At 50.9% G+C, this 54,056-nt stretch overlaps 2 protein-coding genes, 1 non-coding gene and 1 pseudogene across 4 annotated transcripts; 1 reads left to right on the top strand and 3 right to left on the bottom strand.

Moving 5' to 3' along the window:
• Positions 1-3,302: 3,302 nt before the first annotated feature.
• Positions 3,303-11,827, bottom strand: LOC782799 (intercellular adhesion molecule 1-like; annotated as a pseudogene).
• Positions 11,828-21,144: 9,317 nt separating this feature from the next.
• MRPL4 (mitochondrial ribosomal protein L4) lies at positions 21,145-30,257 on the bottom strand. Of its 2 annotated transcripts, XR_235158.3 has the most exons (10): positions 30,158-30,257; positions 30,005-30,071; positions 29,776-29,926; positions 26,343-26,394; positions 24,410-24,527; positions 23,416-23,522; positions 23,167-23,276; positions 23,008-23,084; positions 22,167-22,359; positions 21,751-21,932 (listed from the first exon to the last, which is right to left on the bottom strand). XR_235158.3 is itself a non-coding variant. In NM_001037450.2 (9 exons), the coding sequence occupies exons 1-9, from the start codon at positions 30,212-30,214 to the stop codon at positions 21,787-21,789; spliced, it is 885 nt and encodes a 294-aa protein (NP_001032527.1). In that variant the 5' UTR covers positions 30,215-30,257; the 3' UTR covers positions 21,145-21,786. The 2 variants fall into 2 exon arrangements, 1 of the variants encoding a protein (NP_001032527.1); NM_001037450.2 differs by lacking the exon at positions 22,167-22,359 and having other exon boundaries at positions 21,145-21,932.
• A 7,829-nt stretch (positions 30,258-38,086) lies between these two features.
• LOC112447587 (U6 spliceosomal RNA) lies at positions 38,087-38,190 on the bottom strand. Its single transcript, XR_003035787.1, has one exon. It is a non-coding gene; the product is annotated as a U6 spliceosomal RNA (small nuclear RNA).
• Positions 38,191-45,949: 7,759 nt separating this feature from the next.
• Positions 45,950-53,712, top strand: S1PR2 (sphingosine-1-phosphate receptor 2). The gene is made up of 2 exons (NM_001081541.1): positions 45,950-46,082; positions 51,153-53,712. Exon 2 carries the CDS (start codon positions 51,195-51,197, stop codon positions 52,251-52,253), a length of 1,059 nt encoding a protein of 352 aa, NP_001075010.1. The 5' UTR covers positions 45,950-46,082; positions 51,153-51,194; the 3' UTR covers positions 52,254-53,712.
• The last annotated feature ends 344 nt before the right edge of the window (positions 53,713-54,056 follow it).

Raw genomic sequence — 54,056 nt, 5'->3', positions numbered from 1 at the left:
AAATGACTACCACCGTCGAGCTAATGCACTCATCACCTCACTTGGTTCTCTTTTTCATTTTTTGGCCATACCACACAGCCTGAGGGATCTTAGTTCTTCAGCCAGCAGCTGAACCTGCACCCCCTGCAATGGAAGCGCAGAGTTTCAACCACTGAACCACCAGGGATGTCCTTAGCTAGCATTTTTTGTATGAATAGTAAGAATACTACTGTCAAACTACACGATGCAGTATTATTAGCTATAATCACCATGCTGTACATTGAATCCTCAGAACTTACTCATCTAACAACTGAAAGCTTAAATCCTTCAATCAAATTTGCCCCCAGCCCCAGGCAACCACCCTTCTACTCTCTGCTTTTGTCCATTTGATTTTTAAAAATTTCACATGTAAATGAAATCATATGGTATTTATGCTTCTGTGTTTGGCTTATATCACTTAGTATGATGGCCTCCAGGCTCATCCATGTTGTTGCAAATGGCAGGATCTCCTTCTTGATGGCTGAATAATATTTCCTGTGTGTATATGTGTCTGATGATCCCTTTCTTCTTTTTGGCCACACCAAATGGCATGTGGCATCTTACTTCCCCGACCAGGGATCAAACCCGTGCCCCTCTCTGTGGAGGCACGGACTCCCAACCACTGAACTACCAGGGAAGGCCCTGTAGCACTTCTGCTTTATTCAACCATCCATTGACAAATGCTGAAGTTTTTTTCTGTATCTTGGCTACTATGAGGAATGCTGCAAAGAACATGGGGGTGCAGATATTTCTTCAAGAGAGTGATTTCATTTCCTTTGGATATATACCCAGAAGTGGGATTGCTGGATCATATGGTGGTTTTACATTTAATCCCATGAAGAACCTCCACGCTGTTTTCAAGAATGGAAATTACGTGCTAACATTGTATCATATACGTGCTTATATGGCTTGTGTCTCCTACTGTCATGTAAGATCTCCGAGGGTAGAAACAAAATAGAGTATTCAATATGGACTTAGAGGTCTGAATTCTCTTTTAAATAAGCTTGCTGCTGCTGCTGCTGCTAAGTCGCTTCAGTCGTGTCCGACTCTGTGCGACCCCATAGACGGTAGCCCACCAGGCTCCCCCGTCCCTAGGATTCTCCAGGCAAGAACACTGGAGTGGGTTGCCATTTCCTTCTCCAATGCATGAAAGTGAAAAGTGAAAGTGAAGTCGCTCAGTCGTGTCCAGCTCTTTACTATCCCATGGACTGCAGCCTACCAGGCTCCTCCACCCATGGGGTTTTCCAGGCAAGAGTACTGGAGTGGGGTGCCATCACCTTCTCCATTAAATAAGCTTACTGAAGCAAAATTTAGAGGCCACAACATTTCACCCATTTTAAGAAGAGAAATCAATATTTCCTTAGTAAACTTGCCAAATAGTGTGACTGTCACCACTATCCACTTTTGAAACACTTACATCACTCCAAGAACCCTCATGCCTGGTTCCAATTAATCCCCATTCCTGCCCTTCAACCCTAGGCAGTCACCAGTCTACTTTCTGTCTCTATAGATCTGTCTCTTATGGACCTTTTATAGAATGGGTCATACAATTTACATTATTTTGTGTCTGACTTCTTTCACTAAGCATAATTGAGTTCCATCATGTTAGTATGTGTCAGCATTTTGTTCCTTTTTCTTGCTGAGTCATACTCCATCATATGGATGAACCAGATTGTGTTGATCCATTCATCAGCTGATGGACATCTGAGTTGTTTTCACTTTAGGACTATTATGAAAAATGCTGCTGTACATATGCATGGACAAGTCTCTGTGTGGACATACCTGTTCATTTTTCTTGGGTAGATTCCTGGAGACAAATTTCTAGGCCACATTGTAAGTTTAGCTTTGTCTTTCCGAGAAACTGCTAAACTGTTTTCCAAAGTGGCAGGGCCATTTTGCATTCGAGGTTGGGATTACGAACATACCATTTTACAGACGATGAAACCAGCGGAGATTTGTCAGGCGATTTGTGAGTCTACTTGGAGTGTCAAGTGTTGGAGTTGAGATTCAAATCTGTTTGTTTTTGCTTTTCACTTTAGAATATGCACTCCTAAAACTAACATCACAAATGCTGCTGACAATGAGTCACACCTACCCATCTCCATTTGCCTTTCATGACAGATTTAACTGTTCTGGGACAGGATGCTTAGGGAAAGGCAGTAAATGTCGGATGTATGAATTTGAGGAAGTACGTTTGCTTCGAAGATACATGAGAAAGATGTAGAGAGTGTGAGGATGGAGAGATGGATTAGAAACCCTTTGAAGATGGCTAATGAAATGACAGGTCCAAGCAACTGTCCCTAGAGAAGCAAATCATTAGGGAACAGTCAGAGAGTTTACAAAGGTAAGATCAGGTGGATGGCATGTGAACCTCTTGATCAGTTGTAGTCCTCAGAAACAGAAAGAGAAACGCAGAATCCTGTCCTCCTGGTGACTGTCTCCAGCACCACCTAGAACGAATTAATAGCTTTCATTTCTTGAATTTGACTGGTGACAAAGGAACACGTTAAGTAACGTAAGGGGATGCCATCAGCCAATATCAATCTATGGGAAACTGCAGGGCAAACAGCCTGGCTTTTTTTACTTTTTATTTTTTGCTGATCACACAGCATGTGGGATCTCAGCACCCCAACCAGGGATTGAACCCCTTGCACCTGCAGTGGAAGCTCTGAGTCCCTTCCCCGCCCCAAACTCCAGCACTCACAGAGCATGTTCACGACCACTTCCTGGGTGACTCCACCACGAGCACTGGTGGCCCGACACAGGTAGGTGCCCGCCACCTCCCGCTTGACAGTCCTCAGGTCCCCGATGGGCAGCGAAGCCCCGTCCCCTTTCCGGCTACAGTTCAGCTTGGGGATTGGGTTCCCCCGGGGCTCGCACATCAGGGTCTGCTCCGAGCCTTCCTGCCACGTCCAGTTTCCCAGACAAACCCGCTGGTCTAGTTGGGGGCCTTCTGAAGAAACACAGCAAATGGGGAGTGGGGGAATAGGGCAGATCAGGGATCTGGACACCACTCACCTTCTGGGTCTATGTGTAAGAAGACTTAGGCGGGAATTTGGGTAAGGGCCTCACCAGGGTGGGGGTGGGGTGGGCCTTGGAGGGCAGGAGCTCTTAGGGTCTTGGAGCTTAGGGGTCATAGTCCAGCGGCCTCACTCACACAGGACATGGAGCTCCAGGGTCTGGTGTTTCTGGACCACCAGCCCAGCCACCTCCAGTTCAGCAGAGCAGGAGAGACAGCGTCCATTGTCCTGGGCACTGGGGGTGAGCTGCAAATGGGCCCTCGGGCCCAGAGGCCCACCCGGGGCTCCGTTCAGTGTCACCACAGTTGCAGCACGGGCCTCACACTCCATGGTCACTGTAGTCCATCCTGAGACCTCGGGTGGCTCAAGGTCCGGGAGAGAGCCTGGAAGCCTGGAGGTGTGGCACACACACAGTGAGCCCCGCCCCTGGCGTTAACCCGCCCCAGCGTTATCCTGACCCACCTCCTAAGGCTCTCTTGGGTTTCTACTTAAGTGTAGAAATCACGCTCTCTCGTGTATTCCGGATCTCATTCCCCAGACTCACTGAACACTTCAAGGAATGGGTGCCCTCTTCCTCCTCGTTTCCCTCGATCCAGGCCTCAGCCAAGACGGAGTATTCATGGAACGTGACGATGGTTTCCAGCCTCTTGTCTCCCAGCACGACATAGACCTCAGCGTCCCAGGCTGGGAACAGTCCATCCAGCGTGCACTTCACCGGCCACCGTGAGCCTACTTCCACAACCAGGGGACCTCAAGGTGCGGGTCGGTCGATGGCAGGACTGGCGAGACAGAGCCGGTGTAAACAGGGGGCAGACAGACATCCTGAAGCCCTCTCCCCGGCCATTTCCATCCCCCGGCCTGGAACGCCCTCTTCCAGGGAAACTGGTTAGGTCACTCTTGTCTCAGGACACACCTACCGCTTGCCCTGGGTCACAGCCTTTCCAGATCATCCTTCAGTGCAGGCACCCAGCCCAGAACATTCCACCCCAGTGGCCAAGAAGATGCTCTTCCCAGAAGCCTTTGCAATCAAGGTTGCCACTTTCTCAGCAGCCCCATGGCCAGGGGCCTCTGCTTCCCAGGGACCCCGCATCCCAAGCAAGAAATCCCCCTCAGTGCATCTTCTCTGCTGGCTCCCCAGTGCCTCACCATAGGTCTGGAGCTTCCTGGGGGCTGAGGTGTTCTGGAAGAGTTCCAGCCCTTGTGACCGCAGGTTCCAGTTCCCAGCGGCAAGAGAAATTGGTGCCATGGTCTTCTCTTCTCGGCTGCACTGTGAACATGACCTCGGCGGGCTCCCCCTTTCCCACGGGCTGCCGGGCCAGCTCCTCCTCCCCTCGGAGCAGCACCACGGAGAGGCGGGCCCGGGGGGCCCCGCCAGACACCAGGCAGCTCAGGTTGAGTTCTTCACCCACAGGCTGCCAGAGGGGCAGGGGAGCCAGCTCCACATGCTCCGGGAACCCTGCAGGGGAAAGGGGTGTTATGTGAACAGGACAGGCTGGCTGCCTGCCCATAGCGGGTGTGTTGGGGCCCTGGACACACCTGCTCCAGGAACCTCACCACTTTTTCCCCACAACACTCCCCAAACCACCTAAGCCAGATCGGAATGTTAAGAGCTTCAGGATAACCTGGTGAGATGTCCCCAGGTGGTTGTGAAGGAGGCAAAACAACTCTTTATTCACTGCAGCATCTGAGACTGACAAATGGAAAGGAATTTCAAAGTCTATTGCCTGGAGTCCCAGCAATACATTACACTTAAGCTGCCCAGTCTCTAGACTTTGCTGTAAAATAAAAAGAGAAATTCTTCCTTCTCTTTGTGGCCTTATTTTTCTCCACGGCAGCTCTCACCTCTGACATACAAGATCATCGACTGACTTCATTGGTAGAGAAACCACAGAATGTCAGCCCAGGAGGGCAGGGGTGTTTGTCTGTTTTGTCCCCAGCTGTACGGTTGGCACCCAGGAGGTGTTCTGTATTTGTAGAAAGAATGAAATAGAGTCAGGCACACTGACTCGAGGCTTTTCGGGAGTTTCCTTTTAAGGGTTCCTGAATGAACTGTGTGATCCCCTGAAATGTCAAACATATCAGAACAGACACTCAAAACGAAGCCTGAGTATCCCCTGAAGGCACCATCTGTTGGTGGGGGGGGGTGGTATCCACAGGCCAGGGTCTCCATTCTGCATGAGGTAATAGAATTCCCAGCCTGGATCTTCCTGCCAGTGGAAATTGCCAACAGAGCCCCAGTGAACTGTGGCTTAGCACTGAAACATTCCCCAGACTCCCCAGGGAAGGGTCTTGAGGCCTCGAACTTCTAGTGCCTTCTCAAGAGGCCCTGAAATGTCACTTAAATAGCAGCATTGCTTCGAGTTGGTTTTCAGACCTGAATTCACCTTCTCCCCAGGTTGCCAGCATCAAAAAAAAAAAAAGAGCAGTGATCTTAAAATGTCAGGAGGCTGGAGTTGATTCCTAGCTTCTCTGCTTCCTTGCTTTGGCCAGTGGGGGAGTGACTTTGCCACCTGAATAATCCCTGCCCTCAGGGTTAGGGAAAGGAAGCCTGAGTTTTCTAAGCTATAAACTGGGTCTAAAGAGAGTAGGGCTCTTGTTATTATTATTATTAATTTACTTTTAAATATTTATTACCTGATGTGTGCGGGATCTCATTGCAGCATGCCAGATCCTTCCTTGAAGCAAGAAGGCTCTTCCCTGCGGCAAACTGTGCTTCTCTCTAGTTATGGTGGGCGGGATCCAGAGTGCCCAGCGTCCGTAGATTTGGTGCTTGGACTCAGTTGCCCTTTGGCATGTGGGATCATAGTTTCCCAGCCAGGGACGGAAACTCCTGCATTGGAAGGCAGATTCTTAACTGCTGTACCACCAGGGAAGACTCATAATGTTTTTCTTCAGACTATTATTAATCCACTTCAGAAGTTAAGAGGATGACTGTAAACTGCAATGAGGTTACTTTTAAGGTGAGGAATGTGTGTGTATGCTCAGTCATATCTGATTCTTTACGACCCCACGGACTGTAACCCACCAGGTTCCTCTGTCTATGGGATTTTCCAGGCAAGATTTCTGGAGTGGGTTGCCATTTCCTTCTCCAAGGTGAGAACTACATTCTTTAAAAAAAAAATTTTTTTTTTACTTTATTTATATGGCTGTGCTGGGTCTTCATTGCACACACAGGATCTTTAACTGTAGCATGTGGGGTCTAGTTCCCTGATCAGGGATGGAACCTGGTCCCCTGGGAGTACAGAGTCAGCCACTGGGCCACCAGGGAAGTCCCTAGTATTCCCTTCTTGTACACACCACTGCCCACGACATGTGTGACCTGGATTGGGTCCACAGTTAGCTGCTCCCTGGCTTCCTGTAAGGTCAGCCCTGTGCTCTAGATGTCTGCCTGCTCACACACTCTCCATGGCTCCCTATCAACAGAAGGAGAAGGTCTCGGTTTCTCAGTCTGGCATTCAAAGTCCTGCCAAACTCAGCTCCAATGACACCAATCCATTGATATTCAGTCCCTCTAACCTCCCCAGTTGCATGTCAGTTTGTTTCCCCACTCCAAACTTTTGACCAGGCTGTTCCTTCTGTCTACCCTTAAAAAAAATATTATTCTTTAATTTTTGGCTCTGCTGAGTCTTCTTGCCATGTGAGCTTTTCTATTATTGAGGTGAATGGGGGTACTCTCTAGTTGTGGTGCACAGGCTTGTTATCGGGGTGGCTTCTCTGATGGGGATTCTGGGCTCTAAGGCTAGCAGGCTTCAGTGTTGTGACCCACGGGCTTAGTTGTTCTGCGCCATGTGGGATCTTCTCGGATCAGGGATTGAACCTATGTCTCCTGCACTGACAGGCACATTCTTTACCACTGAATCACCAGGGAAGCCCTGTTCCTTCTGTCTAGCATGCTTGTTTTTACCAACTCCTGTGCGTGCTTCAAAATCCAGTTAGGGGCCTCTCCTGCAAAAATTACAACACAATCTAGAGAAATTTCAGCCACCCAGAGACGCTTCTTCATCTAAATACTGGCAGTGGGGCAGGACCAAGCTACAGTCTCTCCTAGGTGACCCTTTGCTACTGGGTGCGACTGTGTGATCCATTTCACAGAGGTGAAAACTAAGGCAAAGTCTGGCACCCAAAGAGGGAGAAATTTAGCAGAGCCGGGACTCAAACCTGGAAGGTGGTGCTTTCCGTCTCAGGCTGAGATGCAGAGGGTCCTATGAGGAGGTTTCCGGGGGGTTTTCAGAGGCCACTGAGATTGTTTGGGGACTTTGCTCACTTGGCCAGCAGCTGTTCAAACATTCCCGAAACCAGAAACAAAGCCACTGAATGCCCCAAAGCTCCTTCTACTCAGGCACTGTGAAGGCGAATGTCCCTCAGGCCTCATTGCATCATTAGACCTTTCCAAGGGGGTCAAGTGAAAATCAATCAGGAAGCCATATGTTCCCCCTCACTCCCCCACATGAGCATCACTCCAGCACATGGACTTAGTCGCTCACAGGCATATCTTGGTTCCCCTACTAGGGATTGAACTTGTGTTCCTTCCACTGCAAGGCAGGTTCATAAACACTGGATCACCAGGGAAATCCCTCTTTCTTCCTTTTTTATTTTCTCTTAATTTGAATTTCATGTATCTATTTATTGCTTATGTCATGCTAACTCACTGTCACTTCAAATGTCCAAAGGAAATAAAAGGCACATGGAGAAAACACATCCCTTGCCCTCTCCTGGAGCGCCCCCTGCCACCCTGGTTTCCCTTGTCACAGCCAGCTGCTTTTGCTGTGTTTTTGTCCAGAGCTCTTTAATGCAGAAACACAACCTCTCTCTCCCCACCCCCATGTCTCCCTAACACTGTGGTACCTTGACAGTCATTCTGGGCAGACCCTACTTCTTTTGAACTTGACAATACCCCCGAAATGTTCTGTCTCATTCTTTTACACAGTTGCATACTATTCCATGGGATGACTGAACCATTGTTTCTCTCCTCAACCCCCTATGTTTTTTAAAAGAATTTTTTGAATTTGGACCATTTTTAAGCTCTTTATTGAATATGTTACAATATTGTCTCTGTTTTATGTTTCGGTTTTTTGGCTGTGTGGCATGTGGGATCCCAGTTCCAGACCAGACATCAAACCCGCACCCCCTGAACTGGAAGGTGAAGTCTTAAGCGCTGGACCACCAGGGACGTCTCCCCAGTTCCCTACATTAGAGTGACTTGCAAGCTATTTCCCTTCCAGATCAAGCCACAGTGAATAACCCCCTACCTGCTTCAGTTCCCTCATGAGTGGGAGCACCTATAGGCCCAATTTCTAGAAGTGGGTTTTCTATGTCAAAGGACCCAGACATGTGACATTTTGGGGACTGATGTCTGCTTCCCCACCAGAAGCTGTGACTCTTGGGACCCCCACTCTGTCAGCAATGTCCACAGACTGTCTGCTTCCCCACACTCTTGCCAGACCAGTTGGTACCAGTTCTTTGTATTGTTGACAATGTTTGGAAAAAAAAAAAACAACTCAGGGCTAATTTTAATTCATATCTTTTACTTATTTATCTATTTCTTGGTCTCAAGGCTTGTAGGGACTCAGTTCCCTGACCAGGTACTGAACCCAGGCCACATCAGTGCCTCCACACTACCAGGAAACACACCACAGTGTTGTTGTTTTTTTTTAAAGAATCAGATCTAGGACCATCTCAGCTTATTAAAGAGGCCTAGAGAGACAGCATACAGGAATGTTCTGAATCCCTGTCCATATTTGAAGGGCACCCCTATGAAGTTCAAGGAGGGCGTCCAGATGACATCAGACTTTCCAAAGATGGGCCTCCTGCCCGTCAATGAGACCCTGCCTCCACTCACCAAGTTACGAAGGCTTTCCAACCTGCTGGGACTCCCCTGTCCACCTCCCCCACCCAGTCTGCCTAGTCCAGGCCCTGGACCCAGCCACTCACAGTATACGGTGAGGTCCATCGAAGCCACCGTCACTTCACTGTGACACATTGAGATGCACAACAGCATGTGGTCTTCTTGAACATCACTCAGTTCAAAAACCTTCCAGTTGTTCCTGCGGTCCACTACCTTCTTGGTTGATTCAGCCTCTAGGCTCAAAATTGCCTTTTGGTCACAGGAGATACTGCAGTTCACCCTCAGAGAGCCTCCTCGGGGTATGATGGCTTCTGAAGGATGTATTGAGGTTCCGGCACCTCCAGGCCCTGGAACCAAATCGGGGGAAGGGGTCAGGCCTGACAACTGGGGCTCATCAATATTACTGCATCCAGCCTGTGCTGGGGACACAGCATTGAACAAGACAAAACTCTGCCTTCAGTGTGGGAGACAGAAAAATTCATGAGTAAACAACATAATTAACAACTGATGCTGACAAGGGCTTCGGGAAAGACGAAACAGGATGAGAGAACAGACAGTTCCTTCGTGACCAGGGAATGTGTGAGCAGAGATCAGGATGCAGAGCAGCGGCGGGCCATTCCAGAGAAAAGGGAAATGACCTCCAGGAAAAGGAGCAGCAAGTGCAGAGGTCCTGAGGCAGGGTGGCTGGAGCAGAGTAAGGGGATAGGTTGGGGGAAAATGAAGTCAGGAGGATCATGTAAGCAGTGTTCAGCCATGCCAGGGATGTGGTCTTCATTCTGAGGACCTTGAGTGACCATGGAGGATGTTAGCAAAGGAGGGGCATGGAGTCAGTGTCCGTTTCCCTCCCAAGAGGTCAAGTGTGAAGAAGCTCCAATCAGGCTGGTCCCCACTCCCTTGGACAAGTGGTTTCCCCTCTCTGGCCCTCACTTTCCCCTGCCTGTAAAGTGGGCGAATACAGTCACCACACCACCCGCTAGCACAGGGCAGGTAGCCAGTGGCTGCAGGAAAGAAGGAGGGGGTCTGTTCTTATAAGCTCCCTCAGACCATGGTGCTTTCAAACGGAAAAAATCTCTGTGTGAGCCCACCCATCCTAACCCTGCCACCCTCCCCAGACCCCCCTCAAAATGATCTCTGCCTTCAGCTTCGGGTCTACTCCATCTAGGATGGAGGTATGTGGAAACAGCAGCTCTGTGAGTTCTCCAAGGGTGACTCTAGGATCCTTCCCACTTCAGAGAGAAATGGTGAAACCTGATGGGAGGCTGGGGCTTCCCTGGTGGCTCAGATGGTAAAGAATCTGCCTTCCCAAGCAAGAGACCCACGTTGGATCCCTGGGTCAGGAAGATCCCCTGGAATAGGCAATGGCAACCAGCTCCAGTATTCTTGCCTGGCAATTCCATGGACAAGAGCCCCATGCAAAAGGGGAGGTTACTCAGCTAGAAAGGGGTAGAATCCAGATTGGAATCCCAATTAGAACTCTTTGTTGAGCTGGTGTGGATTTTCCAGTCTCTTACTTTCTGACAGTTACCACCATCTGAGACCAGCTGTCCCCCTTCTCCCCTTCCTCCTGACTGAAGGTGGGGAAGGATTGCTGGGGCATCCCATTCTCAATCTCTGCTCCCTGGGCAAGTCAGCCCTGGAATCCCCCTGAGCAGAGTCCAGGACTTCCCCCAGGGGCACCGGTGAGGAACAGAATGTGCATGGCGGGGAGGTGGGGTAGGGACCCCAGTCTACTTAAGCTTGGGGTGGCCCTCCTCACAGTCAGACCACCTCCTGGGCCAGGACACAACCGCTGAGAGGTGGCCGCTATTAACTTCACTTTACAGCGGAAAACCTGTAGATCCTCGGGAGGGGCAAACCGCAGAGCAGTCGGGCCATGAAGGGTCTGGATGGGAACCCATGGCTGTTGACTTTCAATCGGTGCCTCTAACCCCAACTTCCCATAAACAGCGACCTAAGTACGAATCGCCTTATTCCCAGGCGGTCGCGGGCTGGTCCTCCCACGGCTTCAGGACGCACCGCGTGTCTCCAAAGTTGACTTGACGGCAGCCCCCGCCCCTAACTCACCGGGCAGCAGAGTCCAGAGCAGGGCCAGGAGCGCAAGCCGCGCGGCACCGGCGGCGCCGGGAGCCATCGCAGGCGGAGGTGGGGCGGGGGAGCTGGTACCAAGGATCGCGGCCAAGACTGGCGCCAGGGCTTCATGGGTCCTTTTATACCGCTGGCCAAGGAGGGGGAGGGGGCGGAGCTCCGAAGAAACCTCGCGCTTTCCCCTCCCGGACCCTGGCTTTTCTGGATTGAGAGAGCGCCTGGCCGGATCCTGCTTTGTCCCCCCTAGCTGGGCGCTCAGCACTGGTATTTGCAAATTAAAATCCTGAGGCTTGCCTAGCGGCAGCGGCCGTGAAACAAATGACGAAACTGCTCCCGGCGCTAAGGGGCCCGTCCCTGAGCGGACCTGACCTTGATTGTGTGTTTACGTTACGCTAAAAAGGCAATGGCACCCCACTCCAGTACTCTTGCCTGGAAAATCGCACGGACGGAGGAGCCTGGTAGGCTGCAGTCCATGGGGTCGCGAAGAGTCGGACACGACTGAGCAACTCCACTTTCACTTTTCACTTTCATGCGTTGGAGAAGGCAATTGTAACCCACTCCAGTGTTGTTGCCTGGAGAATCCCAGGGACGGCGGAGCCTGGTAGGCTGCCGTCTATGGGGTTGCACAGAGTCGGACGCGACTGAAGCGACTTAGCAGCAAGCGCTTTAAACTATGGAAAATTCTTCAGTTCAGTTCAGTTCAGTTCAGTCGCTCAGTCGTGTCCGACTCTCTGTGACCCCATGAACTGCAGCACGCCAGGCCTCCCTGTCCATCACCAACTGCTGGAGTCTACCCAAACCCATGTCCATTGAGTTGGTGATACCATCCAACCAACTCATCCTCTGTCGTCCCCTTCTCCTCCTGCCCTCAATCTTTCCCAGCATCAGGGTCTTTTCCAATGAGTCAGCTATTCGCAATAGGTGGCCAAAGTATTGTAGTTTCAGCTTCAGTATCAGTCCTACCAATGAATGCCCAGGACTGGTCTCCTTTAGGATGGACTGGTTGGAACTCGTTGCAGTCCAAGGGACTCTCAAGAGTCTTCTCCAACACCACAGTTCAAAAGCATCAATTCTTCAGTGCTCAGCTTTCTTTATAGTCCAACTCTCACATCCATACATGACTACTGTTGACAAAGTAATGTCTCTGCTTTTAAATATACTATCTAGGTTGGTCATAACTTTCCTTCCAAGGAGTAAGTGTCTTTTATTTTCATGGCTGCAATCACCATCTGCAGTGATTTTGGAGCCCAGAAAAATAAAGTCAGCCTCCGTTTCCACTGTTTCCCCATCTATTTGCCATGAAGTGATGGGACTGGATGCCATGATCTTAGTTTTCTGAATGTTGAGCTTTAAGCTGGCTTAAAATTCAGCATTCAAAAAATGAAGATCACAGTATCCGGTCGCATCAGTTCACGGCAAATAGATGGGGAAACGATGGAAACAGTGACAGGCTTTATTTTCTTGGGCTCCAAAATCACTGTGGACGGTGAGTGTACCAATGAAATTTAAAGATGCTTGCTCCTTGAAAGAAAAGCCATGACAAACCTAGACAGCTTACTAAAAAGCATTTAGGAATCCTGACATGATTTTTGCCTACAAAGGTTGGTATAGTCAAAGCTATGGTTTTTCCAGTAGTCACGCATGGATGTGAGAGCTGCACAATAAAAAAGGCTGAGCGCCAGAGAATTGATGCTTTTGAACTGTTGTGCTGGAGACTCTTTAGAATCCCTTGGGCCACAAGGAGATCAAACCAGTCAATCCTAAAGGAAATCAGTCTGAATATTCATTGGAAGGACTGATGCTGAAGCTGAAGTTTGGCACCTGATGCAAAGAGCCAACTCATTAGAAAAGACCCTGATGCTGGGAAAGATTGAAGGCAGAAGGAGAAGGGTTCGACAGAGGATGAGACGGTTGGATGGCATCATCATTTCAATGGACATGAGTCTGAGCAAGTTCTGGGAGATGGTGAAGGACAGGGAAGCTTGGAGTGCTGCAGTCCATGCAGTCTCAAAAAGTAGGACACGACTGAGCGACTGAACAACAAGAAGAAGCAGGGAAGATCCAGCACAACCAAAAATAAACAAGTAAATTTTTTTTAAGTTTTTTTTTTTTTTTTTTAAATAAGAGCTTACTGTGAGCCAAGTGTCATTCCAGGTGCTGGGGACACAGTAATGAACAGAATAGACCAAATTTCTTGCTATCACACAGAAATCATTTATTAATAGTAGGAGCAACAGAAACAAAAATACAATATGTAAAGGTGGTCCTTTGGCTAAGACTCTGCTGTCCAAATGCTGGGGCCCGGGTTCCATTCCTGGTCAGGGAACTAGATCCCGTGTGGCATAACTCAGTTTGCATGCCGCAACTAAAATTCCCCAAGTGGATGCAGAAGATGCAATCACCCAAGTGGTAACTAAGACTCAACACAGATAAATAAATACATAAATATTAATATATATATATGGAGATGTAGCTTGTGCTTGAAAAATAAAGAGAAAAATAAAGCAGGGAAGGGAATAGGAAATGTCAGGATTCCTAAAGCAATAAATAGAGTATCATGGGAAAGACTGAGAAGGTGACACTGATCAAGAAACGGAGGGAGGTGGGGAGGGAGTCCTAACAATATCAGGGAAGGAATGTACCAGGCAGAGCTCACTGGATGTGCAAAGGCCCTGAGGTAGGAACTGCCTTAAAGAACAGCCAGAAGCCTGGTGTGGCTGGAGTGCAATGAGGAAGGGAGGGAATTAGGGGAGAGGAGGGCATGGAGGGGATGGTGTGGAGCAAGGGCTGGGGAGTACTTTGGCTTTTCCTCTGAGTGAAATGGGATCCATGGAGGGTTCTGAGCAGAGGGGAGGCACACCTGACTTGGGAAATTACAGGCACCCTCTTGAGACAGCTGGAGCTACAGTCGGGGGTGGGGTGGGTGGAGGACTGGGTGGAACCAGGAAACTGGTGGTGCCTAGAGTGGGCAGTGAGGACCAGAGATGTGGTTCAATTTGACATTCATTTTCGCAGCAGGGCGCATTGCACTTGATGCATGGTCCTGCTCTGATGTCCTGAGAGGGTGGAGGGCCATTTCCTGAGATGGAATGATAATGGGGGATAGTTAGGCAGAAAAATTTGTGCCCCCAGTCTACACTCTCTTTGTGCTTTCTTGAAAGAAAGGGAAGCAGATGCTCCCCCATCCCCTTTCCGCAGCCATCAGGAAGGGCAGGGCTTCCTCCAGGGTGTCAGGCAGTCTCAGGAAAGGAGGAATGGTCCCACTGCAAACCAGAGGCTGTGCACCAGGACAGAAGTACCCAAACCCCACTCCAGGGCACTGTGCCTGCTCGGAACTCATCCTGCGCTCTGGTGTGACCACCTTGCAGTTCCCTTGACCTGGAATGCCCTTCCTCTCATCCCTGGTGGGGCCAACCTTTTCTTGTGGCCTCGGCCTCCTCTTAACAAGCTTTCCCGAGGATTTGCCTGGTGGTACAGTGGATCAGAATCTGCCTGTCAATGTAGGGGACAATGGTTCCTTCCCTAGTCCAGGAAGATCCCACACGCCTCGGAGCATTTAAGCCCATGCACCACAACTACTGAGCCCAAGTGCTGCAGCTACTGAAGGCTTCACACCTAGAGCCTGTGCTGCACAACAAGAGGAGCCCCTGCAATGAGAAGCCGGCTCTCCCCAACTAGAAAAATGTCCAAGCAGTAACGAAGACCCAGCGCAACCATAGATAAATACATACATACATAAACAATTAAAATAAAAAAAAACTTTCCCAGTACTCCCCTACTCGCTGACCCCTTCCATCCTGGGTTACAGCCTAATCATTCCCTGTCACTTGCTCTAATGATTTCATTACTGAAACTCATTCACTGGTTGAAATTCTTTTGAATGACTTGATTATATCACTTCCATTTGCGTGAGTGCCAGAAGGCCAGGGAATCTCTCAGCCTCAGCACCTGAATCAATGTCCAGTCATTAGAAGCAGACGGTCAATAGTATTGGTTGAATGAATGAACTTCACTTATTCTCAGCATTCCGTACATGCTGTTCTTCCAACCCAGGATTCCTTTCCCACTGCTTTTATGGAAGGTACTAGAGGATTTCATCCCCCAGCTTGTAACAGGGCTAGGAACACAAGGTCCAGATATCTTATTATTTTTTTGGCTCCCAGGCTCTTCGTTTTAGCGAGCAGGCTTACTAGTTACCACACTCAGGCTTAATTGCCCTGTGGCAAGTTCCCTGATCAGGGATCAAACCCGCAACCCCTTCATTGGACAGTGGATTCTTAACCACTGGACCACCAGGGAAGTCCTCTTTCTTTCTTTCCTTTTTTTTTTTTTTGAAAGCAGCAAGTTTGCAAGAACTGTTTCCTGACCTGGGATTGAACCCTGCCCCCACAATGAAGGTGCCAAGTCCCAAACACTGGATTACCAGGGAATTCTCAGCTGTCTTTTCAAAAGAACAGCTTTGTTTCCTTCAGATAAATACCCAGGAGAGGACTGGCTGGAGCATACATTAGTTCTATATATGTATTGAAATAGAGTTGACTTACAATGTTTTGGGTACTTCTATTTTTAATTTTCCAAGGAATCGAGGAACCGCCGTACTGTTCAGGCCCTGGTCTGAGTAACATTCCATTGTAAGGCCAAATCAGGTTTTGTTTTTCATTCACGGAATGACTTTGGTAGCCTCCACCTTTTGGCTATTCTGAATCATGGTGCTATCAGCATTCCTGTACAAGTGTTTGTATGAGCATCTTTTCATTTCTTTTGGGTGTCTACCTGGGAGTGGAAATGTTGAGTCACATGGTAATTTCATGGTGAACGTTTTGAGAAACTGTGAGACTGTGTTTCCTGGCAGCTGAACCATTTTACATTCCCACCAGCAACATACAAAGATTCCAGGGTTCCAGTTTCTCTGCATCTTTGCCAACATATATTTTGTTTAATTATTATGGTCATTGTCATCCTAATGGATGTGATTAGTGGCTCAGTCATGTCCAACTATGTGACCCAATGTACTGTAGCCCACCAGGCTCCTCAGTCCCTGGAATTCTCCAGGCAAGAACACTGGAGTGGGTAGCCATTCCCTTCTCTAGGGGATCTTCCTAATGCAGGGACTGAACCCAGGTCTCCTCCACTGCAGGGAGATTCTTTACTGTCAGAGCCACCAGAGTGGGAAGTGGTATCTCACTGTGGCTCCCCAGTACTTCTGACATGTCCAGTGGATGAGACCAAAACAGAGCTGTGATGTACAGCTTGGATGTTCAGGGACCAGCAATTGCTGAGAGGATGGGGCCAAAGGGCACAGCCACCAGCTGTGACCTTGAGCAAGCCATGTCACCTGGTGATACCTTGATGGCCTCAGCTGCAGAAAGGGATGGTAATGCATCCTGCAAAGGGTGGGAGTGAGATTTCAGTAGGACCATTAGGGACTGCTGTGGTGGTCCAGTGGTTAAGAATCCACCTTCCAACGCAGGGGACACAGGTTCAATCCCTGGTCCAGGAAGACTCCACATGCCTCGGGGCAACTAGCTGGTGCAGCACAAATTCTGAGCCCACGCTCTAGAACCCCTGCTCTGCAACAAGAGAAGCCACTGCAGCGAGAAGCCCTCATGCCACAACTACAGAATAGTGTCCCCTTCCCACTCGCTGCAACTAGAGAAAGCCTGCAAGCACCAAAGACCCATGCAGCCAAAACAAAACAAATAAAGAAAAACTAAAAAAAAAAAAAAAAAAAAAAGACCATTCATGGGACTTCCCTAGTGGTACAGTGGTTAAGAATCTGCCTTCCAATGCAGGAGGGACACAGGTTCGATCTTCACTCAGGGAACTAACATCCCACACGCGTCAGGGCAACTAAGCCCCTGAAACTACTGAGCTTGTGAGCTTTAGAGCCCATGCTCCACAATAAAAGAAGCCCATTTGACCCAACAAAGACCCGGCACGGCCAAAAGAATGAATAAGTAAATAAATAGATGGATAAATAAAATTCAAAAGACCATTTTTGCACAGGAGAACAGATAGCAGTAGTTGCAAGTTGTCTGTTTCCTTACGACTGAGCTCGGACAATCCCACCTCAAACTTCCTGGTCAGGACCACAGACTTCCTCCTTTTTCCCCACAGATGAGTTCACTCTCGAATCACGGTTCCTTATAACAGCCCGAGAGTGGAAAGCAAAACTGCATGGCGTGTGGATGTTGATCAGAACAGAACTTGGCTCCTCCATCCACTCAGGTCAGTTCAATTCAGTTCAGCCACTCAGTCGTGTCCGACTCTTTGTGACCCCATGGACTGCAGCACGCCAGGCTTTCTTGTCCATCACCAACTTCTGGAGCTTACTCAAACTTATGTCCATCGAGTCAGTGATGCCATCCAACCATCTCATCCTCTGTCATCCCCTTCTCCTTCTGCCTTCAGTCTTTCCCAGCATCAAGGTCTTTTCAAATGAGTCAGTTCTTCCCAACAGGTGGCCAAAGTATTAGAGTTTCAGCTTCAGCATCAGTCCTTCCAATGAATATTCAGGACTGATTTACTTTAGGATGGACTGGTTGGATCTCCTTGTAGTCCAAGGGACTCTCAAGAGTCTTCTCCAACACCACAGTTCAAAAGCAGCAATTCTTCGGCCCTCAGCTTTCTTTATAGTCCAGCTCTCACATCCATACATGACTACTGGAAAAACCATAGCTCATTGAAAGTTTATTCTGTGGCGGACTCTGCCATGCCACTGGCTGCGAATCCTGCCTGGAACTCAGGTCCACATCAGCCTCACGTTCAAATCTCTGAACTTGGTGTTGGATGGGAGCCCAGGTCAGGCTTCTCCCGGCTGGAGGCCCTCCTAGAGCAGAAGGGCCTGGTCCCCCAGCTCTTGACCCTCTGTCTGTCCCCCTTGCCTCCTCTCACCAGTTTTGGGTCTCTCCTACAGAGGTGTAAGGAGGCATCGAAGGGCAGTTCCTCCTGGGCTGGCAGCTTCCCCTTCCTTAGGTTCCCCAGCAGTGTGCTCGTGTTCTGAGCAGCTTTTTAGGTTTCGTCTTTCCTGGGTACGTCGTTGCTAGATGGAGGCATCTTTTTTTTTTTTTTTCCTCTGGCCCCATCCTGAACCATGAAACCTGCACCCCCTGCAGTGGAAGCACAGAGTCTTAACCACTGGATCACCAGGGAAATCCTGAGATGGAAGCATCTTTTCTCTTAAATGTATTATTACTATTATTTGACGGCACTGAGTCTTCCCAGGTGACGCTAATGGTAAAGAATTCTCCTGTCAATGCAGGAGACATAAGAGCCTGGGGTTTGATCCCTGGGTTGGGAAGATTCCCCGGAGGCGGGTACAGCAACCCACTGCAGTGTAGTTTGCCTGAAGAATCCCATGGACAGAGGAGCCTGGTGGGGGTACAGTCCATAGGGTCACAAAGAGTTGGACATAACAGCATGCACACATCACCGGGTGTTAGTTGCAGCATGTGGGATCTAGTTCCCTGACCAGGTTTCAAACCCATGCCCCCTACCTTGGGAGAGCAGAGTCTTAGCTACCTAATCACCAAGGAAATCTGAGATGGAGGTATCTTTGGTGTGGGCTGTGGCTCTTTTCTCAGCCTTTGGGGTCCTCCTATCCTCTCATGTCTCCTATTAGGCTTCTGTAAGTGTGTGTGTGTGTGTGCCACTCAGTTGCATGTCCGACTCTTTGCAACCCCATGGACTGAAGCCTGCCAGGCTCCTCTGTCCATGGTATTCTCCAGGCAAGAATACTGGAGTGGGTATCCATTCCCTTCTCCAAGGGATCTTCCCGACCCAGGGATGCACCCCAGGTCTCCTGCATTACAGGCAGACTCCTTACCATCTGAGCCACCAGGGAAGCCTAGTGGGCTTCCATGCTGACCATCAATAAGCAGACACCTTCACTGCACATCAGAGCCTCTTGCCTCTCACCCTCTGGATCTCCTGGGGGTCAGTTCCCAGCCCAATTAGTTCATTTGAGTTTTCTGAAGCCTGATTAGCCTCAGCGTGGGCATTCTGCCTTCAGGGATATTTTTCAAAGGTTGTGAAGACACTTTCCTCTCTGGGCTCTGGGTTAACCAATGTCGTAAGAGGTTGTGATAAGGTTTGTTTGTTTTTTGGCCACGCTGCGTAGCATGTGGGATCTTAGTTCCATGACCAGGGATTGAATCTGGTCTCCAGCAGTATAAGTATGGAGTCCCAGACACAGGACTACCAAGGAAGTCCCCCTGTGATAGGCATTTTCATGTAAGAACGGCTCCCTGAATAAATGTCTTCACACATCTCTATTTTTTTTTTAATATTTTAATTGCAGAGAATTTCAAAATAGGCAACAGCGAAGAGGACATGTGGTGAAGCCACAAGTGCCTACTTTACACTCCTTATGGCCAGTCTTGCTCCATCCTTCCCCTTACTCCCTGTCATGGGTTCAACTACTTCTCTCCCCAGGAAGAGGGGGGAAAGTGCTGACCCCAGATTGTGATCTTATTTGAAACAGGGTTTTGCAGATGGTCAAGTTCAGTTGAGGTCATTAGGATGGGCCCTAACTCAACTTGACCAGTGCTCTTATAAAAAGGGGAAATCTGAACACACACAGATAATACCATTTGAAGATGAGGACAGAGATAAGGGTGATGAATCAAGCCAAGAAATGCCAAGGACGCCAACAAATCTCCAGAAGCTAGGGGAGAGGGATGGGACAGATCTTGCCTCATAGACTCAGAAGGAATCACCCCTGCCCACTTTTTTGGGGGGTAGGGAGGGATGCTCTGTAAGGGGTTTGGGGATCTTAGTTCCCTGACCAGGGATTGAACCCATGCCCCCCTGCAGTGGACTGAGTCATAACCACTGGCTCACAAGGGAATTCCCAATCCTGCCAACATCTTTTTCTTTTTAACATTTATTTTGTCGCACTAAATCTTTAATTGTGGCATGTGGGATCTAGTGCCCTGACCAGGGATCGAACCGAGGCCTCCTGCATTGGGACCATGGAGGCTTAGCCACTGGACCACCAGGGGAGTCCTCCAACCTTGCCAACATCCTGCTCTTGGACCTCTGGCTTCCAGAAATGTGAGCTAGTACAGTTCTATTGTTGAAGCCCTAGTTTTTGTGCATTCAGTCATGTCCGACTCTTTGTGACCCCACGGACTGTAGCCCACCAGGCTCCTCTGTCCATGAATTTCCCAGGCAAGAACACTAGAGTGGGTTGCCATTTCCTTCTCTGAGCAATTTCCCGACCCAGAGATCGAACCTGCGTCTCTTGCATCTCCTGCATTGGTAGGTGGATTCTTTACCACAGAGCCAGCTGGAAAGACCCTCCTAGTCTGTCGTGCTTTATGGTAGCCCAGGAAACACACACATTTTATGCCCTGATTATTAGAAAGAAAATTCTAGACCCTAGGTCATTTTTTTCCGGTGACTTTTTCCATCCTTGATCTGGCTAAGGGATTCCAGTGTGGGGTAACAGGTTCTGACTGCTTTCTTCACTGTTTCCTGATGGCCATGTTGTGGACAACTGAGCCCCATTAAACACAGCTATGGGGCTGGGTGCTGTCAGGACAACAGATGTGTCTTTCTTGGGGCCTCGATGTCCCTGCAGAGCTAGTGAGAGGCACAGGCAGAAGCTGGTAATGGTTTGGGTTTAGCCCAGCATTCCCCACCCAGCCTCTGTACCCCTTCCTACTACTGGCTCCAAATAGCTTTATCTTCTTAAAATATTTTAAAAATTATTTTTAAAAATTGAAACATAGTTGACTTACAATGCTGTGTTAGTTTCAGGTGTACAGCACAGTGACTCAGCCATACATGCACGCCGACCAGGGGCTGAACTTGCACGCCCTGTATTGGAACCTCAGAATCTTAACCACTGGACAGCCAGGGAAGCCTCAGATTTTTCTTTTTCCCTCAGTCAAATCTGAAACTTTAAGGATCATAATTTTTGTCCACTGAGGACGTTCAAAGAGTGTGTTGTGAGCTCTCAAGGGACTCTCGAGAGGCATTCCAGAGATGTTTTCGGTGTCGAGCTGCCCAGTCGATGGGTCTCTTTGGCTGCCTGGGTGGGCCTGCAGGCCAGATGCAGTTTCAGCCAACTTTAAAGAAACAGACCACATTATTCTGTAGTCTGTGTTGTGACTATTAAAGAGATAATAACTTGGGGGTGGGGCAGACTTAAGAATCAGTATGTCCGCTTGGTGTTTTTAAAAAGCATTTATTTGCACATTTACTGACCACATTGATCCTGACTCCGTGTTTAGGGAAAGTCCCTGTGATGGAAGCCCCAGTTTCCACATTATACCCATTTGGAGAATCAGGCCCACAGCTGGATGGAAGGATGGTAATAAACAGGACCACAAGCCCCATCAGGGATACGAGCACTCGGTCAGAGTGCCTGGGATTGGGAGGCAGCACCAGTGGGTTCTCAGAGATGGCTGCTTCTCTGCTGTGCACTCCCCAAGGCTGACTCACCCTGGCAAAGTTGATCCTGGGTCATTTCTACGAATGGGGTCTCGAGGCAGCTAGGCACCCAGGGACGCCCAGCACCAGGGGAAGCACCGAATGGAATTACTCACAAAACGGCCATCAGCTGCAGTGCTTCCCCTCTTTGATTACAAAATAAAATGTATCTGACGTGAAAGAGAGACGTGGGTCTCTGGCGAGCTGCCCTCTTCCCAGTATTGATGTCTGCTTGGTTGCTCTCTGGGTGTGGCCTCAGCCTCCCACTGGGACCAGGGGGCCTGGGATGGGGAGGCGTCTCCCAAGCCCACCCAGGGCTTAGCCTGGCTCAGAGCAGGAAGGAGGGTGGTCTGTGTGCCCTGGGGGGCACGGGGTTGGGGCTCAGGGGAAGTCTCGGTAGGGCAGGCGGAAGGGGTAGAGGGGCGTGTAACGTGAGTCATGCCAGAGCAGCTTCTCTTCCAGGAAGGCGACGGTGGGCAGGGTCAGGACCAGGGTCTGGTGTTTGAGCATGCTGTGCACGTTCAGGCCTGGGGGGGCGAGGGGAAAGGGGGGTACAGTTAGGGCCAGCCCCCCGTCCCCCAACAGAGATACCACAGTCTAGTGTAGGGTCCTGAGTCCGGCAGCCTGGGTTCAAACTCTGGCTCAGCCGCTCACCCCTGGGAAGACCCTGGGCAAGGGGTGGTCCTCAGCTCGTCAACCTCAACCAAAACATCCAGGGTACCCCGACTCTGCCCTGTGCCAGGGAAGGGTTCCCACCTCACCTTCCCGTTGGGGAGACAGATGATAAACAGAGCAGATGAATAAACACGATGTACTGAGGCGGGTCCATGCGGCTGCAGGGAGTGATGAGGGAGGGAGGGGAGGGGAGGGGAGTGGAGGGAGAGGAGGGCAGGGAGTGCAGGATCTGTGGGCCTCCAGATAAGCCAGGTTTTTACCCTGAGTGAAGTGGGAGCCCTGGAGGGTGGTGGGCAGAGAAGGGACGGGATCTTAGTGAGGTGCTCAGGCGCCCTCTGGCGGCCGTAAGTGGGACTGGGCGGGGAATGCGAGATCAGGACAGATTTTGGCAGTTAGCAGGTGCCTGGGACCGGGACAGAATCAACAGAGTGGGAGATGCTGGGGGCTGGCCCAGGGTGGTGAGAAGTTGTTGGATCCTGGACACGTTCATAGACAGAGCTGACAGGGTGGGCTAACAGACTGGAATGGAGGAAGGAGGTCTTATGTGCAGTGATGACTATGAGACCCCCATGTGCTGCTGTCCAGGAGGCAGCTGGGCCTGCAATCAGGAGGCCAAGAGAGGGCTCTGGGGACTAGTCAACCCCTCTATGGATCGGGGGTCCTGCTCAGGGCAGCTCTGATCCTGTGTGTCTGAGTGAGGAGCTGGGTGAGAGCAGCCAGGGGGCCCTTGGACTCACTCCACCCCGGCACTGAAACCCAAGCTTGGACTGACGCGACCTCAGAGCGTTTCTTTAAGAAAGACATCATTCTCCCAGGCTGGGCTGGGCCAGCTGGGGGTTGTGTTGGGGAGGGCGGTCACTGCCCAGGGCCACTCCATGATTGAGTCAAAGATACAGGATGTGAACTGGCCTGAGGCCCTTTGCTCACCGATAGCCGGGATCAGGTTGAAGGTCTTGAGCCCAGATGTGGCTGCTACGACGTTCTGGGGCATGTCCTCGTGTTCTCTGAAATAGAGGCCAGGAGGTGAGCCCTGCCAAGGACGGAGCCTGCCTGCACCCCCGCCCCTGCCCGGCGCGGCCCCCTCACAAGTCTACAAAAAGGACAGAGTCGCCCCAGCGGCGGTAGCGGGCCAGCTCCATCAGGTACTGGGGGTCTGTGGTGGGCAACTCCAGGGAATCCACGATGTGCAGGTCATCCTGGTAGGAGGAAAGGACGGGCTGAGTCTCCTACTGCCCCCCTGGGAGCCACTTGGGCCCCCCTGCAGCTACTCAGGCTCCCCTACCCCCACAGGCCAGATCCCAGCACACGAGGCTCCCGCAGGATCGGTGCTGTCACCTGGGCCAGCTTGACGGTCAGCGCCACCTTGAGGCCTTGCACCCGCACTTTCATGGGCAGCATGTAGTAGTAGCTCGTGGGGCCCCGGGGGCCGTGGGCAACACCTCCTGCAGGGGCAGAGGGATGTGTGAATGGGTGAAGGCCCCAGCTGGGCTTGGAGGTCAGAAATCTACCCCAGTGGTGGGCCCAGAGGTGGGTGGGGGAGGCTGCTGGCAGCCAGGCTGAAGTGCAGCAAAGAGGGTGGGGGTGTCAGGGCGGGGTGGGAGCGGAGGATGGATCAGGCACCACCTGGGACAGGTAATTTCGCCTCAGAGGGGCCTGGTGTCCTCAGCCATCAATCCCTGAGTGAGGATAATTCTACTTGGCTGCTCCCCCTGCTGGACCCTGGGAGGCAGCAGGGGACCTGATAGGATCCCTCCCTCGTTCATATTCAGACAGAGGCTTGATCGCAGAGGGAATCAGGGCTGTGTGGGGCAGCACAAGGGGATTCAGCGGGTAGGGGGGACCCAAAGAGGATCATGGAGGGCTTCCTGGAGGAGGCAGGGCCCAAACACAAGGGAAAGTGAAAGTTGCTCAGTTGTGTCCTACTCTGCGACTCCACAGTCCATGGAATTCTCCAGGCCAGGATACTGGAGTGGGTAGTCATTCCCTTCTCCAGGGGATCTTCCCAACCCAGGGAAGGTTGAGAGGAATTGGCCAGGCAAACGGAAGATGACTGAGTCAGCTCTACCTGGTCAGGAGGGCGTGGAAGGGATAGAGCGGAGAAGGGGTCTACAGCCACCAGGGGCTGGAAGGCCAAGATGAGGGGCTCAGACTTCACACAGGAGCTAGGAGGCTTGGGAAGATCCCTCTGGGTGCTGTGTGAAGTGTGGGCCAGGAGAGGTGAGCTAAGAGGTGGGGCAGAAAGGGGCTGTGGCCACGGCCTGATGAGAGGTTGAAGCCAGGGCTGCGGGGACTTGCGGGGAAGTGCACACACGTGGGCAGACCTGCTCACCTCCTCGCCAGATTGGGGAGCGGATGCTGCCGTGTCTGGCGCGCCCACTGCCTTTTTGCTGCCAGGGCTTCCGGCCACCTCCCCGCACCTCAGCCCTGGTCTTGGTCTTGGCGTAGCTCTGTGGGCACAGAGTGAGGAGAGAGTCAGGTTCACAGGCAGATGCTATCGCAGCCGAAAGGCACCAGGCCCACTGACGGGGCAGTGAGCTGGGAGGACCGGCCCGCTGCTGGGGAGCTGGAGAGGGGGCACAGAGACTGGGGCTCCATCAGGTCAAGCACAGAGTGCTTTGGGAGGGAGAGAGGGATAAAGAAGTCAAGAGCTTCCTCCTCCACTCCAGAACGTCAGCCTCAGAAGGGCAGGGGCGCTGCTGCCTGGCACACAGTAGGTGCTTCGTATTTTTTGAATGATTTCCATGTGGTTGTAATTAAAAGGAAGGTAAGGGCTTCCCTGGTGGGCCAGTGGATAAGAATCCATCTTGCAATGCAAGGCACACCAGTTCAATCCATGGTCCCGGAAGATCCCACATGCCTTGGGACAACTAAGCTTGTGTGCCACAACTGAAGCCCACCCCCCGATAGAGTCCATGCTCCGAAACAAGTGAAGCCACTGCAATGAGAAGCTGGTACACCACAACAAAGATTAGCCCCTGTTCGCCAAAACTAGTGAAAGCCGGCGTGCAACAATGAAGACCCAGCACAGCCAAAAATAAAATCAATAAATATATCTATTTTTAAAACAAAAAAAGAGAAGAAAACAACCTAACTTTTAAAAAAAGGAAGGTGGGGGAATTTCCTGGTAGTCCAGTGATTAGGACTCTGTGCAAGGGGCCCGGGTTCAATCCCTGGTTTGGAAACTAAGATCCCACAAGCCAAGTGGCCAAAAAAATAAGAATAAAATAAAATTTAAAAAATGAAAGGAAGGTGGGATATGGGGAAAGCTGTGGGGGTTAGAATTGGGGAGAGGTGTGGGATGGGGGATCCTGTGAGGCTTCCAATGCCAGGCTAATGACTTCATTCCCAGGGCCACGGGGAGCCAGGCAGGGCTCACAAGACTCGAGGTGGCCACATGAAAGGCAGGGGCCCTGACTGAGAACGGCATCTTCCATGCTCTTGGCACCAAATCCAAACACCCCACATTGCCCCTGCTGACCTCCAGGGCCACCCTGGGCTCCCTCTGATCCCACAGGCCTTTGCCTGTGAGGCTCCCACTCCCTCCATGCCAGCCCCACTGCCCCCTCTACCTACTTAGCTCCTGCCTATCACATCCCTGAGGTTAAATGCCCCTTTCTTCTGAGACAACTTCCCTAATGAAAAACTCCCACTCTCCCATTCTGACTAGACTGGGAGCTTCATGAGGGCAGGGACCTTGCCTGTCATGTCCCCTAGCAAAATGCCCAGTGCGCAGTGGGTGTTCAGAAAATGCCTAGTGTGAATTCCCTGGTGGTCCAGCGGCTAAGAGCCTAGGGGTGGGGGTGCGCTACGGTCCATGGCGTCGCAAAGAGCACGCAGGCACAGACTAGAGCTTCGTCAATAGAACTGTACTGTCTCACACTTCTGGAAGCCAGAGGTCCAAGATCAAGATGTTAGCAGGGTTAGAGGACTCCCCTCGAGGTCCAGTGACCAAGCCTCCATGTTTCCAGTGCAGGGGGCCTGGGTTCGATCCCTGGGCAGGGAACTGGATCCCACGTGCCACAGGAAAGACCCAGAGCAGCCCAACAAATAAATAAAGGTATGAGTATAATTAGCAATACATAAAAATAAATCTTAAAAAAATTCTCAGTGCTCACATTTAAGAAAAAAAAAAAATGGCCCATTGGGGAATGGTTCAGGAGAGAGAAAATGAGGCCTGAGCCAGCCATCCAGAGAAGACACAGCACGGCCTTCCTCAGCCTCTGCCTCAGCCTCACCCCACCTGCCCTGCCCAGGGCACTCACAATTCTCTTGAAGTTCTTCTGCCAGATGGCAACCTGGTGCAGGATATCCAGCCTGTGAAGGAAGGAGATATAAGAGGGTCGAGTGCACTTAAAACCCTCCCCGCTCCATGAGATGAGAACCTGGGCTCCTCCCATCCACTCCCAGGGCCCTGCGGTCCACTCCAGTCCCTCTCCAGGCCCATCTCGCACCACCTCCAGCCCTGCTCCATCTGTTCTGTCACTTCTTTACAGACTAGCTTGCCTCTCTGACCCTATGCCGTCCCGTACAGTGGATGGCCACATGTGCAGCTACTGAAGCCCTAAAAAGCGGCCAGGACTACACGACAGTATTTCATTTTTTAAAAAAAATATTTATTTATTTTGGGTTTCCCTAATGGTTCAGTGGTAAAGAATCTGCCGGCCAATGTATGTTCGATCCTTAAGACGGGAAGATCCCACATGCCTAGGAGCAACTAAGCTCGTGGGCCACAACTATTGAGCCTGTGCTTACAGCCCAGGGGCCACAAGTATGGAAGCCTGGGTGCCCTAGAGCCCAGGCTCTGCAACGGGAGAAGCCACTGCAATGAGAAGCCTATGCACCGCAACTACAGAGCAGCCCCTGCTCGCCACAACTAGAGAAAAGTCCGTGCAGCATTGAAGACCCAGAGCAGCCAAAAATAAACAAATAAACATTTTTAAATGTATTTATTTAATTGACTGCATCAGGTCTTAGTTGTGGCATGTGCGATCTTTAGTTTTGGCATGTGAACTCTGAGTCGTGGCATAAAGGATCTAGTTCCCTGCCCAGGGATCCAACCCGGGCCCCCTGCACTGAGAGCGCAGAGTCTTAGCTACTGGACCACCAGGGAAGTCCCAACATTTTAGACTTATCAGGCCAAATGAAATATATGACTGAAATCAATCTTACTTGTCTCTTGCCATTTGAGAGAAAAGGTGGCTACTGGAAGAACTGAAATTACACATGGGGCTCGCATTGGACAGGGGTGCCAGGCTGGTGTGCCAAGGGTTGGCAAACTATGGTTTGGTTCAGTTCAGTTCAGTTGCTCAGTCATGTCCAACTCTTTGCAACCCTGTGGACTGCAGCACACCAGGCCTCCCTGTCCATCACCAACTCCCGGAGCCTACTCAAACTCTTGTCCATTGCATCGGTGATGCCATCCAACCATCTCATCCTCATCAAGGTCTTTTCAAATGAGTCAGTTCTTCCCAACAGGTGGCCAAAGTATTGGAGTTTCAGCGTCAGTCCTTCCAATGAATATTCAGGACTGATTTCCTTTAGGCTAGACTGGTTGGATCTCCTTGCAGTCCAAGGGACTCTCAAGAGTCTTCTCCAACACCACAATTCCAAAGCAGCAATTCTTCAGCGCTCAGCTTTCTAAATCCAACTCTCACATCCATACTTGACTACTGGCTTTGACTAGACTTTAACTAGCTTTGACTAGATGGACCTTTATTGGTAAAGTAACGTCTCTACTTTTTAATATGCTGTCTAGATTGGTCATAGCTTTTCTTCCAAGGAGCAAGCGTCTTTTAATTTCATGGCTGCAGTCACCATCTGCAGTGATTCTGGAGCCCCCCAAAATAAAGTCACTCACTGTTTCCCTTGTTTCCCCATCTATTTGCCATGAAGTGATGGGACTGGATGCCATGATCTTAGTTTTCTGAATGTTGAGTTTTAAGCCAACTTTTTCACTCTCCTCTTTCACTTTCATCAGGAGGCTCTTTCGTTCTTCTTTGCTTTCTGCTATATGGTGTCATCAGAGAAGGCAATGGCACCCCACTCCAGTACTCTTGCCTGGAGAATCTCATGGACGGAGGAGCCTTGTAGGCTGCAGTCCATGGGGTCGCTGAGGGTCGGACATGACTAAGTGACTTCACTTTCACTTTTCACTTTCATGCATTGGAGAAGGAAATGGCAACCCACTCCAGTGTTCTTGCCTGGAGAATCCCAGGGACGGGGGAGCCTGGTGGTTGCCGTCTATGGGGTCACACAGAGTCGGACATGACTGAAGTGACTTAGCAGCAGCAGCAGCATATGGTGTCATCTGCATATCTGTGGTTATTGATATTTCTCCCGGCAATCTTGATTCCAGCTTGTGCTTCATCCAGCCCAGCATTTCAAATGAAGTATTTTATGGTTAGAAAGGCCAAGTCTGGCCTGCTGCCTGTTTTTGTAAATATGCTTGACTAGAACACAGCCACGTTCATCCACTTACTCATTGTGCACAGCTGCTTTTGTACTGCATCAGCAAAGATGAGTAGTTGCCATGGAGACATTACAGCCTTCAAAGCCTATAATATTTACTCCCTGGCTCTTTACAGAAGCTTGCCGTCCCAGCTCTAGACTGGGAGCAACATCAGCAACCTCAGTGCTCATTCATTGCTATATCCCTGACACCCAGAATGGAATCTGGCACCTGGTAAGCACTTCCTAAGTATTTACAGAATAAATAAAATGCTTCCTCTCTCTCTCTTTTTTTTTTTTTTAACCTTGCAGCATGTGGGATCTTATTTCCCCAACCATTGATGGAACCCATGTCCCCTGCAGTGGTAGCTCAGAGTCTTAACCACCAGGGAAGTCCCAAAATACATTGTTTTTAATTTTTTTTTTCCCTTTGGTCACCTCTTAGCAGATTGGGATTCTGTAAAAACAGGGGACAAACCATACAAAAATTATAGTAATAAATTAACAGCAGTTACTATCTGCCAGACACAGTAGACATAAGAGACATCAAACTCCTTTGCAAGCAGAAACTTAGTCCTGGGAGTTGGCCCATATACTGTTGAGTATATAGTTTACAAGCTATGTGACCATAGGCAGATTTCTTAACTTGCTTGTGCTGTTTCTTTAGCTACAAAATAAGAATAAAAAATAATAAAAAGGAATTCCCTGGCAGCCCAGTGGTTAGGACTTTGCACTTTCACTATGGAGGGCCTGGGTTCACTCCCTGGTCAGTGGACTAAGAGCCCACAAGCCACATGGCCAAAAAAAAAAAAAAAAAAAATGAAGTTAAAATAAAATAAAAATAAAATGCAAATAGGCTGAGCCAGACACACAGTACGGACTTAACCACTGTTAGTACCCATTTTTGCAAAAACCAATAACAGCAACAATAATCAACATTTCTACAGACCGTATTACGGGCCAGAATTATCTCATTTAATCTCTTGAGGTTTGACAGAATGGTGACATCGAAACACAGGGGGAAGGTAGGATTCCAACCCAGTCACTAGGGATACAGAGCCCTGTGCCCTTAACCCTCAGAGAACGCTACCTCTCAACCCTCACCTTCCCACAACTCTGAAGCAAGAAAAACCATCATTCCCTTTTGACAGCTGGAGAAAATGAGGCTTGAACCCAGGTCATCCTGATTCCTAAACCCCCGATCCTCATCCCTCTGCCACCCAGTTCACCATTTCAGCTCCCACTGACCTGGGCGCCGTAGAGAAAACGTCTGGGTGCAGTTCGGTCAGACCCACGCGCTCCTGCTCATAGCCCCGCAGAGATTCAACCCAGGCCTGCACCGGACGCCGGTGCAGGGGTACCGGGAGCTCGCACCTGCGCAGTACGGGTGCCTGGGGACCTGGAATGATTGGGAAGTCAGGAGTAAGGGTCAGAGTTCCCAGTCGCCACCCTTCCTGGGGTGACCAAGCAACCTCACCTGCGTTCGCCAAGGGTTCTGGTTTCTCCGCCGACTGCACTGCCTCTTCTGTCAGCGCGCTCAGGCCCTGTAAACGGTGGGAGGGAATGAGAGAGAAGCCCCCGGGCCCTCCAACTTTTATCCTCCGACCCCGACCTCCGTCCTCGGCCTCACCCGGCAGCCCCTGGGCCGAAGCCAGGCCCGGGCCCCGGCCCGGACTAGCTGCTGCATCTTCGCGTAGCTCTCCACGTTTAGAGAGGTCAAGGCTTCCTCTGGAGTCTAGCGACGCCTCGAGATGACGTCACGCCCGCGACACCGCCTGCTCTGATTGTTTTCGGCTTAGGAAAGCGGAGCATGCAAGATCGAGGACCGCGGGGCTCGCCTCAGCGTGCCCCCACCTCCGCCCCAAGACTAACGCCCCAAACCCCAATTTTCTCTGCAGGTCTAAGAACCCTCTGCAACCCCGGGAGTGCGAGCCCACAGTGAGAAACACCGCCCCTTCGTCGGTCCCGCCCCCAAAGGGCCTGAGGGAATCCAGCCAATGAAACCTCCCTACTCAAAGGACACGCTCCTCATTCAGCCAATGAGCTGTTAAGTATGAAAAAAAAAGTTCTGGGGCGGGCACTAAAGGGAATATGGCCAATAGTTGTTACGCTTTTATGTCGGCCACGCCCTCTAGGTCCCGCCCCATTGGGGCCCCGAAGTCTCTAAGTTGCGGTTTCTACAGGAACGTGGATTTTTGTTTGTTTAAATGCAGGGCTTTATCTCCCGCAGAAAGCTCTCAGGATAGGACCTGGAGGATAGATCCCCAGGGTATGTCCCCGTTCAATGCCTCAGGTTAGGGATGTGTCTCCCTCATCTCCTTGGCCAAGATGTCGCGTCTCATACAGCCCGAGTTCTCAGAGAGCACAGTGGGAAGTCCACAGATTCTAGCTTGCTCTCTCGTCCCCTCTCACAATAGAAATCCAAATGCTCATTTAAAAAAATAATTTTATTCATCTATTTGTTTATTTAGGCTAGTTCTTCCTTGGTGCGCGAGGTTTTCTCTAGTTGTGGGGCACGGGCTTCTAAATACAGTGGCTTTTTTTGCCGAGCACGGAGCTCTAGGAGAGTGGGCTTCAGTAGTTGGGGTGCGTGGACTCAGTATTTGAGGCCTCTGAGGTCTAGAGCACAGGCTCAATAGTTTTGGCTCACAGGCTTAGTTGTTCCAGGGCATGTGGGATCCTTCGTGACCAGGTATCGAACTCGTGTTTCCTGCATCGCCAGGCCGATTCTTTACCACTACTGAGCCACCAGAGAAACCCCAAATGTTCCTTTTCTAGGTTCTTTGCCATGTTCCCCATCGGGCCTCCAGGCGGCGCCACGACCACATAACAGCCTTTCTTGCCAGGCTCAGTTCAGTTCAGTCGCTCAGTCATGTTCGACTCTTTGCGACCCCATGAATTGCAGCACGCCAGGCCTCCCTGTCCATCAGCAACTCCCAGAGTTCACTCAAACTCACGTCCATCGAGTCGGTGATGCCATCCAGCCATCTCATCCTCTGTCGTCCCCTTCTGGTCCTGCGCCCAATCCCTCCCAGCATCAGAGTGTTTTCCAATGAGTCAACTCTTCGCATGAGGTGGCCAAAGTACTGGAGTTGCAGCTTTAGCATCATTCCTTCCAAAGAAATCCCAGGGCCGATCTCCTTCAGAATGGACTGGTTGGATCTCCTTGCAGTCCAAGGGACTCTCAAGAGTCTTCTCCAACACCACAGTTCGAAAGCATCAGTTCTTCAGCGCTCAGCTTTCTTCACAGTCCAACTCTCACATGACATACATGACTACTGGAAAAACCATAGCCTTGACTAGACGGACCTTGCCAGGCTAGACCTGAGCATTTGGCTGCCAGCGTGATTTGGACCGAGTTCAGTGGCTAAGAACGTGTTTTCAGAGACAAATTCAGTGTACTCATCTGGAAGATGGGGAGGTTGTAAGATCTGATGAAATGATTGAGGCAAAGCATGTCATGCGTGAAACATGCAGAGCATTATTATATTATTATTATTAATTGAAGGTAAGTTTTGTCATCAAATCAAGACAAGAACCAAGGCAGGGAAAGGGGTGGGCACTGGAGGACCTGAATGCTGTGCTAAAGATGTAAGACATTGTTTCTTTTCTTTTTTAAATTTTCATCTGATATATGACATATGGATATTTTTGTGAAGTATTAATGAAAATTTACAATGTTATATTTCATTGTGTACTCTACTCTTGTAAGAACTGTGAATGTGTGTTTTAAACTTCACACACTTTGCAATTTCAAAAGGTCTTTTAAATCCTTTATTTTGTACAGTCTTGTTTATTCACTTTATGTTTGCATAATTCACACACCTAGTAAAGAAAATTTCAAAAACTGCACAAAGAAAACTAGAGTGAATGAAAAAATCTGTCTCCTCCAACCTCTGTTCCCTGCTGGGCCCGCCCCACACCCCTTTCCCTTCCCAGAATCCACCGCCACAACCAGCTGTGTCTCTTCTCTGAGAACCAGTTTATTATTTTACAGGCAGCTTCTCCAAGTCTGTCCCGGGCAAGAGAATTTAGATTTTATGTGGTGAAGGATGGGACGGCACTTAGTTACTTAATGATTTAGTGGGCACCTACTGTGTACTGCTGGGGTAAATCCAACAGACACCCTTGAAAATACTCACAGCTCAGTGCAGAAGGCTGAGAGATCAGAATGGGGGAGGGAAGTCTATAGAGTCTCTGAGAGCCCAGGGGAAGAACACCTAACCCATGGGGGCAGGAGTCTCACAGGCGACTTCTCTGAAGCTGTAACCTGAGAGCTAAGGCTTAAAGTTCCATTAGGAGTTTGTCCAAAGGAGAAAATGTGATCCAGGCTGAGGAAATAGCAGTTGCAAAGGGCAGAAGTCGGGGCAGGAGGGGGGGAGGGGGGAGGGTTGAGGGGGTGGCTGGACTTTCCTAATGGCCACAGGCTTTGTTTATTGACTCATTCATTTCTGTTGACCACCCCCCTCAGGGCCTTTGCATTGTTGTTCCTTCAGCCTGGATCATACTTTTCTTTCTCTTTAAAGGCTTTTTTTTTTTTTTTTTTTGATGTGGACCAAGTCAACGGTTATGAATTTGAGCAAACTCCAGCAGACAGTAAAGGGCAGGGCAGCCTGGCATGCTGCAGTCCATGGGGTCACAGTCAGGCACGAATTAGCAACTGTGAACAATAGCAGGTTTTATTTTTTGTTTTTTATTAGTCGCTCAGTGATGTCGGACTATTTGTGACCCCATGGACTGTAGCTCACCAGGCTCCTCTGTCCATGGGATTCTCCAGGCAAGAATACTGGAGTGGGTTGCCATGCCCTCCTCCAGGGGATCTTCCCAACCCAGTCTCCTGGGTTGGGAGACTGGAACCCGTGTCTCCTTCTGCTCCTGCATTGCAGGCAGATTCTTAACTGTCTGAGCCACTGGAGAAGCCCTTATCCTGCCCTATTTTTTTTCCATCAGTATTTATATTCTAATATATAACTTCCTGGATTTTTTTAAATGTCTTTTGTCTGTCTCCCCCATTAGAGGAGAAATTTTGTCTCCTCCTTGGCAGAAATTTTGCTCTGTCTGGCCCCTGCAGCCAGTATAGTGCCTATAGTACAGTAGGGACTCAATACATGTTTCTTTTTTAAAATTTTTTATTTTATATTCAAGGAGAGCTGATTAACAATGTTGTGATAGTTTCAGGTGGACAGCAAAGGGACTCAGCTACACATATACATGTATCCATTCTCCCCGAAACTTCCCTCCCACCCAAGCTGCTGCATGACATTGAACAGAGCTCCCTGTGCTATACAGTAGATCCTGTACTGTATGGATAAATGTTGATTATCCATTTTAGTTTTTACGTATTTATTTTAGTTTTACCTGGGCTGGGTCTTCGTTGCTGAACACAGGCTTTCTCTAGTTGTAAGACTGGGGACTGTTCCCTGTGGTGTGTGGGGTTCTCATAGCGGTGGGGCATGGGCTCTTCAGCATTCGGGCTTCAGTAATTGCAGCATGTGGGCTCTAGAGTGCAGGCTCAGTAGTTGTGGTGCACAGGCTTAGATGCTCCATGGCGTGTGGAATCTACCCAAACCAGGGATCAAACCCATGTCCCCAGCATTGGCAGGTGGAGTCTTATCCACTGTGCCACCAGGAAGTCTGGTTTTCCATTTTAAATATAGCAGTGTGTACATATCCGTCCAGACTCCCTAAATATCCTTCCCCCTCTTGAGTGAATCCCTTCATTCATCATCCTGATGCAGTGCTCAGACACTCAGTCGTGCCTGACTCTTTGTGACCCCATGGACTATAGCCCACCAGGCTCCTCTGTCCACAGGGATTCTCCAGGCAAGAATACTAGAATGGCTTGCTGTGCCCTCCTCCAGGGGATCTTCCCAACCCAGGGATCGAACCCAGGTCTCCCACATTGCAGGCAGAGTCTTTACTGTCTGAGTCACCAGGGAAGCCCTGATGCAGGTATGTTACCAAAAACAGAATCCTCTCTGTCTCTTGGGTCTCAGGATCTGTATCCCCACTGAAGTCATGGGCAAATAAGGTACCCAGTGAATGATTATTTACCCAATGACCCTGGAATCATATAGACATAGGTTTGAATCCAGGGGCAGCTGCTAACTGGTCGGGTGTCCCTGGGCAGATGGTTAGCACTTTCAGAGTTCAGTCTCCTTATTGGTAGGTGGAACACCCACAACCTCTCCCCTGACCAGCTGTGTGGTTGACGAGTTCTCTTTCTTTCCATCCTCAGCCCCCACAGTATCTCCCCGCTCCCTACAATGGAGAGAGCCTGTAAATACCTGACTAAGATCACGTCCCTCCTCTGTTCAGAACCCTCTATGGCTCCTTTTTCACTTAGGGCAAAAGCCAAAGTCCCCACTGGAGCCCACAAGGCCCTGAAAGACCTGTCCCCACTGCCTCCCACTGCCCTTCTCTATCCCTCTCTGGTTTCCAGTGTGCTGGTTGTTCTAGGCTCCCTCTGTGGCTGGGGGCAGGGGGAACATTGTAGGGGCTGAGGATGGAAAGAAAGAGAACTCAACAACCATACAGCTCATCACGGAAGCGTTTGTGTGTGTCCCACCTCCCCATTAAGAAACTCAACTCTGAAAGTGCTAACCCTGTGCCCAGGTAACGCCTGACCAATTAGCAGCAGCCCTTGGATGCACTGGTTTTCTCACCAGAACCTATCAGTTTCACACCAGCCCCAGGGCTTTTGCACTAGTCTTGCCTTCTACATGGACCATTCTCCCCGAAATGTCTGCATGGTTCACTCCCTCACCTCCTTGTGTGTGTTTAGTGGCTCAGTTGTGTCTGACTCTTTGCGACTCCATGGACTGTACCCCGCCAGGCTCCTCTGTCCATGGAATTTTCCAGGCAAGAATACTAGAGTGGGTTGTCATTTCCTTCTCCGGGGGATCTTCCCAATCCAGACTCAAACCCACGTCTCCTGCCTTGCAGGCTGATTCTCTACCCACTGCGCCAGTGGGGAAGCCCTCACCTCCTTCGGGTCTTTACTCACATGTCACCTTCTCAAGTGACACTAGGTCTAAAAATCATGGTTCTGTTCCTACCCCATATATCTAATCCACCTTCCCAGTGTCATTGTTTCCTGAACTTCCACCACATCCTAACAGATGACATAAGGTTCTTATTTGTCCTGCCTCTTGTCTGTCTCCTCCATGAGAATATCAACTACTAGACAACAGAGATCTTTGTTTCTTTCACTGTTGGATCCCTTTGCTAAGAAGGAGAAGGGTGCCAGGCACCCAGAAGATTTCAGTACATAGTAATTGAACAAATAGAATGTAGAGGAAGCAGTTTGCACATGGCTCCCCCACAGGCATATTGATTGCAAGCCTTAATGAAAGGGTGGTAATGACCTTCAGACCTGCACACCGAGAGGCTAAAAGTTTGACCATTTTTGTCCAAGCCTGAGTAGAGGTTGAAGGTAGAGGTGTCCAGCCCTTCCCTGTGGCTCAAAGGCTCAATTGTAGTGGCCTCTGCCCCCAATGGGCCAGCATCAATCTTTGCAGACCAGAGAGGGTCTCTGCTGGCACCGGGCACGATAGCAATTTCGTCGTTGTTGTTCAGTCACTAAGTTTTGTCCAACTCCTTGCGACCTCATGGAGCATACCAGTCTCCTCTGTCCTCCACTGTCTCCCAGAGTCTGCTCAAATTCATGTCCATTGAGTCAGTGATGCCATCTCACCATGTCATCCTCTGCCGCCCTCTTCTCCATTTGCCTTCAATCTTTCCCAGCATCAGGGCAATTTAGGGAGCATATACTGGAAACTGGAAGGTCCCCCAAGGTCTGGTCATTTCTAGCCTCCCATTGTTGTGCCAGGATTTTCACAAGGGCAAGAGGTCAAGGCTGGGATATTGGGGGGCAGCCTTCAGATAGAAGATGAAGATCATGGGTGCAGGCTGGACTGGGGGCTCTGACCTCTTGGGGGGAGCTGTTTAAAGTATACCACCCTCAACTGCCAACACAGCTGCTGTTTTGCAGCTCAGTTTGTGGGTAACGGCCAAGCAGGTGAGGAGGAGGAGTCCCCATGGAGGTTTTCTCCACTCCCCTCAACCCCTAGGGATGGGCATGATTTGCATAGATGTTTCCATTCTCTTCAGTTCAAGTGGGTGTTTGGAGCAGAAAAAAAGGCTCAAAACCAGCCTCCCAGGTTTTGGCGGAGAGTCAGGCCCCCACAGGGCACATGGGCTCTCTCAGCCTCAGTTTTCCCTTCTGTAGAATGGGGGTATAGTTCCCCTTTCCTCATTTGGTTTGTGTCAGCCTTGAGCCTGTGTACCCTCAGATCACCCACTCCCTGTTCTGTCCCTGCCCCATGGTTAAGGTCTGACCCCTGCATAGGATAGCCCCTCTTTTGCCCACTGCTTTTTGCCCAGATTTAGTCAATGGCAGGCACTAAGGGTAGATTGGAGGGTGGGAGGATAGAACAAGCCAGAGTCGTTCTCCCCATTTGCTTCCCACATCATCTCCCACTGGACATAGCCTCCCTCTTTGTCAATTTCTCATCAACATAACCAATCCTGGTATTAAATCCCATCTGTTTGAGATACTTCTATTTTCCTAAATTGACTCTGACTCATTTGAAGAGACCCTGATGCTGGGAAAGATTGAGGGTAGGAGGAGAAGGGGATGACAGAGGATGAGATGGTTGGATGGCATCACCAACTCAATGGACATGAGTTTGGGTAGGCTCTGGGAGTTGGTGATGGACAGGGAGGCCTGGTGTGCTGCAGTACATGGGGTCGCAAAGAGTCAGACACGACTGAGTGACTGAACTGAACTAATGCAACGCAGTTGTAAAGGATTTTTATTTAAGATACAATTTAAAAAAAAAAAGATGGAGAAGGAAATGGCAACCCACTCCAGTATTCTTGCCTGGGAAATCCCATGGACAGAGAACCTGTCAGGCTACAGTCCATGGGGTTAAGAGAGTTGGACACAACTTAGCGACTAAACAAACTACATTTAGTACAAAATACTCAAATGGAAAAATAAGTAGGTTTATACCTTTATGAACCCAGTGAAGTAAGCTAAGGATTCAAAAAATTCTTTTAAGTAATGTACTAATGGTTAATTAAGATTCATATCTCAGGTATTTTTCCTGGTTATATTTATAGTTATATTTGGAAGGGTTTTTTTTTTTTTTTTTAGGTACATTAAAATATGACCTGCATTTAAAAAAAAAAACCCAGAAATTCTTTTTTTACAGTGCACAGTTCTGCAAATTTCCACAAACATATGTAGTCATATTACCACCACCACAATCAAACTATAGAAAGGTTCCATCACCAAAAAATTCCACCATGCTTTTTTGTTGTCAGCCCCTCCCTCCACCCTCAGCCCCTATATATCCCTGGTTATTCATTGTATGTATAGTTTGGCCTTTTCTGAAATAACAGAAGGGGAATCATACAGTATGCAGCTTTTTGTGCCTGCCTTCTTTCTCCCACCACAATGCATCTGAGATTCATCCATGTTGTTCTATACCGCTGCTTTCTTTTATTGCCTGCACCACGTCTTAGTTGTGGGATTTCAGGGCTTTTTTTTTTTTCCCTAATGGAACGCTTCGTGAATTTGCCTGTCATCGTTGTGCAGGGGCCATGCTAATCTCAGTATCATTCCAGTTTTAGTATATGTGCTGCTGAAGTGAGCACCACATGCGAGGTCTTTAGTTGCTGCAGACAAGCTGTTAGTTGCAGCACGTGGGATCTAGTTCCCTGATCAGGGATCGAATCCAGGTCTCCCACACTGGGAGCCTGGAGTCTTAGCCACCAGACCTCCAGGGAAGTGCCACCACTAGTTCCTCTGAGAACTTGAAGTTTCAGATATTACATTCCTGAGTGGTCTTCCATGTGAAGACAAACTGCAGCATGTCTATTCATTCGTTAAAGGAGCTGCTGTGAGCTTCTGATGGGTTGATATTTACACAGGACTTGGGACAGTAAACTGGCGCATGATGTATGTGTCAGCTGTTATTACTTTGCTGGAGCAGGGCTGAAGTGGGCTACGGGGGTTCCCCTCCCCTCACAGCACGTCTCCCTCATCTAGAAGAGAGAGCTGAGCCTGGGCTGCAGCTCCATCTGGTGCCGACGTGGCAGGGGTGGCCTCCCCCAGCGGCCTCCCTACCCCATCCCTGAAGCTGAAAGTGGGCCTCAAGCCCATGGGTGGATGAAACGAGGCCACTGCAGCTCCACAGCCTGCCAAGATCAGCATCTGGAAAGCCTCTCTGCAGCTGGGCCCCTCCCCCGCTTGTGCTGGGGTGATGATGAGAAAGTTGGGACCTGTCTCAGACACTTCTCCTCCTGCCAAAACCTGAGAGCTGGGGGATGGGGGTGGGGGGACAGTGGAGGCCCAGAGTGGATCAAGGGACATTCTAGGCCTCATCCTCATAGGGGAGTTCACAAAATCGGGGGTGGAGACTTCCCTGGTGGTCCAATGGCTAGGACTCCAGGCTCCTGATGCAGAGGACCTGGGTTCCATCCCTGATCAGGGAACTAGACCCCACATGCTGCCACTGAAAAATCCTGCAGGTGACTACTTAAGACCCCGTGTGCTGCAACTAAGACCTGGTACAGCCCAAATAAATAGATAAAAAAAAATTTTTTTTAATTGGAGTAGGGTGGGATCAGAGGTCAGAGGGATTCCTTCACCTCTGGACTGTGGAGAAGAACATTCTACACCTCACCAGTTGCTGATGTGGTTCTGAGCAATAACCACAGCCCTCCTATTCCAAGGCACCAGGGCAGGGATAGGGTGGGGGTGGGGGTGGGGGTGATGTTCACTGCATCAGGAGTGGGACAGGGACTTGGGATAAAAAGAAGAGCAGAGAGGGCTCTGGTTCAAATCCCACCACAATCGTGTGCCTCAATTTCCTTATCTTTAAAATGGGGTGATGTGGAAAGTGCAAAACTATGGGGACAGTGAAAAAAACCAATGGTTGTCAGTGATTAAGGATGAGGAGAGGGGAATGAATGGCCAGAGCACAGAGGGTTTTTAGGGCAGTGAAACTATCTGTATGATACTATAAGGGTGGATAGGTATCATTATTTTTTCTTCCATTTTTTCCCCATTTTGTTTAGTCACTAAGTCGTATCTGACTCTTTTGCAACTCCATGGACTGTAGCCCACAGGCCTCCTCTGTTGGTGGAATTTTCCAGACAAGAATATTGGACATCTTCAAGAATGTCCCTTGAAGATCCCCTTCTCCAGGGAATCTTTTCGACCCAGAGATCGAACCTGCATCTCCTGCATTGGCAGGTGGATTCTTTACCACTGAGCCACCAGGGAAGCCCATGTATCATTATGCTGCTGCTGCTGCTGCTGCTAAGTCGCTTCAGTTGTGTCCAACTCTGTGCGACCCCATAGACGGCAGCCCATCAGGCTCCATCAGGCTCCCCCATCCCTGGGATTCTCCAGGCAAGAACACTGGAGTGGGTTGCCATTTCCTTCTCCAATGCATGAAAGTAAAAAGTGAAAGTGAAGTCGCTCAGTCGTGTCCGACTCTTAGCGACCCCATGGACTGCAGCTTACCAGGCTCCTCCACCCATGGGATTTTCCAGGCAAGAGTACTGGAGTGGGGTGCCATTGCCTTCTCCGATGTATCATTATACATTTGACCAAACCCATAGAATGTACAACACTGAGTGAACCCTCATGTACACCACGGACTTGGGGGGTGATAATGATGTATGTTTGTAGGTTCATCAGTGGTAACAAAATGTACTACTCTGTTGGGGGGAGCTGTTGACAGTGGGGGAAGCTATGCATGTAAAAGGGGGTAGATGGGCCATTCTCTGTACTTTCTGCTCAATTTTCCTGTGAACCTAAGACTATTCTAAAAAACTAAAGTCTAGGGACTTCCCTGGTGGTCCAATGATTAAGTGCTTCCAATGCAAGGGGTGCAAGTTGGATCCCTGCTCTGGGAACTAAGATCCCATATGGCACTTGCTGCAGCCAAAAAAATGAAAGAAAAAGAAAGTCCCTATAAAAAGTGGAATTATGATGATAACAATAATACCCACCTCCTAGGCGTGGAGGACTCATGCAGCCGCACCCAGCACAGTCTGTCTGTGTCTGTGAGCATTAGCCATTAGTGTCGATGGCCCTGTAATTACAGAAGGCTGCTCCAAGCCTCTTCCTTTTCTTCTTTTTCCCTTGCTTGTGAGCTCGGTAAGAAAAGGGCCCCATTTCCTTCCTCTTCCACTGTTCTCTCACTTAGAGATTCCCCCTCCCTGAGTCCCCGCCACAGGGAGGTTCCAGCTTTCCTCTAGATAACCCGCCCCCCCACCGCCGCCCAGACGATCTGGGTGTCTACGCAAGTGGTTCCCAGTTCTCTAGCCTGTCCCCTCAGCTGACCCGGTGTAGATCTCATATGGCCCCAGTAATGGGAGGTGGAGGGGGAGGCGGAAGTTGCTTGCGGGTGTATCTGTGTGTCCCTGGGGACATCACCTTTGTCTAGGCGCCACGGTACCCCTAACAGACGGCCGGATGTATCTGCAGCCTTGATATTACCCACACACTCCCCCCTCCCGCAGGTCCCTTGAGAGGACGGCAAACTGCTGAGGCAGCCTAGGCGAGCTGGGGAGGGGGGCACTTCCTCCCCAGTCTCAGGTCCTCACAGAGGGCTAAGATTTCCGCTCTGATAGCTCCCTTGCAAGGAAAGGACCTGGTTTGTCTTTGGTTTTTTTTTTGTGTGTGTGTGTGTGTGTGTGCTTTGTCCTCTATGGGTTGAACACCTGGTTTCTAGACTTTGCATGGCTGCACTTCATCTGGGCAGAGGATTCGGAGAGGTTTTGCTGAGGTTCCGAGTGGACCCCACCATCTAGCCCCGAAGCTTAGTGGACACTGAATCTGAGTCAGGAAAAGGAGCAAAGCCACTCTCCGGCTTTTTAAAATCTTCTCACCAAAGCCTTGCTACCTCGTGTGTTAGAACTGTTTGGTTTCTTCTGTCTCTTCCATTGGACTTTCAGTTTTGGATGGCAGAAACCAACAAGGTATCACTATAGCTAGCTCAGAGCATTCTCTGTTGCATTATATGAATATATATGCCACAGACACGTAACACTAATATATTGACTCTTAATATTTATTTCCTTATTGATAACTTAAATATGTGTATTCTTAATATAAATTCATTTCACAGTGACATGTTGAATAAATAGCACAGGTATGTTTATTGATGATGTTATTGTTGATTTATGTTATTGATACTATTTGTTATTATTATTATAGAAACAATTTTACAGCTAAAAAGCCTGGTGATTTGTTACTTCAATGTGATTTTTCATGTCTTTGTAAATTTTTTGAGTTTGTAATATGAGCTAAAAATTTCAAACATTCCCTCCCCCCAGGGTACCCCATGAAAAGTCTGGTCCCCTCTCACCTGTCCCCCTGCCCGCTCTGTGTCCCTCCCTGAGGGTAACCACTGTGACGGTGTCTTGTGCCTCCCCCCAACCCCCCTGATATGGCCTGGTTGTCCACAGGCAAATGTGTATGTATTTTCACCTGTCCCCCTGTCTCTCTCCCTGGAGGTAACCACTGTGACGGGGTCTTGTGCCTTCTCCCCAATACGGCCTGTTTCTCCACAGGCAAATGTGTGTGTATTTATACAGTCCTTATAAATAAATATATCCAGAAACGCAGGCAAGCGAGCAATGCAAACTCATCTACATTGTGCTTTTTTCATCTTACGTTGAAAACAGTTTCATATCAGGACGACTCCGATTTTCCTTTTTAATAGGCATAAATCAGGTCAGATCAGATCAGTCACTCAGTCGTGTCCAAATGGATCAACTTTAATTTCCTTTTTCAAAGTTTTGCTTTTCAACCTGATTTATGGAGTATGGTATGCATACAGAAGCGTGCACTAAACTTCTCTTTCTCTCTTTTTTATTGGTTGCATTTTTTGGGATTCAAGCATCCATAGTTTTTTTTTTAATTTCATCTTTTATGAAGCATGATTGACGTGTAAAATGGTAAGTTAAAGTGTACATCCAGGTGATTTGACATATGTATATACTGAAAGGATTCCCCCTCATCCAGTTAATGAACACATCTTTCACCTCACGTTTTTATCTTGTGTGTGTGTGTAACAGCAGTTCAGTTCTACTCTCAGCAAATTTCAATTCTTTGATACAGTATTATCAACTGTAGTCACTGTGCTGTATATTATATTCGCAGCCTTATTTATCTTATAACTGAAAGTTTGCACCCTTTTGCTAATCTCTCCCCATTTCCCCCACACCCCAGCATCTGGCAATCACCTTTCCTACTCTCTGTTTCTATAAGTTTTTTTTAAAGATTCCAGTATAAGGGATAGCATGCAGTATTTAGGGGCCTCCCCTGTGGCTCAGTGGTAAAGAATTCACCTGCAATACAGCAGCTGCAGGAGACCCTAGGTTGGGAAGATCCCCTGGAGGAGGGCATGGCAACCCACTCCAGTATTCTTTCCTGGAGAATCCAAATGGACAGAGGAAAACGGAAGGCTACAGTCCATGGAGTTGCAAAGAGTTGAACACAACTGAAGTGACTTAGCACGCATGTGGTATTTGTTTTTGTCTGGCTCATTTTGCTTAGCATAAAGCCCTCAAATTTCATCCATGTCGTTGAAAATGACAGAATTTCTTTTCTAATCAGTGAACAATATTCCATTATGTATATGTGTATGTATATATATGTATATTTATGTGTGTGTGCATTCTCAGTTACTCAGTCGTGTTCGACTATTTGTGACCCCATGGGCTGTAGCCTGCCAGGCTCCTCTGTCCATGGGGATTCTCCAGGCAAGAATACTGGAGTGGGTTGCCATTTTCTACTCCAGGGAATCTTCCCAACCCAGGAATTGAACCCTCATTTCCTGCATTGGCAGGTGGATTCTTTATCCCCGGGGGACACCGTATGTATAAATGAATCTTACATCTTTATCCATTCATCTGTTGACAGACACAAGTTGTTTCCATATCTTGGCTACTGCAAATAATACTGCAACAGATGTGGAAGTGCAGATACCCTTTTGTGTCATTTTGCTTTACAACACTCTTTACTGAAGTATATTAGACATACGAGGAATTCCCTGGTGGTCCAGTGGTTAAGATTCCTCACTTTCACTACCAAAAGCCTGCGTTCTATCCCTGGTTGAGGAACTAAGATCCCACGTGCTGTACCGCACAACCAAATACACACAGAAGAGTGTACCTACCCTCTCCCTGTTTTTTCTTACACTGTCTGGGTATCAGGGCTTCCCTGATGGTTCAGACAGGAAAGAATCTGCCTGCAACGTGGGAGACCTGGGTTCCCTCCCTGGGTTGGGAAGATCCCCTGGAGGAGGGCATGGCAACCCACTCCAGTATTCAGTAATCCACAAAGAGTCGGACACTAAGTGACTAAGCACACGTCTGCGTACAAGCAGTCTAACTTTCAGCTTAATTGATCAATTAATTTTTTTGACCACATGGCTTCTTAGTTTCCTGACCAGAGACTGAACCTGGGCCATGGCAGTGAAAGCCCCAAGTCCTAACCACTGGACCGCCTGTGAATTCCCTCAACGTAACTTATTGTTGGAATAGGCCAAGTATGTACATGTTACAAAAGTCAAAAGATACAAAAGCACTCACAGAGTGAAAGTTATGTCCCTCCCATGCCGTCCCCTATCTTTCAGTTCCTCTCCCAGGAAATTTATCAGTTTCTTCTTTCTGTAATACTTTAGATATTCTGAGCAAGTATGTGTGCATGCTAAGTTGCTTCAGTCGTGTTCAACTCTTTGTGACACTATGGACTGTAGCCCGCCAGGCTCCTCTGTCCATGGGATTCTCTAGGCAAGAATACTGGAGTGGGTTGCCATTTCCTCCTCCAGAGGAAACTTCCTGACCCAGGGATTGAACCCAAGTCTCCTGCAGCTGCTGCGTTGCATGAAAATTCTTTACCACTGAGCCAGTGGAGAAGCCCTGAGCAAGTATAGTAGAACATCAACTTGGGACAGGGAGTTTTATCTGTTTTGTTTCTTGATATATCTCCAGCCTTTTAGAATGGTGTCTGGCACATGCGGGTGCTTACTGTATTGTGGTAAGTAAACATATAAGCAGATGATGTATTCATTTCCACAAATAGTGCCTTTCTGTACATAGGTTCCATGAAGGGAAGGACTTTTTTCCCTTTTCTGTTCACTGCTATGCCTGTGCGTGGGATCTTGGACACTCAGTCATGTTTGACTCTTTGTGACCCCATGGACTATAACCTGCCAGGCTCCCTTGTCCATGGAATTTTTCCAGGCAAGAATATGGGAATGGGTTGCCATTTCCAAAGGAGTGAGGGACATATCCTCTAGTCCCTGATTTCACACGCACACATCAGTAAATGCAGGTGGGCTTCATCTCTGCGGCCAGGCACACAGAGATGCCCAGGAAAAGCTCAATGGGAAAAAATGGGAAACTAAAGAACTGGCTAGGACTTCCCTGGCAGTCCAGTGGTTAAAACTCTGTGCTGCCACTGCAGGGGGCATGGGGTTTGATCCCTGGTTGGGGAATTAAGATCCCTCATAGCTCAGCCAAAAAGACTGGGACCCAACTTAAAAAGCAAGAATTAGCTTGGGCCCGCTGGTCGACCACAAGGAAAATACTCAATTGGACAGAGGCAGTGGAGGCTGCTGAGTGCTCCCCCAGTCTTCTAGGGCAGAGGGGCCAGGGCCTCAATTCTGGGGCCTTATTAAGGCAAAAACCAATCCATTCTTTGTGGCAGGACCTAGCACATAGTGGGCTTCCCTGGCTCAGTGGTAAAGCATCCACCCATCAGTGGGTCCTGGGTCAGGAAGATCCCCTGGATAAGGAAATAGCTACCCACTCCAGTATTCTTGTTTGGGAAATCAAAACCCCAAGGAGGAGTCCAGGGCTACAGTCCAAGGGGTTGCAAGAGTCAGACACCACCTAGCGCCTAAACCACCGCCACCACCTAGCACATAATAGGAACTTGCTTTTTTGTTGGATGAACACACAGTGGGCGCTTAATGCCTGTTTGTTGTGTTGACCTTAGTAGGTGCTTCCTGGCTCCTTGCTGAATAAGTAAGGCAATTCCTTGCCCTCCTGCAATTCCAGGATCCCAGGCAGGGGCCAAGAGTATATCTGCAATCCAAGACAGTTATTTCAGGTTGAGGCCACCTGGGCAGGAGCGACTGGACAGTACGGGTCTGCGTGACGTCATGCGTTGGCCGGTTCTCACGGGTGGGGGCTGGGAGGGGGCAGGGCTGGAGGTGGGGGTGCGGACAAAGGGACCCTGCGCGCCTCCCCCACGCCCGCCCTCGCGCGCGCCCCGCTGAGCTGATCACATCTGGAATTCATTGCTGCTGCCGCCGGCCGGAAAGGAGGAGGCGGAGACAGGGCGCGGCGAGTGGGGGGGCCAAGGCGGCTCTTCCCTCCCTGTCCCTGAGTCCCCAGTCCCCAGCCCCGGGACGCAGTGGAGCCCGGCGGGCAGTCCCAGCCCCTGCCGCGGCCGTCCCGGGGGACGCAGGCGCCAAAGCCCCTCCGGCCCGGGCAAGGAGCCGGATCGGCCTAGCCAGGTGAGCGTGCGTGGCGAGGGGGAGGCAGAAAGGGCGGGCCCGGGTCCCCGGAGGTCTCGGATCGGAGCTAGGAAAGCCCGCTAGGGGTCGGGGGCTCCCTGGGCGCGCACGCACTGCTGGTCCTCCGGTTGCACCCAGGGAGTGGTCATCGTGCGCCCTCTCCACGATCCTAGGAGGCCCCATTGCCTTGGCCGCGAACCCCCAGACTGAGTTCCCCGCCTTCTCCAGCGGCAGGAAGTTGGCCGGGAGGAGAAGGCGGAATCCAAGCGCTTTCGGTCGGAGACTGGGAGGCAGGATGGCGTGCACCCCGGACCAGGGGGTTTGGGGACTGTGTATGGGGGAGGGGAGGACGCCCCTCTTCGCTGACTCTGGCTGGACGCTGGCGAAAGGTGCTGCGCGCCGCAGTACAGCCAAGCCAAGGGGCGGGGCTCCGGAGGAAGGCAGATGCCCACCTCCTGCACTTCTGATCCTCTGCCTCAGTTTCCCTGAGTAGTTCATCTCTTCCAGTCCTCCGCCCCGCCTCCCGTGGGGTCGTGGCTTTGTTCTGGAAGGAAAGTGAACCTGAGGCTGCGTGGCTTCGGCGCCTCTTCTTTCCCCTGGGGCCTGGGGATGGGGCGCGGGCGCGGGCACGCGTGCCGCCGACCCCGCGCGGTTCTGGGCCCAGACAAGCGTGGGAACCTAGCCCACTCCTTCTGGCACGAGTTGACTCATCGGGGATTTCCATCCCCTTACCAGACTCTTCCCTAGTCAGACACTCCAGGCGCCACGCGCTGAGCCCACGGTGCCCCGCGTGGCGCGACACGGGCGCGGCACTCGCGGTGCAGCTGTCGCTGGACCCCTCACCCCGCCTCTCCCCAGTCCTCTGGGAAGATCGAGGCGGGGCCCCGGGCTGGACGCACAGGCGTCGCCCATTCCCACTTGGAGACTTGGGGGTCCCCTGCGTGCGGCTGTCGCGGAAGAAAGGAGGCGCGGCCCCAGAAGCAGCCAGTGTGGATACCGTGCATTCCACCGCCAGATAAGGAGGCCGAGACTGCGGCCCAAGGGCGGGGGCGGGTTGTGCGTGTCTCCAAGGAGACGCTGGGCTTCGCCTGGTGGGGGTGGCCTGCCAGCGGACCAGAGGTGTCTCCAGCCTCCTTTACTGTTGTCTGAGCCTGGGCTGAGTTTAGGAGCCTCCACCCTCGGGGGCCCTCGTTCACTTGTTCATTCATTCATCTATTCATCCATCTATCCATTCATCCATCCATCCCACACATTTTCTGAGTGCTTTCTAAGTATGCCAGGCATTCTTCCAGGGACTGAAGGATTTAGTTGCTGGCCTCTGACACACATTCAACCATGGAAGCTGACAAAAAACAAGAAATACAATGATAATTTTTGAAATTGGCAAGTGCTGTGAATATAATAAAAGATGCTGTGATAGAAAGGGCCTAGGGAAGGTGGCTAGGATAGCCTAGTGGTTAGAGGCCACTAAACAGAAACCTGAAAGATAGGAAGGCCATGCCAGGTGAACAAACAGCAGAGGCAAAAGCTCTGAGGTCGGCATGGGGCTGAAATGTGAGAGGCCAGTGTGGTTCAGTGGAATGGCTCTGGGGGAGAGTGGGAGGAGGGGAGGTGGGCAGGGGTCACTTTGGATACTGGGGAACCATGGAAGAGTTTGGAGGTGAGGAGTGACATATTGAAGCTATAAATTTAAAAGCTCCCCCTGGCTGCTGCATGGAGAATGGCAGTATAGGGGGGTTTGGATGCGTGCATGTGAGCTTGGTCGTGTCTGACTCTTTGTGACCCCTGGACTGTAGCCTGCCAGGGATTTCCTCTGTCCTTGGGATTTCCTAGGCAAGAATACCAGAGTGGATTGCCTTTTCCCCCTCCAGGGGATCTTCCCGACCTAGGGATTGAAATGCAGGCAGATTCTTTACCACGAGCCACCTGGGAAATGGAAACTGAAGGGAAACGGAGCCCAGGGGGATATCCTAGGGCAAGGGGTATGGGATCTGTGAATGCCCAGAGGAACAGTAACCACAGGGCATGCCTCCATAGAACTTGCGGGATGGGCTCCTGGAAGCCACTGAGACTTCCTCCTGCCTTCCTCTCTCTTTAATCTCCCCCTGAACAGTCTTGGTGTGTCTCGCTTTCCTTCCCTCCAAACCCCATCGCTTGTCCCTCTTGCTTCAGGCCTGGCCATTCCCCAGTGCTGAGCCTAGTGACCTCTTACTGAGCATCTGGGAGGTGACTGCCTTGGTGAAGATGAAGAGGAGTCAGGCTCTGCGTTAGCCACGCCTGGGAGCCTGATGCAGGGAGGGGAAGCAGGCCAGGCCTGTATTTGCCTCAGGGTGACTGTGCCAGCTCCAGCCTCCAGACCCTGGTTCCTCTTTCTGGGAATCGTCCTAATGGAGAAGAAAGAGGCATTCGTCTTCTCTAACTAACCACCCTTCCTTCTGAGGCTATAAGAAGTGATGGTAGTCTCCCAAGGAAGAAGACGACATTTTGGTCAGTCCCTGGGGTATGAGGACTGAAACCACTTCTTATTTATCTAGGAATCGGCCATAAATCTTTCTCTGGGCCGCCAGACAGGAGAGAGGTTTGAGGGGCGGTGCAGGGGGCACACCCTGGGCTTCTAGCCCACCAGCAAGGGTGCTTCCCAGACCTGCCACAGGCCCTCAGTTCTCAATTATGATCCCCAGGAGGGGGCCAGTAGGCCAGGGCAGCTCGAGGGTGACTGGTCGGGGTGACCCAGCGGTCAGGCTGTGGTTCAGACTCTCCCCGGGGACATCCACAGTCTTAACAATGTCCTCGAAAAGAAATGAGCTCCAACCGCCTGGAAAGAGCCCGCTCAGTAGTGCAAACCATAGAGCGCCCCCAACTGGGCCAATCAAATGTCGAGGATGCAAAGCTCAGGCCAATAGGCCTGAGTTGCTCAATACTCTGGGATTGAAAATAAGCCAATCAGAGCGCGGGGCTGTTTCTGGCCTGTCGGTCGGTCTGGTAAGGCCCAAGACCTGGGCCAAGCCCGCTGCAATGGGCAGAGGGCATCGGGGCGCCTGGGCCCCGTCCGGCAGGGAAACAAGGGGCCTCTGTGTGGCTATCTGGGCGGAGCGACAGTCCCTGGGGATGCGCACAAGCCTTTCTCTGTTCCCAAACTAGGACGGATGTCCTTTTGCCCAGGGGGAGCAGCTGCCTCTATCAGGCCGGGGGCCAGGGCGCCCCTCCGAGGGGGTGTCCGAGACTGAGATGGCTGGGCGACCCCAGAAGCCCCTCATCATTCCCAAGCTCACTGAGAACCAGCCTAACCAGCCTTTTCTGGAACCGGTGCTCCTGGCATGCACGAGGTCCTTGCAAGGCATGTTTCCAGGGACTTGGGGAGGGCTGTTCCCGTACCCCACCCCCCCTCCATTAACTAACTGCTGGTCTGGAGCTTCTTCCTGGCCCCCGTGAAAGGCAGACCCTACACCAGTTCCTCTGAGACCACCTCCTGGCCCCCGCCCCAATTCCCAAGGGGGGGAAGGCCATGGTATTGGCCTCTAACCCTCTCTGCCTACGCTCTCCTTCCAGCCCCCTCCCCCAACGGCTCAGTTTTCCTTGGGAGAGGGGTGACTCAGGCTTTCATGGAAGGGAATACCATCCCCTCCTCTTCCCCGCGGGGCTGCATGCCCCCTCACCACTCACATGACTTCAGCCCAGCTGCCCCATCCTCCCAGCCAGGACCTCCCAGAAGGGTCTTCTGTGGCTCCCCTATCCCATCATCCCCTCCCAGCCTTCCCCACACCGGATGTGACTGGAGAGCAAGGACTCCACCCTGTGTGTTCCAAGGCCCTCACATCTGGATTTCATCCTGGCTGGGGAGGGGGGTGCCACAGGGCCCTGCCCACCCAGCTAAGACCCTGTGTCCCAGGGCAGGGCTAGATGGTGCTGATGAGAACAGACTGTTGTGGACTCTTGCCCAGCTGGCTCACTCAACATCCCCTCCCAAAAGACTGGGAGGAAGGCACCTAGTCCCTACCTATGGTATGGCAGGAAGAGGGGAGCTAATAATATTAGCTAATATTTATTACGTGCCTGCTATGTGCTAAATGTGCTGCATGTATCATTCAACAGGATTTTCCCATCACCCCTCTAAAATGGGCTTTCTTCTCCCCATTGCACAGATGAGGCCATTGAGGCCTAGAGACCAAGCATCGAGTGACTTGGCCCAGCATCCCACACCATGTCAGATGTGGGAGTGGGGCTGAACCCTGGATTGCCTGCAAGGTCTATGTCCTTGAAGATGATGTGACCTCTGTAATGCTCAAACCTCGGGGCCGCCCTGGTGTCTCCCCAAAACCTTATCTTGGGAACACCCAGGGCCTCTAGGCTTAGACCCAGCCTGAAGTCCAGAGCAGTGGGTGGTAATGAGCAGGGGATGGTGCTATCAGCGACCAGCATCTCGCTGACCCAGGTTGGCAGGTGGCACGGGGCCTGAGGCTCCAGTGTATTCAAGAAAGGAGACAAGCCTCCAGGTTCTGGCTAAGACTCCCTCTCTGGGTGGGTGGGTAAGGCTTCTAGAAGTCTACTTCACGTCTCTTATGCCCTTTAGGGGAGCTTCTGTTCCTTTGCAAGACACTGTAGTCTAGAGGTTTTAGATGCTTTGGAGTGGGTCTCTGAGGCTCTGCCACTGACTAGTTTCGAGGCTTTGGGAAAGTGAATTGATCTCTCTGGGTTTCCCATTTGTAAAGCAGTGCTCATTTGCTCAGTCACTCAGTCGTGTCTGACTCTTTGTGACCCAGTGGACTAAAGCCTGCCAGGCTCCTCTGTCCATGGGATTCTCTATACAAAAATACTGGAATGGGTTGCTATGCCCTCCTCCAGGGGATCTTCCCAACTCAGGGATCGAACCTGCATCTCTTGCCTCTCCTGCATTGTCAGGCAGATTCTTTACCACTAGTGCCACCTGGGAAGCCCCCCATTTGTAAAGCAAAGATGACGATAATTCTGACTTCATGTGACAGAGCTGGAACGTGAACCACAGCCTAGTCCAGAGTCAGTCCAAGCTGCAGCCACAGCACTGACCTGTCTGTCTGTGTTTTCTCTCTGCAGCATCAACAGCCCCATGGCCCCGGCTGGCTACTGAGCCCCACCATGGGCGGCGTGTACTCAGAGTACCTAAGCTCCAGCAAGGTCAGGGAACACTATAATTACACCAAGGAGAGTCCCGACACGAAGGATACGCCCTCCCGTCAGGTGGCCTCGGCCCTCATCATCCTCCTGTGTTGTGCCATCGTAGTAGAGAACCTGCTGGTGCTCATCGCAGTTGCCCGCAACAGCAAGTTCCACTCGGCCATGTATCTGTTCCTGGGCAACCTAGCAGCATCAGACCTGTTGGCGGGCGTGGCCTTCATAGCCAATACCTTGCTCTCGGGTTCAGTCACACTGGGGCTGACACCTGTGCAGTGGTTCGCCCGCGAGGGCTCTGCCTTCATCACGCTCTCCGCCTCCGTCTTCAGCCTCCTGGCCATCGCCATTGAGCGGCACGTGGCCATTGCCAAGGTCAAGCTCTACGGCAGCGACAAGAGCTGCCGCATGCTGCTGCTCATCGCAGCCTCGTGGCTCATCTCGCTGGTCCTTGGCGGCCTGCCCATCCTCGGCTGGAACTGCCTGGGCCACCTGGAGGCCTGCTCCACCGTTCTGCCGCTCTACGCCAAGCCCTACGTGCTCTGCGTGGTGACCATCTTCTCGGTCATCCTGTCGGCCATCGTAGCTCTGTACATCCGCATCTACTGCGTGGTCCGCTCCAGCCAGGCCGATGTGGCTGCCCCACAGACGCTCGCCCTGCTCAAGACGGTCACCATCGTGCTGGGTGTCTTTATCTTCTGCTGGTTGCCCGCCTTTAGCATCCTCCTCTTGGACTATGCCTGTCCGGTCCGCACCTGCCCTATGCTCTACCAGGCCCACTACTTTTTTGCCTTCGCCACCCTCAACTCGCTGCTCAACCCAGTCATCTACACGTGGCGCAGCCGGGACCTGCGGCGGGAGGTGTTACGGCCGCTGCAGTGCTGGCGGCAGGCAGCAGGGATGCAAGGGCGGCGGGACAGAACCCCGGGCCACCACCTCCTACCCCTTCGCAGCTCCAGTTCCCTGGAGAAGGGCATGCACGTGCCCACGTCACCCACATTTCTGGAGGGCAACACAATTGTGTGAGGGGCAAGTGGGCTGACAGCCAGGCCACCTTGGCAGAGAGTTCCATGGAGAAGCTCCAGGGACCCGGGACAGAAATGGGGCCGAGGGGGGCAGGGGTTGCCAAGTAAGATGCCCCCATTTCACAGACCCGGGTGATGCTGAAGATTTTTCATGCTTGGGATGGTCGACTGAGGCTTTGACCAGTCAGATGGCACAGTGGCAGCAGGGTCCTGGGGCTCAGCATGGTGACCTCGTTGGAACTGGATTGTGGGGAGGACTGGGGACGGGGGTGGAGTGGGGGAACCTGGAAAGGGCCTGAGTGACAGCAGGCAGGTGCTCTAGTGGAACACAGCAAAGGAGCCATTTCCAACCCCGTCTGAAGGATGTCAGCATTTCACAACGCTGACCTGCCGCCCTGCTTCTGACTCCCCTCTCTGAATTTACCATCCCCCCTTGCCACCTTCTTCTGGCCACCTCGGAGCCTACTCCCCTGGAACCACTGTGTCCCTAGGGGCTGGAGACCTCCTCTCTGACCTTTCTGGGTGGCCCTGGGGCTAACAGTTCCTGGCCTCAAATCCACAGCTTCCCCAAATGTCACCAGCTGCCACTCTGGCAACTTCTTCCTTGTCTTTTCTTCTCATTCTACAAGTGAGATGCCAGGAAACCACGTGGGGGGTGGGGGGGACTAACCCCCATTCTCAGACCTCATCGGCCAGATTGCACTACTGGGGGCTCAGAAGAGTCACCCAGGGCTGAGAAAACTGGTCTGGGGACCTGAGGAGGGCTCTCCCAGTGGGGCAGGGTGGAATAGGAGAAAGTTCTGGGGGAGCTGTTGACACCAGACCTCTGGCCCCCCATAAAATAACCACCCTTCCTCAAGCTCCACTCACTTCCAGACCCAGCCAAGATACCCAATCTAAGGCAGGACAGCCTTGAGCCTCCTGTGCCTGCTTTCCAGCTACATCAGATGGAGCACAGGGGGTGGGGGTACCAAGGACAATGGTGGGATACCCTCTTTTAACCCACTCCAGAAGGACTTTGCTAAATTCTGTGGATGGAGGGAAGGGATATTGCGGTACAAACATGTATTTATGTGCGTCTGTCAGTGTCTGTGTGTGTGTGTGTGTGTGTGTGTGTAATATCTGTGGTCCCCTCCCCTTGCCATGTCTCCCAGGATGCATGCTATTTTGTCTCCTCTCGTCTGTAATGAAGCTGCCAAAGAGGGGTCTGGTCCCTGCACCGACCCCTGTGTCATTGCTGGCTTATCTCCCCACTGGAGAACTGGGGTGCAGCTCACCTGGGGGTGGGGGGAAGGAACCCTCACACCTGAAAGTGATTTCTTGTGACTGCAAAGGCTGGGGGAGGGGATCTTTGGGGGGGCAAGGAGCCAGTTGGGGGCTTGTGTCCCCTTACACAGCTCCCCGGATGCCCCTCCTGCCAGAGACTCAGGCCCAGGCCAATAAACGGTTCAGTGTCTGTTTCTGGTGGTGGTTGTCTTTTGAGGCTTAAGGCAGCGGTTGCCCCATTAGCACCCTGGGGGTGGGTGGGGGCAGGGAGGGTGGCTGCTATCCAGACCACTCATCCTTTTCCAGCCTTGCGGTTCATTTGTTCCCCTCCCCCTCCCCCTGTCAGAGCCAGGATCTCAGTGGCTTCTGAGAAAACCGGGTAAATACTGACGTCCTCCCCACCCCTGGGCAGTTGTCTGGCCCTTCCCAGTGATTAATTAGTCCCAGGACCTCTGTGCCATCCTTCAAAGAGAAAGTCTGGCAGGTGGTGGGGGCACCCCTTCTTCATCCCAAGTGCACATTCCTCCCAGGGAGCTGG

Source organism: Bos taurus, chromosome 7, assembly GCF_002263795.3.
Source record: "Bos taurus isolate L1 Dominette 01449 registration number 42190680 breed Hereford chromosome 7, ARS-UCD2.0, whole genome shotgun sequence".
Taxonomy (NCBI): domain Eukaryota; kingdom Metazoa; phylum Chordata; class Mammalia; order Artiodactyla; family Bovidae; genus Bos; species Bos taurus.
Note: the sequence above shows the minus strand (reverse complement) of the source record. Positions and strands in the feature narration are given on the sequence as shown.

Bases quoted from the DNA above. Each gene is read 5' to 3' on its own strand.
- MRPL4 (NM_001037450.2), bottom strand. From the start codon at position 30,214: ATGCAGCAGCTAGTCCGGGCCGGGGCCCGGGCCTGGCTTCGGCCCAGG. The intron at 26,395-29,775 runs GTCAGTGGGAGC...CTTCCTTCACAG, and splicing joins GTTTTCTCTACGGCGCCCAG to GCTGGATATCCTGCACCAGG. The intron at 23,277-23,415 runs GTGACAGCACCG...TCCTCCTACCAG, and splicing joins TGACCGTCAAGCTGGCCCAG to GATGACCTGCACATCGTGGA.
- S1PR2 (NM_001081541.1), top strand. From the start codon at position 51,195: ATGGGCGGCGTGTACTCAGAGTACCTAAGCTCCAGCAAGGTCAGGGAA.